Source organism: Grus americana, assembly GCF_028858705.1.
Source record: "Grus americana isolate bGruAme1 chromosome 34 unlocalized genomic scaffold, bGruAme1.mat SUPER_34_unloc_1, whole genome shotgun sequence".
In the NCBI taxonomy this organism is placed as follows: Eukaryota; Metazoa; Chordata; class Aves; order Gruiformes; family Gruidae; genus Grus; species Grus americana.
In genome coordinates this window covers 27,920-98,960 of record NW_026561320.1, presented here as the reverse complement: position 1 = coordinate 98,960, position 71,041 = coordinate 27,920, and the positions used below count along the sequence as shown (strand labels likewise).

At 45.2% G+C, this 71,041-nt stretch overlaps 1 protein-coding gene and 1 long non-coding RNA gene across 5 annotated transcripts; one reads left to right on the top strand and one right to left on the bottom strand.

Moving 5' to 3' along the window:
• Positions 1-12,210: 12,210 nt before the first annotated feature.
• Positions 12,211-64,995, top strand: LOC129200164 (leucine-rich repeat and fibronectin type III domain-containing protein 1-like protein). 2 transcript variants are annotated; one of them, XM_054811436.1, is made up of 3 exons: positions 12,211-12,374; positions 52,484-53,878; positions 64,341-64,995. In XM_054811436.1, exons 2-3 carry the CDS (start codon positions 52,503-52,505, stop codon positions 64,345-64,347), a joined length of 1,383 nt encoding a protein of 460 aa, XP_054667411.1. In that variant the 5' UTR covers positions 12,211-12,374; positions 52,484-52,502; the 3' UTR covers positions 64,348-64,995. The 2 variants fall into 2 exon arrangements, with proteins under 2 accessions (XP_054667411.1, XP_054667410.1); XM_054811435.1 differs by having other exon boundaries at positions 64,291-64,995.
• A 139-nt stretch (positions 64,996-65,134) lies between these two features.
• On the bottom strand, positions 65,135-69,848 carry LOC129200165 (uncharacterized). Of its 3 annotated transcripts, XR_008574820.1 has the most exons (6): positions 69,215-69,848; positions 68,820-69,054; positions 67,903-68,019; positions 67,517-67,802; positions 67,101-67,238; positions 65,135-66,083 (listed from the first exon to the last, which is right to left on the bottom strand). It is a non-coding gene; the product is annotated as an uncharacterized LOC129200165 (long non-coding RNA). The 3 variants fall into 3 exon arrangements; XR_008574818.1 differs by having other exon boundaries at positions 67,101-67,802; XR_008574819.1 differs by lacking the exon at positions 65,135-66,083 and adding an exon at positions 66,911-66,964 and having other exon boundaries at positions 67,101-67,802.
• Between the last annotated feature and the right edge of the window lie 1,193 nt (positions 69,849-71,041).

The following is a 71,041-nucleotide window of genomic DNA, read 5'->3' as shown; positions in this document are numbered from 1 at the left end:
TGCTCGGGGGAATCCTTAAAGCCTTAAACCTTGCTTTTCAACACCAGAACCACCACCTCCAATTTTCAGAGGAATTCAAAAGTTTGCTCCCAAATTCTCTGGGTTTTTGAGTGTTAAGTTCCTGTTGGGGAAAAAAACACCAAACAAAAAAACCCAAAAACCAAAACATCATCTCCAAAGCAAGCTGGTTTGTATTTCATGGAAGGAAACTACAGCAAACTGACAGACCATATTATTCAATGATATTGTGTTACACAATCCTGAAATTGAACTAGTTGAACATTATTTCAACCCCCTCCTAAGTATCCACCCGCCTGTCATTTCCGTTCGCGTCAAGTTTTTGAGCTGTTTTAATAATTGAAGTAATTCTTTCAGCACTTCGTTAAAACGTGATATTTGAAGGCGATGACTGAGGCAGCAAGAAGAGCGGGGCAAGAGACAACCAAGCGACAAAAAAAAAAAAAGGGAAGCACCCAGGAAGTTAGCTGAACTACAGATTTAGTAAGAAAGAAAAAGCAAAATAAGCTTAACACATGGCCCCACGGCTTCACTCAATATTACTTGCCAGTAAGGAAAACAAATTGACCTTTGAAATACTAACCAAAAAACCAAACCGAAACTGTAGTCCAGCACCTTTTCTGAGCGTAAGCCAGTTGGTTATCTTCATGTCCAGGTTCTCTTCTCGCCCCAGTCACTGATAAGACAAAAATTGCAAGCCTACCTCTCCAGAGCTTTTAAGTATCACGCAGAATTTTTCGCTTCGGGACGTTATTTCTTTTTCTCCAGGAACCATCCCCATCTCCTGATCACGGGAGATTACATTCAGAAATATTCGGCAGCTTGCTGGAGTACGTCTGTCCACTCTGCAACAACCCATCCCTAAAGCAAGTTCTGTCCTGTTCAAAAAATAATAACCAGGACTGAATTAACGGTTTCCCCAATTATTCTGGCATATTACTCTTAAGAATGCGAACAGTAGCACAATGCATGCAGCAGTTAATACCTTAAATGCTTACTTGATTGGAATCGCTGGCACAAGCCGCGTTTGCAATTACTTTCCCTGAGTGTTACTTAAATACCGAAGCCACAATATGCCACCGCCCGGCCCCCAACCTTGCTTTCTGAAAGAAAAATTAAAACAGCTTCCATTGAGAGGGAAGATTATCACTTCAAAATCCCATTTAAAGACAATTTCGCCTGCTCTAGGGTTGACGCATGACCCTGTAAATCCTTTCTGACTGCTTCAGGGCAGCATCAGAGAAAAATTCCAATGCACAACTGAATTTATTTTGAGCAGCACATCTGATAATCAAGACAAACTCCATGAGATGGCAAATAAAACCCATGAGAGTCAGTAAAAACTGCACTGCCCGTGCAGGAGCCCGTGCTATTCCTTTCCACCGGCTTTAAAGCAGTGGCTCAGATTGGTCGGGGAATAGGGTGCTTCCGTCTTGACCAATATTGTTTGCAACAGGACACTCTGCAGAGGCGACAGAGGCAAGCGACCCCAGCGTATTACTAAAATCCCCGCTTTTTCGTACGTGTACGGCAGAGCCTGATGCTCCAAGACTTGGCCTTAACCACCTGCATTGCACTCTCCGGGGAGAAGCGCGAGATGAGTTTCCACTTCTTGGATATTTCACTGCAGCAGAACAGAACTCCCAAACATCATGTTTGCAGCTTCCCCTGCTCCCTTTGAAATAAAAATCTTGCTGCCAGACACAACGCACTAACTTTTACCGGGTCCTCCGAGGCCACCGCAGCATGGAGGGATGTCAGGCATTTTCACGGCTTACCATGTTGAACACCTGTCCAAAGTCACCTCCAATACACGTTCAGGTTTGGAGAAGGACTTAATGGGGGTAGAAAAATTTAAATATTAATGTTAGGGGCATAAATGCTGCTAGTAAATGTACTACTGCCTTCCTTTATTACAGCCTGGGGAAAATAAACCTGTTAGTAGTGGTACAGCTCAGGTATTTTAGAGCGTACTCATAGTCAACAACAGCCTGGATGAACATTAAGGAACAGCTGTTAGCAAAGAACCACAAACGGCACAATCCCGTACCGCTTCGGTTTCCGTTAAAGAGAACCTTAAGTCAGCAGGTATGATTTTATTACGAAAGATAGGTCTTACAATATGCAGGCGAGTAGTTCATCAAGTCAGCCGGAGCAGGCAGCACAAGCGGCAAATAGTCCAGCTGCCTTTCAAGGGAATTGAAAACTCAACTTGATGGGAAAAAGTCCCAAAAACCTTAGCTGCTGGCCAGGGTCAACCCACAACTTGTTATTGCCTTTCAATAACAAAAGGTCAGAGAACTTTGTCCTGTTGCACGCAGAAGCGTTATTCATCACGTACAGACTTCACTGCTGTACGCTGGGCTGTAAGCAATAACTCAAGATTGATCTTGATGCCACCCATGCTGGTGAAAGTGGCTCGGGTGGGCATTTTTGGAATTTAATAGGAAAAAAAAAAATCAGTCAGGTCTGCTATTGAATTATTTCGTGACTTTAGAAGAGAGAGTTAACCAGCAAAGTTCCAGCTGGGAAACAAGAAACCTCTGCCAGCGCGATTGCAGATGTTTGCTTTGTTACCTACAAACTACGTAGCCATTGGCACGTGAGCACGAAGATGCAACACATCCTGTCTGAGCAAACGTAAAAGGAAAATAAACTCAATTTTTGAACAGTAGGCAAAATTTTAAAAATGGTTTGAGGGGAGTTCTTTTGTCTCCACTTTCTGGATTTCAAGTGTTTGGAATAGGCTAGACTGGACAAGCCTTTAAGCGTCTATTATTATTATTATTTCAGCAATCAGATAAGAATTTACCCTTCATCCCCATGAACAGTGTCTCCTTGAGTGGAAATACATCTTCTCGTGGGTAGCTAGAACAAGGCCAGAAGGGAAGTGAAGAAGAATATTTCATTAGCAGACTCACTCAGGTCTTCTCCATTCCATTCCTTCTTCAGTCTGTTTTGCTTCTGCGATATTAAACATGTTGGGTCACACGGTCACGATAAAAAGCCAAACGCAGTACGCTTGGTTGTGCTCGCACACGCTGCTTGACAAATTACATGGAGGGAGATGATTAATTCAGTTGAATTCAATAGCACTAACGAAGCAAGTCATGCACTTCCTGCTCCTCCTGTCTTCTCAGCATCTTCGCCATTCTCTTGGCGCTGGTTAGGTGGTGAAAGCCTTTGTAATTAAGCGACACGGGCAAACAAACCAGACCTTACAAATGAGTTTTGATAGAGACATCATAGGCTGAACGCTCAGTGCATTGCTGTAAGCGGTACTCACCTACCTCAGGCATCACTCAGATAAGTCTAAGACACCTAATTCGATTTCTGGAACAAACCCAAAGCCTAATCTTTCCCCAGCAGGTCTTCCCCCGCCACCTTCCCATCCCAGCAATACACAAAGAGCCACAGTGAAGAGGAAACACCCAGGACCTAGTACAAAAAAAAACCATCTGCGGCACTACCGGCACGCAGTTCAAATGCTTCCAGGTGAAAGAAGAAAACTGAACATCCCGACGAGACAACTTGAGGGTGAAAGCAGTTGGTCTTCTCAGAAGACCTCAGTGCCACTAACAGCTCTACATAAATCCCTGGCAAACCAATCCAGGTCTCATCTAACCCACATCAGACCGTTTTCAAAGCCTTGGCTCCATACTAAACCCTATTTACCTGCATCACTACCAGCAACAGCTTCCCTAGAAGAGGCACAGACAAAAGAAGATCACACGTGCACACAGAGATTTCGCCAATCTGGTCTTCATGTGACATTGCTTTCCCTTCTGGTGAATTCTGCAGTTCCCTACGAAGAAACACGGCAGAGAAGAAACAAAACTCAAAGGTTGGATTTAGAAGCAATCCTCCATTAACATCTGAGCATCCCCAGGAAGAAGCAGGTTCAGTGCAATAAAAGAGTGGTGGCAAGCGAGATCAATGGACTTCATGTACCTACCTTCTCTCCTTTCAATAAAAAAGAAAAAAAAAAAAGAAGAAAAGAAAAGAAAAAGAAAAAAGGATCATTCAGAGGTTGACATGGTAACCAACTGCAATGTGGTACGCGTATGGCACTTCACAAAGGGACAGCCCCTATTGAGGCAAATATACGCTGAAGTCCGCAATGCAGCCCCCGTGCTCCGAGCAGAGGCTGCGTACAGCAGGACGGCATTAACTTGTAATGTCTTGAGAGTTTAATTTTTTATTTTTAAATTTTTTTTTTTTTGAAGTCTAAGATGACTTCTGGTATTTTTCTTGCAATAACCTTCCACTGCAAAAAAAATCGAAAAACGCGATAGAAAATACTGTGTTCAAACCAAAAGAATGGAAAGTCTATAACAAAACTCAATATGAGAGAAACTAAGACGACAAATAAAGACAAATTTAAAAAAAAGAGTATCATAATCGGGTGAAATAGGTTGGAGAGAGTGCTAGCAGCAAAGCAAGGACTATGGAGAAGGTTGGAACAACACGAATGGTTTTGAGGGGCGATCTAAAGCGGTTGGACTGCCTTAACGACCTTGCAGCATCACTCTTACATACTCCCATTCAGCAGAGCAGCAGCCAGTTCTTAGACACAAGAACTGCTTCCCAAGAGGTGTTTGCGTCTACCCGGCTATATTCCTAACCCGGAGCAAACATCTCTACTCTTGTTAGCTGTTTCATTTGCTGAGGAGGCCTCTGACAGGGATGCCAACAAGTAGAGGAGTCTTTCGGAAGAAAATACCCCAGTGCAACCTGAGGAGTTAGCATCATTTCAGGAAGGCGTCGCTTCGGCAGCTCTTTGGGACCCTCAGAATTGACTGGAAACTCAGAGCAGTCACCCGGTTGGGTCTGGAGACCAGTCCGCATCGAAAGTCAGTTCCACCAGGAATGACTCATTGGAGAGGAAAAGAGCAGGCTCAAGAGATGGTGAATGAGCAAAGGCGTTCTCTGTTAACATTTACTTCTCAAAGCGGATAATACCGACCTCAGCCCTGGCAGCAAGGCTTCATTAGTTTTGTTGCAAAATAACCCAAGATCCTCCACAGAAGGTACAATGTCATCTTTTATGATTGTTTCAATGGTCTCCTGGTTATTTCTTCCAATATAGAGAGAACCTTTTCTAATGTCTTCTTGGAAAACAGCAATGAAGAAAAATCACTGGCTACAGAAAAGACTCCTCTAGACCCACAGAGCAATTGGATTATTAGATTGAGATAAAAACAGTCAACATTTCTAACAGCAGAGACATCCCTCACCTAAAAGAAAAGCTTAGCATGGAAGCGACATCTTAAACCAGCCCCACAGCAAGCCCTGCCTCCTCCCAGGGGGGAAATAAAACATCAGGATCAGTAGAGAAGTCCCCTCGTCTGAAAGCAGAGAGACTTTACGGAGGCCAGCAGACACGGATGTGGTTGGAAAGGAGACACTCAAGACGACCAAAAGGTATTTCTTGACCTCCTTACATTCATAAAGAGCCACCAAAGGAAGAAGAGGAGTAGGGAGCGCTTGGCAAACAATTCGTCCAACATCGTTCTGTCTTGGTAACATAGCATAAAGATCCCAGGGCTCAAGGTAAGAAGGGATTAACCAGAAACAAAGGCAACCAAGATAAGGGGCAGATGACAAGATTAGGATGTGAGCTCGTGCCTTAGAAAAACCCTCAGACTCTCGCTCTGGCACGCAACCCTGTAACATTTAAAGGCTGCCGGAGCCTAAGCAGAGAACGGTGCTCTGATCTGTGATGATTCATAGCGTGCAGGAACACAGATATGATATCCAGCCATCTCTAGAAGGAGGTGTCACAATGCATTTCCAAAAAGCCACTCTCAGTCTGTTATTAGCTCAAGGAGACAGCCCTGAAGGCATGGCAACAAGTGTTGAAATACGGTATTTCACTGAAAAGACTCGCTAACTCTTCTTTCCCGAGCTTCAGAGAGTTACCAGACAATTGGTTATCACAGTGACAGTTCGTGCTTGACGGAGAGTGGGCGCCGAGGGGATGAGTTAAACCTGTTATTCAGACCTGGCTGTTCAGTCTAGACGGGCATCAGAAGCAGCGGTGAGATGCCAACGGTCCTTCGTCAGCTCAGCTGTGAAAGGCTCGTATCCCCCTTACACAGCAGGGGAGGGTGTACGGCCCCTAAAACCGGCCAGGTAAATCCCTCTTGCTTGATTTTACGGAGGCAGAACAGAGTTTAAACCAGCTCGTGTTCAGCCTCGAGGACTGAAGGCACGAAGGTACCTCCACTGCTGTGCTTCAGAGGGTCAGATGCAACCAGGTATTGAAATGAGACATCTGAAAAATGGAAGCCACTTACGCCCACTCAAAAGCCTTGAAAAAAGAGGAGAAAAAAAAAAAACAAACAAGGGGAAAAAAAACCCCTGCTTTTTTCATTGCAGGACTACAGAAATTTCCCTTTCGTAGCGAGAACACTGATGTGCTTTTACCTCCCCAGGTCTCTACAGCAGGGCGTCTATTTTGTTTTGAGTGTTACAGCAAGAATTCCTTGCCTAGTTGTTCCTCCATCAAAGGATTGTTTATTAAACCAAAGGGCCTAATTTGCAGTTTTCCACAGGCAAGAACCAAGCCGACAAGTATTAAAGGTTTATATCGGATAACTGATGCCAACGGAATATTTCGGACTGAACGAGGCATTTGAAAATCCTGCGCTGCCTTCCTCCCGCGCAGCTCAAAAACCCCACCTTCTCCGCAGACGGCGAGCCCCAAATCCATTATACAGGAGCCGCAATTGCAATTCTGCAGTCTCTGCTCTCCTTCAGAAAGCCAGACGCCAATAACCGCTTCTAATTTTGAAGTCATCAGTGATGCAAATAAATTCAGATTGCAGCTTCTAAGAAATACGGCTCTTCCCAATTTCAAATGCCTCCAGCCCACAGACATTAACAGATACGTATTTTCTTGATCTTACTCTAGGACAACACACAACTGGAGAGGGGAAATAGCTGGCGGCGCTGCCATCTGCATCCGTAAAACCAAATCCTGCCTCTACCGGTTCCAAAACAGGTCGACTGGGCCGAAATAACCACGGATAAGCGATGCAAGGGGCAAAGCCGGACTCCAAAAGCAACCGGAGCACCTCAAAGCCGCTGTTTCGCTTTGCTATCTTCAGCTTCAAAGTCAATCCGCCACCACAAAAAGCTGGTTCAGGTTCAGCAGAGAGGCTGGCTGTGTATTTTACAGGAAAGATCATCAGCGGCAGCTAGGAAGGATTGCTCCTCAGCCTGTAGTACGCAAAGATTTCTAAAAATAAAATAAAATCTAAAAAAAAATTTAAAAAAAAAAAAACCAACCAGGAGCTATAAACCATACTTGGAGAGCAATTTGTCTGTGCAATTCATAAGCTGTATTTTTACATCCGCGCTCCATTGTGTCTAGGAGTTGCTTCTGTTTTCTTCCCTTGGCATTTCTCCTACCTGGAGGCTTATCACACAGATGTTTGCGCTGCCTGCTGCCAAGGCCCTGGATTTGACACGCGCTCGCTTTCATCTCCAAATTCACGCGGTTACGCCGCGGCCAAACAGCAATCGCTGCCGAAGTTCCTAGCGAGCAGTTGGCAGGCTGGTAAAGGCGATCGCAAGCACCTCGTGGTAATAACATAACACCTTCCCCGTATTATTCCAGGAATCGGATTAGTGGATGCCCTTTCTTGCCGTGCAATTCCATATACGTCGCCCTAGAAATACCCTCATTTGGAGATTAGCTTTTTGAATCAAGAGAGCCCGAGACCCCAAACAGGGCAGAAACTTGCTGCAAGCACTAAAGAAGCCAAACCCCAAGTTTCTCCGATAAACCACATTCTCCAAAGCATTCATAAATACATAGAATGTGTATGAACGAGCTCCGGCTCTCTTCTAGCACAGATTCCTGATGGATAGGAACCATTCGTTGTAGCACCACCCTAGAGCTGAATCTGAAGATGCATCAGGGTCGTGCACCCCAGTTTTGGAGATGAGCTCTACACCAAGCTCTTGGATCCTACTAGAACAGCATGCACCAGGCTCACGTTGACCGTGCTGATCCCATACTCCATGGGACACGTAGGTTGGTTCCAGGGCAATTCAGCAACGTGTCTCAGCAGTCTTCTGGTCCAGCTTTCATCCACAGCACAAGTCCATCATCACCCAGTACCTCCAAATGAAGCACAGCCTCACACCAGGATGAGCGAAACGCAGCCGTGAGCTGGAGGGAGACTGGTCACCACCAACTCAGGTGACTGCAAAAGCAGTTGAGGTCTCCATTCCTCCAACCGAGGACATCACACACATCAGATCTGCCCCAAGAAGCGGTGGTGTGCTTTCCACATGGCAGCAGGGGACAGACACTTCTCTGGACACAACAATAACATAGGCCCTCCATCTCACTTCAGCACCTGGAAGCAACATCTGATATGAGCACCAACCTTGCGGGGTTTACTTGGAAGGAGCAAGAAAGAAGTCAAGAACGTAGGGCTGGTACCCAATGCTGTCACTGGGCATCTCGTGTTCTTAAAGACAAGGACTAAAGAGACAAATGGTGATGTAGGAAGACCTCAACATTCAGGCCCGTGCAAAGGACACAACAGGCCCAGAAACGCTTTTTAGCTGCACTTGCCGGATAAACTTGCAATTCGACCAGCTCCGTACGGTGTAGGAGTACCTCTGCAAATGAAGTGAGCAGAAATGGTTATTTCCGTGGACGGAAATAATTTCCCATGGATAGAAATAACAGCGAATGGTCCATTAGCATCCTCACACGACAGTTCATCTTGTTATAGCCCCTTTCTTGCATTTCTCCTTATTCTCAAGCACAACGACTGACATACATCCAGTCCTGATCAGGACTGTCCTATAGTGGTGGGGGTTTTCCTCATCCTGTGCATCCTTTTGGGGTTGGTTTTGGTGTTGTGTTGTTTTTTTTTTTTTTTACTACCAGCTGTTTCCCCAAGGAAAACAGGTGTCCACAAAAGGCAAAATATCATCGCTTCTGCAATAAACCCCCTTGAGTAAGAGAATGTGACATCAAATGCAAGTGCCAGCAAACAACATTTGCTTGTTATTTTGGGGGTGGAAAATACAATAGCCCTCTCTCACCCCCTTGTCACCTTTGGCATCACCGTAAAATGAAGTCTCTTCTGGTGCGTGCCCCCTTTAAGTAGCAATGTAGGATCACACCAGCTCGTACATCCACACGTAGAATGTTATATGCTGTGGAATTCTTAGTTTTCTTACTTGAAAGTAACTGCTTTTCAGCAGCGTTTTGTTTCCACACAGCATTTAATGATGCACACTCCGGTCAGAAACACACGCGGATGCGTGTAGACGCATCTACAGGTCAGAAAAGTCAATTTTCCCAACAAAAATGAGCTCAATTTCTCTCCAAAATACTGTTTCAGTATAAGAACTACGAGAATTAGGAACTTCTTCTGCAGGGCAGAGAACAGGACCAGAGCTAATCACAGGTATTGCAATGCCGGGAAGCTCAAAACACATCCCAAGGGTCCTCTCTGGGAAGCACCAACCCGGGCAGTCACCAACTCATGCCGCTCCCCACCCAACAAAGCACAGAGGGCACGAGCAAGGACCGTCACGCATCAGCCCTAAACACACTGGAGACCTTCAGCTTCCAGAATAGGTCAGGAAGAAAAGTCATAGGGTCCAAACAATTTTGATTTCCCCCCCTCCAACCCCTTCCAGTTACGCTTCACTTCCACGCTTGCTGGCGTAATCTGAATTTCCATCTGTGACACTGGCCACTTCATCGAAACACAAATACCTGGAGGTTCTGCCCTGGAGATAGAGGTTACCAAACTCTACCTGCCTTGTCCCTTCTTTCCTTTCTGCTGCACCTATCACCGAACCAAAGAGCAGCTCCAAAGGCTCAAGATCCAGTCCCACGCCCTTATCAACTTCTCTTCCCCACCCTCCAGAGAAATTAATTATTTTTGCTGCTCCTCAACAGGTAGCACACTCATTTTCTCTGGCATTTGTATTTGTTACCCCAGCTGACAACTTTTAGTTTGTCAGGTCCTGTGGAGAGTGATCCAACCAATGGAGATTGCTCTGGTGTTAATTACACACGGGGTCCTCCATGGCAGTTACTCCTAATGACGAGGTGCCCCAACATGGCAGATACATCACTAATTTAATGGGGGGGGGGGGGGAATAATTAAAAACTAGAGCAACGTACTTAAAAAGAAAGGACAACCAAGAGCCCTGGTCACAGCCAAGCTGTTGTTGCCCAATGCCTGCGTTTAAAGTTGTATATTAACAGCAAACAAAAATCTCTAGTCCCAGATTTGCTGTAGAGAGGCTACAAAAGCCCACTAACCCAGAGGTCTCTTACTGGGTGGAAAATTTAGCAAGATAGTGGGGGGAAAAAACCCAAAAACTTCAACTTCTTGACCCACCTGCTGTATCCTGACAAATTCCTTCCTAAAACTTTGGAAGCTGCTAGAGAATTGCTGCCAGAACCCATAAAGTGGGTTAAACCCTACTGTAAAACGCTGGATGGAGATGATCAGCGGAAGGTCCCTGCAGGAAGGGGAGATGGAGGCACGAGCCCCTTCCCGCTCTACATCCTGGAATATTCAATACGGAAACTAAAAAACGACTTGCAGCCGCAATTTAATCAGGTACAATAAGTATTCTCCAAACAGAAGAAGCCTCAGACCCAGTTTTCTTCTCTGCATGCCTGGGGACTTCTCATCCCAGCCCAAAGCTGCATTCCCCATGCAATTATTAACATCATGCATACACAGATTAGAGTCATTAGCATCTCTACGTGGAAAACGTTGACGCGCAAGCACGCAGCTACCGCTCATCGCGAAGGGGAAGATGCTACTCGCTGTAAATATTATAGTCTGCCCTATTCCGGCCTCCTCAGGAGCATGAATCACGTCTCCAGATATTTTTTTGTACTTGGTATTATCGAGGCATGAGTCACGGGAGAGTAGCGATATAGCAACAGTTCTCATTCCCCAAACCTTCCACAGGGCAGGCTGAAATCCGTTCGGATCCCTCTAATGAAGTTATTCAGTGGAGGAGTCTGCTTTGTGGTAAGCCGTTACCCATATCAACAGACAAGGTATTGTCTTAAAACAAAGAAAACCCCTCAAAACACAATCTTTACATCCATTACACTTAAAAATCCCACGGGGTGAAGTAAGGACTCGAAGTGTTTATCGTTGCTTTGACTAAAGATTTTTCCAGCACAGCGAGGGGAAGATTTCATAGGGGGTTTTTTTCCCCCCTTGCTTCCAAGGATTTCCCTACCTACTCCTACATTTTACACCCGTGAGAAGGGGAGGCAGTTTCTCACTACGAAAGGCCACTTCTGCAGCTGAGCAAAAAACACAGCGACCCCGTGCACCGAGGGTCCGCTCAGCATCCCACTGCTCACGCGGCCAGCTGTAGAGACAGCCCAACAACATCCCCGCTCCGCGTTTGTGCTCTTCACGTTACATAAAATACGAAGCAAACTAAAATGCTCCGCCAAGCCCAACCTGACTCAGTACAGAACCAGCCTGGCCCCTTGAAACCCCTAGAGATGCTCTGGGCCAGAACTGTGGAATCATTCGGGTTGGAAAAGACCCTTAAGATCATCAAGTCCAACCCTAAACCTGACACTGCCAAGGCCACCGCTAAACCATGTCCCTAAGTGCCACCTCTACAGGTCTTTTAAACACCTACGGGGACAGTGACTCAAGCATATCCCTAGACAGCCTGTTTCAATACTTCACAACTCTTTTGGGGAAGAAAACATTCCTAAAATCCAATCTAAACCTCCCCTGGTGCAACGTGAGGCCATTTACCTCTCATCCCGTTACTTGGGAGAAGGGACTGACTCCTACAAGCCATCACCAGGACCAAATGAAGGCACATAACCCCGCTTCCACCTTTTATTTCCTTTTTTTTTTTTTCCTTTTAAATATCTGCACCTACCAGTGCTTTGTAATTAACAAGCAATTAACAGGCAACCCTAATTCCTCAGCTACTCCGCCCTGCTCGTAGCCTGTTGCCCATCACCGGGGCGGTCCCGGGGGATGCTGATGAGCTCCGGACCACCGGGAGCGGGATTGTGCTGGGGGTACCGCATCTCCCCTTCTCCGGTCACCGCACCGGGGCTGTGGCCGTAAGGCGGGGCGCTGCTCCTCCTCCTCCTCCTCATCATCATCATCATCTTCCTCCTCCTCCTCCGCCGCCGCTGCGCGGAGCCGGGGCGGGGCGGTCCCTGCGGCAGCGGCTCTGCCCGGCTCCGCCGGTGCGGGTTGCTCCGCCGTTCCCCGGCGGAGCTGGAGCTCAACCGGCCATGGGCGGCGGGGGAACGGTCGGAGCGATGCGGGGCTCGCCGCCCCTCTAGGCTCGCCGTGGGAGAGGTGAGTTTTTAGGGGGCTCCACGGAGGTGGGAGGGAGAGCGGGGGGGGAATCTGCAGCCGGGAAGGAGCCGGTGGGAAGCGGGATGCGCCTGTGCCCCCCACATCCTCTTTTACCCACCACCGCACCCGAGCATCACTGGCAAAGCTCGGGTGCTCCCCCCCCCCAGTGTTTATCCTCCGGACTTTTTGGCTTTTAACACTCTCAGCATCGCGTAGGGTAAGGATAATACAGGAGGGACCAGCACAGAGCGATGGTTTCGCGATTTATTATTTTTTATTCTCCCCCCTCACACCCCCCCCTTTCCCCTTCCCCAATAGTTCTTGATAAATTGCAGTGTCATTGTCAGATGTGCCTTCCACTGCTCGGCTCGGTTTTAACGCTTCGCCCCAAAGAGAGAGGTAGGATCCACCCTTACCGTTGCAGGCACACGTCGATCTGTGAGAATGCAGCTTGGGCCGCTGAATTTGAAGCACGGAAGGCTGGAGCGGATTTTTACAGGGCAGAAGGGTTCCTAGTGGGCAGTTCGGAGTGATTGGAATGACGGTTACCGATACTTTCATCTTGTTTTTCGTGATTTTTTTTTTTTCCCCCCCCTTTCTTCGTTTCTGGAAGCGGTATCTGGATGGCAACGTACACCTGCTCGGTTCGCAACCCTATTTTTTTTTTTTTTTTTTTGCAGGGTCTTGAGCACGGCGCGTTCCTTTACGCGGTTGGTACGGCCCGAGGATGGCGTGTTGCGGAGGGGTGTAAAAGGCCACGGCGAGCTTGCGCTCGCAACCGGTGTTAACGTCGGAGCGAAACAACCCTTTAGGCTCGTTTGCTCTCTGGCATGGAGTGACTGACGCTTACAGTTACATGGGACTGTGTAGCGTTCGTGTCCGGGGGTGTGTGGGGGGGGTGATAGCGTTGTCATTGAGGCTGGCTAAGGTGATTCTCTGCAATCGAAATAATGAAAAGACTGCATAGACCGTGGAGCCGGACTGAGTTTGCTCAAAGGGAAGGAAATCTTCCCCCGATGGCACGCTGGGGAGCAGAGCAGCATAGGAATTGGGGGCCTCGTTAGCCAGAAAATCAATTTGAAAAAAGGGGTTGTGTATAAGCAAAGGAAGATTTTGCTCTAAAAGAGCCCCAGAATCTCCTGTCATAGCTGAATATCTTTTGTGGGGTTTTTTTTTTTTTTGCATTCTGCAGCTAGAGGTATACGAGTGAAAACTCTTGCTGTGAAGCATGTAGGGTACTTAATCTATTTTTAAGCCTTAAAAATACCTTCTATAGTCTTTAAAAAAACCAAAAAAACAAGAAACCAGCAGTGGAGAGGGGTTGCACTTAATGCTCAATTTTTCAATGTGCCTGGATGATCATATTTCACAGGGAACTGGCCATTCCTTCCCCCACCACCACCACCACCTCTTCATAATTTAGGAAGAAATTATACGTTCTTAATCTTCTGTATGATTTTCCAGGTTGGTAACCCGGGCGACTCTGAGATTGCCAGCGTCGCCGCAGGCAGTGCAGCATTTTCTCTCTGCTACCTTACCAGCTTGTCTGATGCCGCGGCTGGAGGATTTTTTTTTTTTCCCCTCTCCAGTGCAGTGCTCGCTCGCTGCGCTTACCGCGAGAGGGCCCGTTCCATGCCTGGTTTTGGTGATGTGCACGTGGGGATGGAGCTGCCGCACGCCGGACCCACGCTTTCCCGGGGTGGTGGTGGTGGGAAATAAATCTCATTCCTCACCCAGGCTTTGCTCTGATGCTCCTAGGGCTGGTAGATCTGTTTTTAGAAGTGGATTGCGTGTTGTTACTGTAGCGGAGCAAGGAATCGCTGGAAAATGTCCCGCGCTCTTGTAGTTGGGGGTTGCCAATGCTTTTGTTCGAAAATGTTCCGTTGTTTAGGATGCTCCTTGTTGCCGTGGGAGGTAATGTCCTAGTTGGAGCTGGCTGGTGTGCGCCATGGAGTTCTTGTTCTTGCTCCAAATGAAGTGTTTAAGGTGGGTTCATCGTGGGGGGAGAAACTGTTAGGTTAGGAAAAGAACTATTATGATCATCTCGTCTCCCCTGCTGCCAAAAAAAACTCCACCAAACAATTCTCGCGTCGAGCTCGTTGCCACTGGTGAGGGTGGAGGGCTGCTCTTTAGAAAGAGATCCACAATCCTGGTTTACAAAGCAAGGGAGAGGTTCCAGCGTGTCCTTTGGTGCCAGATCCTCCTGTAGACCTGACAAAGGGCCTGGATGGCTGCAAGACAAAGGTCTCCAGGGGTGCTGAGCTACGGATGCCAGGATCTTTGCACGGCAGCTTGTTTGAAGGCTAAATTAGCAACTTTACAGCCCGAAGCTTAGTTGGTGTTGGCTCCTGGCAGCAAAGGCAGAAGCAGCGTATTCAACTCTCTTGTTGGCCTCGAGCGAGAGTTTCTGCTTGGGTAGAGCAGGTTCTGCCGTTCCTGGTAGTGACATGAATGGGGTAGATTGCTTCTGAGAAACGCGCTCCCAAATAAGCGTGGGCCGTTCTTATGGCCGTGTCCCATCCTGTCTTGACCTTCTTGGTGATGGAAGGTTTTGCTTTCTCTCCAAAACAGATGTTCTTTTTGGACATCTGAAATTCAGCAGCACTTGGAAAGGAAGCACTTGTACCCACCAATGTCTCCCCTCGGAGGGGAGAGCCTGTCCAGGGGGAGGTTTGTTCCAAATCAGACCTTTTCTACCACCCTGAGATAAAAGGACCTTCATAGCTGAAGCTCCTGGTGTGGGTGAAGGGAAGAAACTGCAGACTTCTCTTGGTTTTATTTATTACTTTTTTTTTCAAAATTATATTTATTGAAAATCTCTCTGTCCTAACTCCTGGTTTTTTTGTGGTTTGTTTTGTTTTTTTTTTTCTGTCTTGCAAAAGCTTCTTTTTCATTAGAAGAGTCAAAAAAACCAGGCAGGGAACTTGAAGCTTTTACCATCCTTTTCAACCAGCTCTACTTGCCAGTTCTGGTGGTGGGTGTTTGGAGTGGGTTTTCCTACAGACTGTCAATGAAATACCATGGTGACAGGTTCTTGGCCCATCAGTATAATCAGGCTGATTATGTTACTCCCTCCTTTGTTAAAAAAAAAAAACCCCAAAAACAAAAAAACAACAAACCCCACACATATAATTTGCTTGAATTAATTAGGTATTAAATGACTGGATATAGGTCTTCTCTTCCCCCCCCCCCCCCAACTTTGTGCACCCCAGGTTGGGACACTGCAAGAAGCCACTTAGCACTCAGATGAGGATGATGCAGGTGGCTTTCCAGGTGGTCTCCTTGTTTGGTCAGTGTCTTTGGATGATGTAGGAGATGGATGGACAAAAGCTAAATGCTTCTTATTGCATCTGCAGATAGGAGAGCATGCGTGCATGCCTCCGCTGATCCCTGTTCCCCATCACGGAAGAGTTTTAGGTAACGATGGTCATGGTTGAAATGAAGGTGAACTTCACAGCGTGGGCCAAGTAGTATTTTTATCTGCTGATTGAGCTCCACTTGGTTGCAACTGGATTTCCACTCGTTGCTCTTGCAGTTGACCATTGTCTTGGGAAGGGTTCAGGTGTTGTCCCTTAGAAGGGGTAAGAACCAAGCTTCTGGCAGATCATTGCAAGATGAACACCTCCCCTTGAGATTCACAGATAGGCCACCAACCAGTCCAAAATTGGGACTTTTTAATTTTTTTTTGCCCCCATGTGTTGGTTGCCAGCCTGCTTGTAGGTTGCCTAGGGCAGAGGGCATGAATTCACAGCAGGTGTTTCTCATTGAATTTATTTTTTGGGGGGTGGGAATAAATCATTGTTATCCGTGTGAAAGATTTTTCACTAATGTAGTAAAGGAAACATTTCTGTGGATTGAATAAAGGGAATTTTGTTGCAATGGGAAATACTGGACAAATGAAAACTCTTTGTAATCTCATAAGAAAAGCTGCGCTGATTTTTCTCTTTGTTATAAAAAAGACATAATAAAAAAAAAATCTCCACTTCTCTGATCCAATGCTAATCTCCGTGTCCTTTCCTAGAAGAGCAATTAGTCTGGGAAAACTGGCGACACTTAGCCCCAAAGTGACAGGAGTTCACCGTGAAGCAGTGTCTTTGAAATATGTGCATATTCTTTTCTAATCAGTAACAATCACACTTCCAGACAAATTTCAAGGATCACTGAACCTCTGCTGAGCCCTGTCGTATGCACTGAGTGCAATCCTGCAATAGACCAAATATCTCCTCCTTTCGCTGCTGTTCGCGCTTTCGCTTTTCTTATTCAAAGAATTGAATTTATCAGTTTTCTTGTGGATGCTCTGTGACATCCAGCTGGTTTCAGCTGGGCTTTTGTAATATGAAAACAGCAAGTTTTTGTTAATCTTCAGCCTTGCCCGATGTTAGCAGCCTGTTATTGTCTAAGGTGCTTGCAAGGATGAGCTTCGTACAGTATCTAAAAGAAACTTTTTTGTGGTACCTTTGTGTGATTCCTATCTTTAAGTTTATCAGAAGAATCGTACGTGATTTTGTGACTGTTCCTTAGTGCTCAAAAATCTCGGCAGTTTCAGAGCAGGTTGTGGTGCTCGTGCACATGACAAGTTTGGTATTTCTTGCTGCGCTGGTCTTTAAAGAACGCAGGTAACGTTGACCTCCGCTTGCCTTTGAACTTCATGAGTTGGGAAGTTCTGGAGTCGTGGGGAGGAGTGGAAGTAATAGGAGGTGGGAGGGAGACAGACAAGCAGCTTAGGAAAAAAAAAAAAAAGCTTTTAAATTGCTGTGCTAAAAGAGTTAATAGCTCGTGCCCATGTCGCTGACAAGGTGGGTTTTTTGGGGGGTATCTAATGTGAGGTGGAATTGATTCTTAGATGGATATGCTTTGTATTTTGGAGGTGTATTTGCCTGTCTGTTTTCTGGGATGAATGCTGGGAGCCCTGGCTGTGATGAAAATAACGTGTATTGATTGGAAAATGTCTTCTGGGGTCTGGTTTAGCAGCGTCAGCAACTTGATTTCAAGCACAGGCAAATCTGCTCGCCGCGGTGGACAAACAGTAAGTGAAATGTGCGTTGGTGCAGAGATGCGTGTCTCAACGTGCGCTGAGCAGGAACGTTTCGGTGGGAATCGGTGTCTTTCTGTTCGTAGTACCTGGAAAACATCTTCTGTATATCGCAGTAAAATGGTGATGTAACTTCTGCTTTGACTTTATATATATATATGTGTGAGATGGAGCTGGAAGGTGCAGCCTGGCTTTCATATCGGAAGAGCTTCTTCCATGTTTGTACTGAAGCCTACCGTTTTGTGTCGTTGGCTGACTTATAAAGGTCATCTGACAAAATAATCTGTTCAGAGAGGGCTTCTTTCTCATTTTTCTGTGTTTGGAAACGGTTTGGACTTAGACTATCGCTTCAGTCATGACCTGAAGCCAGAGGGAAGCATCAGTTGGGGGTTGGACTGGATGACCTTTGGAGGTCCCATTCCAACCTAAGTTATTCTGTGGATTCATGGTATGTAACAGCCGTTAAAACAGTAGTGTTTTCTTGGTGTCCTCTGTGCTAGGCTTTTATTTTTCTGCACAATAAATAATGATGGGAAACATTGCCTGTCTGTGCTGGTTGCAAGCCAAGTCCGGACAGGAGGTCATGTAACTACATGACCGTAAACTCAACCTGGTGTGACAAACAGTGTCCCCAAGCATGGCGCTGGCTGGGGTTAGGGCTGTGTCAACCGCAGCTGGTGGTTCCTGCTGGGAAGATGGTTCATGTCCTCTAGATGCGGAACCCGGGGAGCTTGAGTGCTGATCTGTCTGCAAAATACTGTGTGCAGGCATACGTGAGCATGAGCCCTGCCCTATATTTTGGTTAAACTGGGGGGGGGGGGGGAAAGAGTTGAGAAAATTGCATTTGCTACCAACTGATAATCTCCTGTGAGCCTTGGATCCGCTGCCCTGTTGTGCCTGGAAGTAATGAAGGTTGTTTTCTAGGAGAAGACCCTGCAAGGAAAGGCCACCGCCACTTGGCAGGAGGTCTATGAGATGGTTGCAAAGCAGCTGAGCATCCTTCGGGAGCTGCGAAATTCAGTAGCAAAAGGGCAGCAGGCTCCCTCCGTTGAGGGCTCGCAGGCATTTCTTCGCTGTGAAAAGCAGCGGGGTCGAAAACCCGCGTATTCCCTCCTCTTTGTGGTTTTAAAACACTGATCTATTTAGACTTGTTGCTAGAATTGAACCTATTTCTTTCTACTCCCTCCACTTAACCACCTTAAGAGACTTGAGGTGCAGAATCGCTCTTTGTTTCCAGCTGGAACGAAGCACGGTTCCTGGCACGGGTTCCCCGGGTGACGTTCTCACGAATTCGGAAATAGCCGTGTTTGGAGCTGCCGTCTGTCCTGCTCAGCTGCTGCCGAGGCTAAAATATGTGCAAAACCCCCTTTTTTTTTTTTTCAGTGCAAAGGGAGCATGGGTTCCCTTCATGCCGAACACGCTCGAAATGGCAAGGGCACTTCGAGTGGTTCTTGTTCCCCTGACATCTTGTCAGGGACACTTTTTTTTTTTATTAGACAAGGGTTCTCAGAGCAATGTAATTTCCATTTATTTTTTTTTCCTTTTTTTAAGCTGAAAAATGAGATGGGTAGGATGAACGGTGGTACGTAGAGCTCCACGTTACCCATCAAAGGGATCGGGGGTAATGCTGTCTTGAGGAAGGCTGTTTCATCTACCAGAGGTTGATTATTTTTGTAGCTTCTAATGATTCATTAAGCCAGAGTTGGAATTTAAGAGGAAGTTGAATGTATTTTGGGGTTTATTTTTGGTGCTAAGAGGAGCTTGCTTGGGGGGGATTGATGTCCACGTGAAACACCAAGATCCATACGTTTTTCAGGTAAAGTGGGTTACAAATGCTTTCAGTCTTCAATATCTACTGTATAAAATCACGAGGTACCACAGAAGGGCAGAGCTCACTCCTCCTTGCCCATGAAAAAGGTTTTCAATGTACAGAGGATAAGTTGGACATGTTGTTCGGACTCATCCTTTCAAACTGAGCGGGCACGTGGCGACCTTCAGATGTAAACAGAGCCTCTTAGCGCTTACAAAAGAAGCCAGATTATTTAGCTTTTTTAATTTTTTTTTCCCCCACAGCTTTTCCTTCTCTCACTGTAATTAGAAGCCATTTCTGCGTCTGAAATTACAGACTCTTCAATTCACCTGAGAGCAGATCCCTTTCGCTGAATTCCCCGGTATTATTTATGCCAGCAGCAACGGAGAGAAATTCTAGAATAGCGTTATTGCGTGGCACTCTGAGATGATTAGTACAGAGCTACGGATTTTGCTGTGATGGCACACTTTTCTTCTGTTCTTTTTTTTTTTTCCCTGTCTTGAAACGCAAGACGCATAAGCAACGCTAAACCAGGTCACGAGCATTAAGTTGTCCGTATCTGTGCTTGCTTAGTGCTGGTTTTCTGTATGATTTTAAGCCCAAAGGGTGTGTTCTTAGTTTCATATGACTTTTTATTTTTTTTTTTTTAATCAAAGGTGTGATCGAGGGTGGCTAAATTACCCTGATTTAAGGTGGATTTCGGGGAGATGGATGTAGAGGTTGAATTTGTGGATATTTCCTCCTCAGGCTGATTTGCTGAAGCACCAATGAGCAACTAAATGGTAAGATTTTTTTAATTTTTTTTTTACGGCTGGTGCTTCTTTCTAAAACACAGCTCCTCAATCCTTTGAATTCCTCTGAATAGCAGGATGCCCTAGGGCTGGATGTGTACGTACACGGGTTCCCCCTGGTTTTGTATTTCCAAGGGATATTTGCATGAGAATGAGTAACAGCACAGCATTTTTTTTTTTTGTGTCGGGATTCCTGTGCCAAAATGAATTGGCTTTATTCGTGGAAACCATGTGAAGAAAGAGGAGATCGTGTCTGCTTCTGCCTTGCATGGAAGGAAGTCGTTTGACCGTGGCCTTGACCCGTTGTTGGCTGGGACATGTAGGAGAGGGACCTTTGTCTGTGCAACACTGGGAAAGTCGTTGCCTTTTCTTGCAGCTTCTTTACCTTTTGGCTTTTATTTGCTTTCACCTTTTTGAATGAAACCTTCCAAAACTGCCTGTTTTCTTGCTTAATGGATGGCCACGAGCAGAGCACGGTGCAGCGGCGCTGTCCTACCGCGCATAAATATGTTTTTTTGGAGCTTCTCAGTCCATTCCAAAATATTCATTTTTGTCTTAATGTTTCACTAAACACTCAGGTTACCGTAGCACAGGTCTGAGTGTTTGTTTCTAGGTCAAGTTTTACCCCTGAAATAATTTAGTTATCTTTTAGGGTGACCGATATGTCAGTAGCATGTGATTTGTTGAATTTTGCCTTTTTTTTTTTTTTTTTTTTTCCCCCCTCTGGACCTCTCTCCAGGTCAGAGGGTTGCTAGGCTGGATGAGTTTCCCAGAAGTTACTTGTATTAAGGAGAAAAAAAAATATATATATAAAGAAAAGGAGGAGAAATCTTGGCAAGGCTTTGGTTCTTTATGACACCACTCCTGTTTCAAGGTACTCGATGGATCTCCTCAACCTGCAGCTTGTGGCACTGGTGGATGTTTAATTCATTCTCATTTTGAAGCCTTAATTTTGTTTCTTTCCTCCAATTCTGCTCTCTTTTTTTTTTTTTTTTAATGAAAACGTTCTTCCTTGAGTCGTAACTAAGATCTGAATTGCAAATTATGTTCCATCAGAGAAAAAGAGGGGGTTCCCCAACCCCCTGACTAATCATACCCAAGCAGAGGAAATCAGGAGTGCTATTAAAGGAGCCAGGATGGGGAAACCAAATGAGACTGGGTGATTTTTCCTGCATTAACGTATCCGAAGATCGACGCTTAGCTCGCTCGCTTGCTTTTCTCTGAAATAAAATGCCTCTTCTAGGAATATTTTTATAATAGCGCTGGGCTGTCTGCAGTTTCTGAACTCATTCCCGTTGGCTAATTTCATAATTTCTTCCCCTGAACTTCCAATTTAGCACCCACACCTTACTAATTAGCAGCGCTATGAGCACTGACGGGGAGTTCTTTGGCAAACTTACAGATTTCAGACAAGTACTTGGCTTAGATGGGCGGAAAAGTGGAGGATGCAGAAAACGGAGGTACCGCGAATTGTTCGAATGGCATGGGGGGGGGGTCCTATTCCTCCTCCTTCACTTAATTAGAAATGAAATCTCCTTTTATGCTATATATGTTACGTAGGTACCGCTTAAGTGGTGTATATATTTCTCTGCCAGTATATTAAATATTGCTTAGCAAGCCACCTTGGTTATTGTTTTGCAGCAAGATAAAAATCCCTAAAAATGAGCTAGAGATGACGACGAGTGGCCTCCGGGTTGGAGAGAAGCATCCAGAATCAGTGTTTTATTTAGACGAGGACGGCAATAATGGGATCTGGATGTGGGACATGGAGGGAAAGAGCCTGTTGGGAATATCTGCAAGAATCAGTGGTTTGATCTGTTTGAAGTTTTTGCTTTAAAATGTAGATCAGCCCCGTCTGTGAAGAGTGAAAACTACAGTCCTTGGCGTGCTTCTGATTTGCTGGTTTCGGGGGGGTTTTTTGGGGGGTTTTGCGGTGGGAGGTGTCCCTTTTTTCTTTTTTTTTTTTTTCCCCTCCCTTTGTGAGGATGTGGCAGCGTGTGGGTTGGGTTTTGGTGAGGTTTTTTTTGTGGGTTTTGTTTGTTCAGGGTGGGTTTTTTTGGTTGTTTTGGGGTTTTGTTAGTGGGTTTTTTTGGTTGGTTGGGTTTTTTGCTATATCTCCAGCTGTCCTACATAAGCTGCTTAACTTTGCAGCTCTGCCAACCAGAGTGTAGGCTGCATCTTTCCCCAGAGGGGCCTGGAAGCTGTGTATGTCCAGGCACATATTATTATTTTATTTTTTTTTTAAAGGAGGAATGAGCTAAGATTGGCTTTAACAATTCGCACGCTCCCTAAAACTAATAAAGCCGCTCCAGGTACGGTTCGGCTGTGCAATGCAGCGTGCTGCGGAAACCTCAGAATTATTTCTGAAGGCAAGTTCAGCTGTGTCAGCACGCTGCTGGAGGTGAATCAGCCCTGATGGAGCCAGAATTAATTAACCTTGGGTGCAGAGCTCTGCTAATGCAGCTGCGCGTCAGAGAATTACAGCATGAGCAGCTCTCTGCCTGAAGTAGATGTTCTCCAGCTTGCTCTGAGATCGTTTGGACTTCTCTAATCCTGCGCTCAGCTGGATGCTTCTGGGGACGCTGGAGCTGTGCTGATGAAGAAGCGTCCCCTGATAATATGAGGTCTTGCAGGAGATCCTGTTTCTGCTCAGACCTCCCTACCCCAATTTGCAAGGAACTAACGCTGCTTGGATGGATGTCCTTCTGTTCTTTGGAAAGTCTCTGTGCTCCGGCGAGTGCTGGCCGAATGGGAATTATTTGGCCCGTTGTTTCTGGGTTGACGGAAGGAGGAGAGGGAAGATGTTGAAGTCACTGGGCGTGATGGTCCCTGAGCAGTGGCTGTGTGAGGTTGCTGCAGGTGGATATGTAAGGTCTTGCAAACTTGTTTGGGACCTGGGTGGCTTCTACACTTGCCATGGTGCTAGAAGAACATCATGTCACCTACAGAGCGTCAAAGTGGATCTCCAAAGCTTCACTCGTTCATCTGGACACCTTGGAGCATCCGTGCTTTGCTGCCTGGCACAGTTCAGGGATGTACCAGGGCAGCTGCATGGGTCAAACCAGTCGTGATGCTGGACTGGGAGCGTTTGAAGGTAAATGGGAATGGCCTCCGTTGCTGCCGCAAGGTTAAACGAAGGGGATGATGCTAAATTTCCAGGGAATGTTCTTGTGGCTGCCTTCGTACCACTCAGGGGAAGCAGAGCATGATCTTTAAACGATTTTGCCCATTTAATCCGCCGTCTATGAAAATGGCTGTAGCAAATGAAACGTCATGACGTTTTGTTTTCTCAGCAAAATTAGATATTGAAAGGTAAGCAGGTCTTGGACCTTGCAGTCAGAGACCCAATTAAATACACCGCTAACAGATTGTATGGCCTGACAGGACACCATGGGAGGAAATAACGGGCATCAGCAGATGTGGTCAGTTTATACCTAGATCCACTCAATATTTTGCACTCTGGAGGAAGCCCGGTAATATTTATTCTGTCTTTGTCGTGGCTTTTTTTGCAGGGGGGGAGGCGGGTGGCGCATGTGTGGGTCTGGTGTTGCACACAAGGGAGGTGTAGACTTGGAGATCAAAAGGACACGTATGTTGGTGGCACATGGAGCATCCCACTGAGGTGTGCTATATAAATATGCAATAAATATGCAAATAGCTTGTGTGGGTGGTGTGGAGAAGGGCAGATGGAGATGTGGATAGTTAAAGTGGCTTTTCCTGTGGTTACACAGTATGTAGCTGGGAAAATAATTTGTTTTATATGAATATATGTTTTCCTGATGAGAGCTGTGGTCTCGTTACTGGTTTGTGCTTACCAGATGGACGGGTTTGTGCACGTTTAGCAGGAAATTTCCCCTGTCCCTGAGGTCTGCAAGGACATCTCCAACGGGAACACACTTGATAGCGTAGCATTTTCAGAAGGAATTTACCCCTCCCCTGGAAAGCACCGGGTGTCGATCCTGCACCGCAGGCCTGAGGACAAGCAGGGCTTTCTGGTGTTTCGCAGGAATGCTTTGAAAAGTATTTTCCGCATTTGGTAGCGGAGGCACGGAGAAGGAACGGGAGAGGCTTATCTGGACTGGCAGGTTGTGAGCTGCTGATGCACCTCTCTTCCCCCATCCTCTGACTCTGAGAAATAAATCCAAACCCTATTAAGGTGATAACACTATTAAGCCCAGAAGTGTCAGCACCTCGGGAACGGGCCAGAGTGTTTATCAAAATGCACTTAAATGTTCTCAGCCTCCAGCCATGGTATTGGAGAGATGCCTGCAGGTCATTCCACACCTACGGAATTCAGACAGCCCATAGGTGCCATGAGTGATGGGTTACGGAGTCTATTAATTACGCGGAAATTGGATTTGCTCTCTGGGGTTGACTGTCTTCGGGCAAAACTCGTGTAGGAGGAGTTCATTCACAGCTCTTCGGAGCGAATCAGCCGTCTGTGAGTACCATCGGTGGAGGCGTGGGCTTGGAGATGGCTTCTCTTTGCCCGGTCTGGTGGGCTTGGGGAAGCCTCTGCGTGGTTCATTGCTTCCTTGGGTTGCCAGTAGCTGTGGGAAAGTCACTTCAGCTCTTTGGGTTTGCTATAAGAGCTTCTGAAAGCAGGAAAAGTGGAAGGTGCTGCGTTCGTTGGCAAAGGCAGCGACTGGGACCCAGTAAGGGCTGTGGGCGCTTAGTGGAAAATCAGGATTAACGGTTAGACAAGGAGCATAAGGAAAGACTAAAGCAACAAGGCTAGGACCAAACAAATTTGATGGGGACCGTACTGCGTCATTGTGCAGCCCTACAAATGCCACAGAAGCAGCTTTCCACGCACAAGTCTTAACCCACCGGAAAACCAGCACAACTTTTTTTCCTTTTTTTTTTTTTTTTTTTTGACTTGGTACAAGGCTTACCAGCTACAGTCTGGAGAAAATCGTCACTTTGAGAATAAGGTCAGTTCAAGAGGATTCTGGGTGTTGAAATGCAGCTAATTCTGTCGGACGCGGCAACCCTGGGGTATCAAGAAGCTTCTGCTCTAGTACGGTAAATCTCAGTGTCACAGTCTTCATTACTTTTTACTCACTGGAATATAATCCTCCCCTAAAATGCTCTGAGAGATAAGATCGTGCCTAGACTTTCAGGTCTGCTTTTAAATTTGCATTTTCTCTGTGGCACACGCTCTATCAGGAGCTATTTGCCTTTGTCTGGGTGCTTTTGGAAAAAAAAAAAAAAAGACTTTTCTGCATCTCAAAGCATATTTGAATTTAACAAGAGGATGGTAATGCCTTTCCTGATATATGCTGCATCTTTTAAAGTTGCTTTCTTGCGTATATAATAGTCATTATTTCTCTATCTCATTTTCTTTCTTTTCAGCTGTTTGCAAAGGTTTTTACAAAAGCTGATTCACCAGTGACTGCCATGTAATACAATAGTTGCTGCCTTTTAGATGGTGTTAAAAATGAACCTTTAAAATTGTGCCTATAAAACACCAATTTATCAAATCCTCCTGAAAAAGAGACTGTCAAAGCAGGGGGTTTTACATGTTTATTGTATTAATATTAAAAGCTTGCAGAATATATGTTTATACTAGATGGTTCTAGCTTGCATCTGCATCCCTCAGTAAAATGTGTGAGGGAATTTGAGGGATTATTTTTTTTTCCTATTTTTTCCCTTTTAAATTCCCACACACCCACACCCACACACGCTGGGTTGTTGGTTTTTTTTTTTTCCCCCATTTCCAGCATGTTTTCTAATGACATTTGTGTGGTTATTGCTGCTGAACAAAAATCCAGCACTAGGGTTCTTCTGTCAAGGCGTTTATTAACTATCGAAGCGGGGTGAATTCTAAAGTATGGGGTGGGGGGGGAAATAAATGACTAGCTGGGACCCAAAGAGACTTTCATTAGTTGCAGAGACTAACGAAGCTTGGCACGAGCTGGATTTTGTTTGCAAGCGTGCTTTTTCCCCTTTGTAGGAGACAGAAGAAAACATGATGCTTTTCAGTGGTAGAGTGAAATGTGCTTCCGGCAAGTGTTTGAGATACTGGTATGATAAGTGTAGAGCGAAAGCGTGTCTTAGGCTCCCTGGAAAAGCCAAAGGAAATAGGTAAAAGTAGTTGTAGAGTTGCCTGATATCTGTCAGCTCATCCAGGTAGCGAGGGTGCAATACTTGTCAGCTCCCAGAAGAGGATGTTGCCCAATGAGAGGTGGCTCAGAGGATGACTTGCATCCCGATGATGCAAAACCTTGCCTCGGGAGAGGTTTTTATACAATCGTAGAAGAGTTTGGGTTGGAAAGAGATCTTTAAAGGTCATCTAGTCCACACCCCCCTGCAGTGAGCAGGGACATCTTCAACAGGGACGTCGTCCAACCTGAACTTGAATGTTTGGGGCGTCTATCACCTCTCTGGGCAACTTCTGCCAGTGTCTCACCACTCTCATCGTAAAAAAATTCTTTCTTATATCTAGCCTGAATTTCTGCTCTCCTAGTTTAAAACCATGACCCCTTGTCCTGTTGCTACGGGCCCTGCTAAAAAGTCTGTCCCCATCTTTCTCATAAACCCCCTTTAAGTATTGAAAGGCCACGGTAAGGTCTCCTTGGAGCTTTCTCTTCTCCAGGCTGAACAACCCCAACTCAGCCCGTCCTCATAGGAGAAGTTTTAAAATAAAGGATGTCTAAGGACTGTCATGACTTCCCAAAACACTTTGGGGAAGATGGAGCTGGAACTTGGGCGATGAGAACATCCCAAGGCTGGTAGGGGGCTTATGGGACTGGTGGTTCTCTATGAGTCAAGAGTTTGGAGCATCACCCCCTTTGTGGTCTTCTGTTGAGATGCACGGAGCAGGAAGAGGGCAGCTTTCATCTCCGTAAATGTCTGAGCCGGCTTTCCTGGCCGCTGTCCTGCTGGCGCGATGGCTCGGCAGAAGAGCCATCCAACACCGGGATGCTCCGATGGCCGAGTCGGAGGTTGTGTGGTCTCCGCAGCACGTGCACCTCACCTCTCCCAGCCTTTCTTGCTCCTGGGCTAAATGACAATACTAGCGAGCGTAGCTGGCTTTAGACGTGTCTTTTCTTACTCTTTACGGGATTTTTCTCTAGGTATACTCAGTGGCTTTTCGAAACACAGTGCAGAGGGTTCTCCGATGGTTTGGGAATGACTGAATTGAGTCGATTTGCACGCAGGGGTATATGAGAATGGAAACGTTTGGGATTTTAATGCGGTAGATGGGAATAAAGGTCTCAACTGGGTTAATTTTCCAGGAATTTGGAATATATTGGTAGCTTTGACACAAGCGGTGTATGCAAAGCAGAGGTGGAAAGGCAGAGCTGCTTCTCTTGATGCAAACCTGTCCTGCCTTACGACGTCTGCTTTCACAGACAAATTGCAGCGATTCCCGTAGAGGTTAGGTGTTTCCCTTGGTAATTTTTTTTTTTTTCTTCTTAAGCCAACAGTTTTGCTGCATTAAATAATTGGCTTTAAATTTGAGGGAGTTAAAGAAAAATAAATCCCCAAGTGGATGATTTGGTTCAGAATTAAAATGCATTCAGTCACCGCAGATGAGTGGAGTCGGCTAATCCTGATTCGCAGCCATTTAAATTGGGATTAAAAGTGGTCACACGAGGATTAAGTGCAGCTTAAGTAATCTACTAGGAATGTAATTCAGATTAAATAGCTTGTGTTCTTGTAAAGGCAGTGTGTTTTGGATTACGCCACCTCTGCGTGGCGTGCTCTTCCCTTTCCTTTTTCAGAATGAAAAGTGAACTATTGCTGGAAGTTACAAATTGAGCAGTCGTTCCCCAGCAGCTTTTTGTATTTATTTTTTTACTTTCCTTTTGGATTGTAGTTTGTGACAGGCATTTAATTCATATTCCAAGCTTCCCTACATTGTAAAAATGTGAAATTTATAAAGAAAATATTCAGCATAATAATCTAAAATCCAGCCTTGCTGAGAAGAGGAGGGGAGTAAATAGAAAAACGGGGTTTTTTGGTCTGTGCACTAGAAACTGTATTATTATTCAATAACGGGACATTACTGAATATGAGAAAATGTCTGGGGACTGAATGGGGACAGAATTGCTGAAGATGCCTTCAGTGAGTTTGTTGGGAATTCAGACTGAGAGGACCTTCCACATTGTCCTGGCTGGAACGATATCTCCTAGCAGGCTCCAGAAGGAATGTCATGAGGAGGTATTCACTTCCGTAGGTATCTTCTCCTTTTTTTTATTTCTTTTCTCTTTTAACGCAGCGACTTTTCCTGTGCCCCAGAACTCTTCTCTTCCATTTTGCGTGGAGGGATGCTGTGATTGCTGGTGCCTACATGTATGTAAAGAGCCCAGACTTACCTTGGTGAGCATCTAGTACGCTTGGCAGCCCCTGAATTGTCCTCTGATTCATTTTCTGCTTAGGATGTGCTGGTTTTAAACCACTTCAGAGGTTTGGGGGGGTCTACAGAGCAAGGATAAACCGTGATGCTCTACAGTGATATGTTGAGAGACAGCCAGATGATGCACCAGTTTGTCATCATGTTTATTCAGAGGAAGCTTGCGAGCTTGCCAGATTTATGATGTTTATCAAAACATCTCCATTTTGAGACAGCACTTGTCACAGGGCTTGGAAGAGACCTTGGTTTTACCTTGCCACCCCAGCGCAGGCTTCATCGGGTACCACGGAGGGGGGAGAGTGATGGTCGAGAACTTAACTGGCCCTCATTCATCATGGCTGCAGGTTGTTTGGTAAACTGGCGTGTCCTTAAATGATAAAGAGAAAGGATTTAGCTTTACCTGATGGACCGTTTTCTCTGCCTGGGAGAACAGAAGAATTTTACTTCAAGGGTTTCATTAACACTTCTCAAGGTGATATAATCATTTATGTGAGAGCAGGAAAACTTGCTAAAGGACTCTTAATGAGTCCTCTCCACTGTAATTTCATAGGATTGCAGCCCGGATAGTGCTTTTCATGTGTTAAAGCAGCACTCGTGATCCCAAATTAGTACCTGGCTGTGATCTGAGGGGTCATTTTGCACTACAGAAAAATAGCACAACAGCCCCCAGGGTTTTCTGGCAGTGGTTACCTGTGGCGTGGGCTCGCCTGCTCGGCGTGGGCTGTGCGCTGAGCGGTCTGGTGTGGGGTTGCTACGCTCGCTCAGCATATACTGCCCTACAGCATCGTGCCTCTCCCCGTTTAATGAGCATCCTTCAGCTGTAGCACCCTCCATGCACTCCAGGGTTGTTGCTTTGCTCTCCTCGCATGCTTGTATCCTTGCCCTCTTCAGCTGCGGTAATTATACACCACAAATTGCAAATCATGACCTCTCCGCTTAGTACACATTTTCTTTGCCTTGGTCAAAGATGTGACTCGGATGCTTCTCTAAAGAGAATGAGACGAGATAGTGTCTATCTGTCCCCCTTTGGCCTTTGAGCCACCCTCTGCTTCCAGGATCATTAATCCATTATAGTATTTAGATAATTCATCTTGCCCTTGGCAGTATGATATTTAATATTTGACACTCTCGGAACTGAGGACATGTAAGCGTTGCTCAACAGAGGGACGATTTCTTTGTGATTGCAAGAAAAACGTGGCTTGCATGACATTGAGATCCAGCTTTGGTTCCACGCTCTGGGTAAAACCCTACCCAAAAGGAGCAAAGTTGTGCTGGTATCTCTTTCCTAGACGATGCGTGGCTTTTGCATTTTGGAGGCTTGATAGTAATCCGTGTTGCACACGTTGCAGGTTCTCTGCTTCCAAACAAACCATCTGAACTTACAGTAGAGTCCTGTGCAAGCTGTGTCTTGAATGGCTTCACGTTGGAGTTTTTAGCTAGGTCAACCTTAAACTTAGGGTTCGCCAGGGATCTTGAGAATGGACAACTTCTTGTCTCGTTTCTCCTAAGCCTGCAGGTAATTAGATGGTGGTTGCAGTTGCTTTTGCATTTCAGATGAATGCTCTTCCCCAGGCTTTTTCAACATCTGTAGCTCGCAGAGTTGAGCTTAGTTGGTTAGGCCTGACCTGTCATCTCATCTGACTCCGAACCACAGGGAGATGTTTTTATTATTATTGTGCCATATGCTTTTTTATTATTATTATTTTTGGTGAAGGATACTGTTAGAAGACAAACGATGTTTAGGAGATATTCAGTACAATTAGAACTACAGCAATAACCTAGATTTACTGGAGCAGTGCAACCATTTATTAAGTCTAAGTCTGCAGATCCTCAAATTCCTGTTGGGATTTTGTTTGTCTATTGTTCTGTTTGTACTGGGCATAATACCAAGAATGGGTTCTCTGCCAGAAACAATTCAGAAGATAAACTGTTCCATCCATGAAAATTTCAAACAAAGGTTTTCTCCGTTAAGACAGAGTACTTGGTGAAATAGCCCCTGGTTTTCCGAGAGCTGAATTTGAGAGTGTAAAGATGTGATGAAAAGGTCTGATCTTGCTTGATCTTAAAATCACAGCTACTTTATTCTTCCTCATTGAGACATGAGCCTTCAGACTAATTTAGTACAACTCGCTCCCTTAACAAGCCACGCTATTATTACTTATTTTGATAGCGCCGCGAGGTTCTGCTTGCGTATGCGCAAAAGGCACAGAAGAGACGGGCGCTGAAGATAAAACAAGGTTATTGCAGCGCAGAAGATTAACCTGGACATTTTTTCCATCTGAGCAAGGAAGGGGAATAAATACCCATGCCACATGCAGGACTCGAGCACCTAAGCAGTCCTACAGTCGGAGATCTCTGTCTAATTAATCTCAGTGCAAGCTTCTATAGGTTGCATCCAGAAAATGTTATCTTAAGAGATCCTCAGGAAACCTGCTAGCTGTGAAAGAGTTAGATTCCTAATATTAAAAGTTTGGATTCTTATTTCTTTAGCCGTCCCCTAATTTTATCCTTGCTTCTCAGGATCATCTAGTTTGGCGGGTAGACGTTTTCCTCTTTGTTTTAAAACCTGGGGATTTATTTATTTACCAAAGTAGAAGGCAGCAAAGAACATGAAATCAGTTGGCTTTGAGAAGTGTTTTAGCAGGGCTTCAACAGATAAAGGGCTGTAGGTCTGAAGATCATGCACTGAAGGAGCATTAAGTCTTGAGTGTGTGCAACGTTTAGGGGAAGCTTTGTTAGGTGCTGACCGGTAATGCTATTTCAGACTTTCTCCCCGATTTGTGACTTCTCTTTGTGTGCCTGGGTTACTGCGTCTCCAAGAGAAGAGTTTTGGAAGGAAATTGTTATTTTGGTTCGAAAGCTCCCTAATTCTGTCGGTTTACTTTGACTGTCTTAAATCTTTTTATGGTGCTCACAAAGGATGACGCGTTAGTGCAGAGTATTTCTGGATTTGAGTATGACTTTTGGAAAGGAAATCACCTTTAGTGCTACTTAATTCCTCCGTAATCTCGTCTCGCTGCGGACCTCAAACCCAATGTATTTTGCCCAAGCTCTTATGAACTCTTCATCTGAAACATTTCACTTTTCTTGCTGGCAGTCAAAGGATTTGTTTTGTGTGAGTTTTCTTGCTTCATTTTAATCCCTCTAATGGAATTAGAGTCCGGGTCCTTTGGATCTACAGAGCCATTACAAGCCTAGTGACAGCATTTATAACCTGGGCATCTCGTGAATCCCACCTAAAGAGATACGAGTAGTGGATGGCATAGACCAAAACATTAGCAGCAGACACCAAAATGAAATTTATCTTTCAAAAAGTAACACAGAGAACACACAGGTGACTTGCCTGTGGTCTCGGGAGCCCTAAGGATAAACTCCATTCTGTTGATCAGAGGATAACGCTTTCCCCCGAACATGATCTTAGAGATAATCGTCATTTTCTAGAAGGTGACTTGCATTTTTGCGCTTGCTTAGCTTGTTCACAAGCAGGTTGGGAAATGCTGCACGCTGCACATTTCCTGCTGACTTAATGAGCTGCATCGTTCAAACTGTGAAGCCAAGGTGATTTATTGCGGGCTCTGTAGGTTTGAAAATGATGAACAAATACAATTTTTGAACTACTGCCTGGTAATAAGGTGAAGTTTCAGTGAGCTCAGCTGGGGTGCAATACACTCCCCTCTCCATGAGCCATTGAGATGCGATGGCATGGTCATGCTCCAGCACCTTCATCCTTGCCCTGATCAAAGCTCGCGTTATTCTCGTTGCCCGACATAGACGTGGAGGAGTTGGTCTGCTTAAGGCATCCTCTTCCGTATCGCTTGTTCTTCTGAATCTCAGGCTTTAAATTCTACTGCTGCTCAGTTGTTCCAAACTCAATCCACCCACTGCAGTTATTGTCTTCCTTAGCAAGGCAATTAAACTGTCTATCTGACAAAAGACCTTAGCTAAAATTTCACCCCTGTTCAGATTCGTCAGGCATTTTGAGACAGACAATGTTGTTTTGGTTTTTTTCGGGGTGTTTTGTTGCTTTTTTTTTTTAAAGATGTTTCAAAACTCCTCGGCATTTTTTAACTTGCCTGTGGCTTATGTTGCCACCTAGCTGTTGACTCATGATAACCCTTTCTGTGCCTGCTTAATGGTGAAATGTCAAAGTTATATTGCGATTAAAAAAATACATGCCAGCCATTCAGCGTTGAGAAGCTGCGGTGTGGCCAAAAGTAAGTTCAAGATTGTGACTTTTAATGTATCTACGGTAACGATCCCCGGCAGCGGCATCGTGATGGTAATTAACCTAGCAGTGAACTCACATTAGTGGTAAAACTCTAAACCAAAGCAAGAGCTGAAGGGCACAAAATCCCCGATGCTAAGACATTGCAGGAGGCTGCTGGCGGGTTTTTTTAGGGTGGGAAATTTCCGCTTTTCATCTCGGGACTGTTTTGGTTGTCTGGACGCCTCCTCCCCAAGAAAACAGAAAGGACCAATGCAGTCATGTATTTCACTGAACCTTGGAAGACCTGCAGGTCCTGACTCCGCAACCCATAGGGGTTGGGATGATATTTGGCAATTTCTTCCTGCTTTTCGACAACCTCACGTTACGGTTTGTGGTTTATTAATAGATGGTAGATGAAATATTGGCGTTTTTCTTAATGTTTCTGGCACATCTGTGCTCTCCTGGAGAGCTCTATTTCTCTAGTAGCATAAAACTAACAAAATCACTTACTAAATTGCCAGAGTTATATGCAAAACGAGATGAGGCAGTAGGAAAACAACTTCCAGGGTCCATAACTAAAAGTTAATCTGTCTTGCTGCGTTGTAATATGGTAAATGGCTCTGTCTGCTGGTGGCAAGCTGCAGGTTTTGTTGCCTGCAACAAGCACTAAAATCTCATTGCTTGGGAAATCTCTTAGTACTGATTTTAAAAGCAGCACTCAGCAAGCATCAAATTAGTAATCCAACTAGTAACTTCACAGTTTATAACTCTTAGGGTGGGGGTTTTTTTCTACGTACGCCCCAGCGAGATACGTGATGTGACAATAAATAAAGCAGAGGGGTGGGCTCTCGTTTTTTGAATAAGGTCAAGGGGGGAGCGGAAAGGAAGAACAACTGGAAAGGTGGGAAAGAAATAGGGAAACTGTCGCATGTCATGAACAGTCCCCAAAATCTGAGTCACCGTTTGCAGCAGGTGTGACTGTGGCAGCTCACCTGTGCTGAGCGCTTGCCACTCAAGGGGAAGGAGAAGGGACAGGCTTGTTTGCACAGAACTGCAGGTAAATGAGGAAATTCCCATCTCGAGGGCCGCTGCTTCATTAGAAACCAGCTCTGTAGAAATCCCAAGTTTGATTTAATTTCCGTTAAATCGGTACGGCGTTTTAACTAGGCCAGCGCTCCTGGATTTTGGGGATTTTTGGTCCGCTTTTGCTGTCGAACAGAATGTATTGCTTTCCACACGATACCTGGCGGGATGCTGAATTTCAGACCAGAGGGACTCCCGTGTTTCTCAGGTGCTCAATTTGATGGATTCTTGAGGGAAAGGTCCATGTACTGCTTAGACTGAAATATAGTCAGTCTGATGTGTTTTTGTGCAGGCAGGATAAATAATTCCTGCTAATGGGAACGAGACCTATGAATAGCCTGGCATTTGGAGCTGCTTTATGAGCAGTGGGGTGCGTGGTGTGGTAGATCTACATTAATTTTATTTCCTTAGCTTTCTCCTTGGGCACTTGGGGTATGTTACCTTGGTTTATACAGTAGATCATAGAATAGTTTGGGTTGGAAGGGACCTTTAAAGACCATCTAGTCCAACTCCCCTGCAATAAGCAGGGACATCTTCAACTAGACCAGGTTGCTCAAAGCCTGGTGTAACCTGACCTTGAATGTTTCCAGGGATGGGGCATCTACCACCTCTGGGCAACCTGTTCCAGTGTTTCACCACCCTCAGTCTAAAATTTTCTTCCTTCTCTCTAGTCTAGATGTTTGAGCCTGTGTTGCTCTGTCTGCAATTTTTAGTTTATGGAGAAAACAAATCTCTTAACAATTTTTGGCTGGTTTAGAAGAGGCGCTTCTGTGAAGATTATGTTGAGATTGGCTGCCCTTTCTAGTTTGCCGCACCATTCGGTATTCAATCCTTGCAGCTGCTGCCTCTGCTGCGATATTGTCACTCCTAATGCTCCTGATAAAGTGCAACGCTGGAAGAGAACATAACCTCTTAATTTCAGGATGGATGGCCGCTTCAGGACATCCATGACACTGTGTTGTGAATCTGAACGGAGAACCCATTACCTTGAGGACTCCGTACTGAAACGAACCGCTAACGAAAAGTGCAGGAGACTCCCAAAAGGTTTGACACTCAACTCAAAGGTCACTTTGAAGGAAGAACAGCTTAAGCCTCTGCCTTTTCCATCAGGATTGGGGGCCCTTTTATATTTCATTAAGGCGTTAGAGCTGTGTTCTTGTATCTGGTTATCCACACAAGTTAAAATAACAGTAAAATCCCCCTTAAAAAAAAAGAAAGAAAAAAAAAGAGGTGGTTGACCTTCCACTGGTTTTGAACTACCATCTCTTCAGCTTCCAGGGATGGGTGTTTTGGAATTAAGTTCATGCGAAGGAAGAAAATCTTCTTTCAGAGCAGGAAAGCAAGTTCTGGAGAACAGGGCATTGACCCAAATAGCAAGTGGAACCCGTGAAGTGCTGCAATTAGAAAAGGCAATAGCCACTACAGCCAGGATGAATAGTCCCCTTGACTAATACTGCGTTAAGGTCATCTACTCCTACTTTGTTTGCCATCAAGTAATCAGATTTGGTATTTTGTGGTTTAATATTTGTTTTCTGTGCTTACAGCGCTGCTTAGTTTGGCACTGAGGGTTTTCGGGAAGTTACCAGTAGATTTTTATGATTCAGGAAATGACTTTAAAAACCTTTTTGTGTTCTCTGCCAGCTTTGTTGGGCAAATCTTGTCCGACGCATGCAGATCTCCAAGGGAAATGCCATTTAGCAGCGAGCAAACAGGCATAGCTGCAAGGGCGCTTTGTCGGCAGCGACGTAAAGCTGTGTTATATATAGTTCTGCGCGCCTCATCTCGGATACGGATATAGTAATTCTTCAAGGAAGATGCTCCAGGATGCTGGAGGTGGATAGAAAACAGCTGAGGTCCATTCCAGCAGCCTGCGGCTGAACTACCAGGAAAAGTTTGTGCACCCGGTGACTGAAAGGTGGAGTTGATATTGGGATCTTTCCCGCCTTCTATTTTTGCTTGCATTTCCGAGGGCTTTGTATGCACAGGATTTACACACTTCTCCTGCACGCTCACCAAAACCTGGGAGGGTGGTGTACGGGTTAGATACTGCAAAGGAACCGAATCCTGAATAATTCAGTTGATTAATAGCTTACTCCAGTTTGGGATAATTAATTTGCCAGAATGGACTTAATTGTATAGATTCTTTCAATAAACCACCAGGAAAATTACTATCTCGGTACTGTCTCTGAAGCATCCTGTTCAAAAATCTGCAATCCTACAGAATTTGGAGCATCCTACAGAGCGTTAATGAAAGAGGAAGAGTTTACACATACTTGGTGACTCTGGTCAGATATAGTAACTGCAGGTCGCATATTCCATCAGTGAATAAAATATATCTACACGTTTCACACCGCAGATAGGGTTAGGGAGTGGGTTTAGGGAAGGAACGTAGCCTCCAAGACCACAGAGCATTTAAGATGAATTCATCAGTTGCTTTTTTTGTTAGCCAAAACTCTAGAGAACATTTAGGAAATTTAATTAGAAACGTGTGAAAAAGCTTGAAGTTTTGAGGTCACCAAGGTAAGCACAGCGTCGGATGTGCTTTAATTTCTAACGTCTCCTAGAGTTATCTGGAAGAGCATAACAAAATTTTACATGAATATAGTAAAAAGGGGCTGGAGTTTTCTGATTGTTATCCTACAGCAGCGAGCAGCTCAGATTTCCATAATGCTTTTCACAAAATGGAACATCTTGTAGTGCTTTGCAAAGCATTTAATTACTGGTAATGCTGACACCGCGCTTCTCCGGCCTGATGTTTTAAGGCAGTATCAGAAATAACAATCGTCTTTGTTTTAAGTAGTAACATTTTGGAAACCTTTCAGCTTTCAAGAGCAATCCTGGGCTTCTGGAAGGTCAAAAAAACCCCCAGAAACATCTGCGGTTGGGTTCAACCATACCCTTGTATTCCTCAGCCTACAGAAGCTATTTTAATTAGGGGAGGAAGGTTATAACAGCCAGTTTCTGAAGTGTGAAAATATTTCTGCAGGAAAAGGGGTTTGTGTTGTGTGGGTTTTTCCCTTTTATACTCTCCAGTGTGAGGATCAAGTGGTGGCATAAATAACGGCAGTTAGTTTGTGCTCCAAAAAAACCCAACGTACGAAGCGTTGTGCTTTAAAGCCTGCTTCCATGGGGAGGAGAAACCTTGAGTCAGCGTTGGAATCGTAGAATCATCATAGAATAGTTTGGGTTGGAAAGAGATCTTTAAAAGTGATCTAGTCCAACCACCCCCGCAATGACCAGGGACATTTTCAACTACATCAGGTTGCCCAGAGCCCCGTCCAACCTGACCGTGAATGTTCCCAGAGATGGGGCATCTACCACCTCTCCCAGCAACCTGTGCCGATATCTCACCGCCCTCAGCATGAAAACTTTCTTCCTTATATCTAGTCTCAATCTCCCCTCTCAGTTTAAAACCATGACCCCTTGTCCTGTCGCTACAGGCCATACTAAAAAGTCCGTCCCTGTCTTTCTCATAAGGCCCCTTTGAGTATTGAAAGGCCATGGTAAGGTTTCCTTAGAGCCTTCTCTTCTCCAGGTGGAACAACCCCAACTCAGCCTGTCCTCACAGGAGAGGTGTTCCACCCCTCTGATCACCTTCACGGCCTCCTCTGGACCCGCTCCAACAGGTCCATGTCTTTCCTGTGCTGAGATCCTGCTCCTCTCCGTGCAGAATGTAGTCAAGAGAGGTTGAACATCTCCCTGGAGAAGGTAGAGGGGCTCAGCAGAGGGTCTTGCTTGTCTTAATTCAGTGGGTGGTAAGATCTGGTGTGCCACCATCGGGTACGCGATGGTGTCAAGAGCAGCGCGGAGAGGTTTCCTACGGTAGATGAGGATCTGAAGGTGAAAACCAACACCTGCCAGGAATGGTTCAGGCGTAGTCGATCCTTCCCGTGCATAAAATGAGACCTTGTCAGTTAAATAAAATATTTATGGAGAAAGGGCGAGAATTTACAAACACCGTGAGAGCTGTACGGCAGCGTACTTAACGGCTGAGAGGTTTGACACACCTGCTGCGTGTTATATGGAGGGCAAAAAAAAAAAAAAGTGTTTCCTGACAACCGCCAGGTCTACGTGTGTGGGAATTGCGCTAAATAACGATGCCTGTGGAGCTGGACTCCCTTTTGCTTGCCAGATGCCGGAGAGAAATTAGCGCTTTCTGGTGCTCGTGTAGTCCAAAGAGTCTTCCGTTTTTAATATTAATTCACATACTGTAGAGTCTTTTGGGAGAATTAGAGTGTTGAGACCCTTATTCAATATTTATAGCGGTGCTTGCTCTTGCCCGGAAACGCCAGCTCATTTTCCTCTTGGATTAGGTAAGGTTTTAGTGTTGGAAATCATTATGTATTATTATTATTTTTTTAACGTCGTGGATTTTTTTGGTGGCGTTGACTATCTGTTCCAATTTAACTGGAATGAGGTGTTTAAAGGAGATGACCTAGATGTACGTAATTATGCACAACATAAACAGCTTGAAGGTGTACCTGCAGCTAATTTCTAGAAGACACAGGTGGGGCATAATATAACCTGGTAAGAGGCACTCTCCACCTCTTCTTCTAGGCACTTTGTCCTTAGATAAAGAGAAGAAATATGATGTGTTTTAAAAAAAATAAAATAAAATAAAACCATATTTGGATACAAACATTTGTAAACCGTATTCAGCCAGGCTCACTGAGCACTGATTAAACATTCACTGGAGATGCTCAGCAGTGCACTTCTCATTTCTAAAAATACTTTGTCTCCAAGCGCTGTCATTTAAGGAATTTCTCCGGTGGGGTGGAAAAAAAAATAAAAAATAAAAAAAATAAAATTCCTTTTAGCTACACCAGAGCTCTGCAGAAACAGCCACTGTAGATGACGGGTGATTAATTAACTGCTCAAATCCACCTCGTGCTCCTGTTCAGGGTCGAGATCGCGGTGTTACAGCAAGCGTGTTTCGGTTGGTATTTCTTAGCCTTGTTCTGAAATGGAAGCCCCTTTATTTGTTTATTACTGCTCGGGTCATAAAGACAAACTACATCATCATGAAGTGGCTGCCATTCTCTGCTGCAGAAATCAAGATAAGCTACAAAACCAGAGTTAATTGGTCCCCGTAAATAGTCTGCCTTCGCTGACAGCTCCTGCGGTGTGAATTATGCGTACCGGCAGCAAGAAGACATTATGTAGTTTTATAATCCAATTCAAAATAGTTTAAAAAAAAAGAAAAAAAAAAAAAGAAAGCCAAAACCAACCCCCACAACCAAAAAAAAAACCAACAAAACCCTAATGTCATGGTTTAACCAGCACACACCTAAAATGCAGGTGATTTTTTTTTTTTCCTTCCCCCTTTTTAAATCTTTTTCCCGCCTCCCCTCGTCATTTTTAATTCTAGTAGGAAGCAAAGCTCTAGAGGCTTAGAGACTCTTGTGGTTGGTTTGCCTCCTTAGACAACCTTCATCTCCTGCAAGAAAAAGTCAAATTTAAGACTAATACTTTATCAGTCCTTTTTGGCTGCTCTGGAGTAAATTTTGCATTTGGGTGATTTTTTTTTTTTTTAATTATTATTATTCCCCCCTCTGGTTTTTTTATGTTGTTGAGGACTCCGTCATCATTTTATCATATTTGCAGGGTTCAGACAAACCTACCGTCTGGCAATCTCAACTTTTACGTACGTTACTCTCCGCTTCAGTCGTTTTTTTTGGAGGATTAGGAGCATTTCACAAATGAGGTGCTCTCTAGGCGCCAAGAGTGAGTTGCTTTTCTAGCCGGTATTGGGTTTTGTCTCCTGTATAGCAGATGCTTGTATGATTATAGAGCCTTGTTCCCTTTCTGTTGAAGGCACCAGATCTTGCCAAATGTCTGTCCATCTGTCTTGCCAGAGCACTCGAGTCTTCCTTGTGTAGGAAGACCGCCAAAAAAAAAAAAAAAAAAAAAAAAAATCTCTTCATTCTGCTCATCAACTGCAAAGCCAAAATCAGCGTTGGATCCGAGGGACGCTTAGTGGTCAGGAATTAATTGTGATACAGAAGTATCGTCTCTTTTGCGGTAGAGGGGTCACTTGCACGGGATTCATCTTTCAAGAGGAAAAGAGTAGCCTTTTAAGCATCGTCTGGCAGATTATCGTCTAATTAAATATTGAACATTTATTTCTGAAGGGAATGGCGGTAACTTTTGATGCTCAGTTTTCTACAACCTTTGAAGAGCTTGATTTTTATTTTTTTTTCCCCTCCCCCAAATCCTTCTGAATCCTTTATCTACAGAGGTCAAAGTGACACTTAACACACTTTTATTTCCCTAGTCTGCTGTATCTTTTGTGTTTTGGATAAAAAAAGTCAGCCTAGATTAACTTTTGGCATCCTTTTTGTCCTTCAAGAGCGACGTATCAGCTTTTCAACATGCTCTGGCCAGTGACGAACGCAGCACAAGCTGGAATAAAACTCACGCGCACCACTACGTGGTGATACGTTAACTGCCTGTTGAAGATTTTTTTTGGTTTGTACGGATGTCTGAAGTGTGTGGTAATTGTCTCGATTAATTTTGTGAACTATTATGTCATCTTTAGAATATATACCCAGCAAGCTCCAGTTGGATCCAATTGCTTCTCCGCGCATCTTTGCCTTGCTACAACAATTTTATATCTGCAGCACAAATATGCTGCTTGAACATCATCGCGGTGATTAAGGCAAATTAGGAATGACGGCAGAGCCTGTTGAATAAGTTCCGCGTGTAGCACGGAATGATTAATTAGAAGCATACTGGATTATGAGCCGCCTCTATAGCTTTATATTAATAAAGGGAAATACTCCGTTGCTTCCTCGCACGGTGCAGTTATCGGGCGAGATGCACTTAAATGCAACGATCTCAAAGGGCTGGTCCGAGGCAAAGGGGAGAGCAGGACTGCTGGGCTGTAGGAGAACCAGCGAAGTTGCACCGCGGCAATCCCAGGACAAATGCCAGAAGCTCTTCGCCGACCCTCCGCGTTTTCGGGCTGTGAAGCTGAACCGCTTGGTTTTCAAGGAGAAAATAGATGAGTTAGCAATTATCCCAAAGGCTCAGGAATCCTTTGTACTTTTTGAAGTGTAATTTTGGACCTTTGGGTAGGGCACAGTGAAGTGCCAGTCTTTATATTTGTCGTATGTACACGTTTACATTGAGCTTGTTTCTTATCGCTATACTGGTATCCCCTGACAAGCGCGCTCAGCGAGGGGAGGTGGGGTTTTTTCCTACAAACTTCTGATTTCCTGGCACCTGTGGCTTTCTGATTTTCTGCATTAATCAGGAAAGGCAGTAGAGATCCTGCTTCAAGCTAACAGAAGAAATTGCGAGCCAGGAAGAAAAGAACGCACAGTAAGCTTTGCACAATTGTTCTGAAAAATTACAATTAAAAACGAAAAAAAAAAAGAAAAGAAGCCGTTAATCTTGATGCCAAGGGGTTTATAAGTCTCTTTGGAAACTGCTGCATGCTGGGCAACAATGCTTGGCTTTGTGTTACGCTTTTGTTACTTTGTGCAGCGCACAACGGAGAATGGCCTTTTTTTGTTTGTTTGTTTGTTTTCCTCCCAGCTTTGCTGTGGATTTAAGCCCTGGCAGAAGGTAGAGGTGATGGGGAAACACTGAATAGAACCTGAACGTCGTGCTTGCGTTGCAAAAGCAGAGCCCTATCGTGCGTCGCTTGCATTTTGTTGGTCGTTCTCCGTCCTGCCGCGCTATCTGCAGATGGTGGATTGTCCCTTCGTGACGGCAGTAGAGCTTGTGGTTCTCCCCAGACGAGCTGGAATTTGATAAAGAATTTATTACGTGGTTTTCCTTAAACAGAAAAGGAAGGTGTTGTGTGGTAGAAACCAAGCAGTCATCTGCTTATAGGCAAAATTTTTGATTGTCTCTGGGCCGGTCGTGCCTAAGCATTAATGCCCATTAATGCCTCAAATGCAAATGAGCAGGACTGCAGTTTAAGTGTAGAGAATACTTTCTTTCCTTTTAAGCAAATACATTTATTTAAAGTCTTGCTTAAAACAGTTTAAAGCAGCCTCCGTATTCTTAAGGATTAAATTTTGGGCACCCACGATGTTTTAGTGGAGGGGTAACTTGATTTATCTTGCAGCGTGTAAAGATGAAAGGAATTGCATAAAGAAAAAAAAAATTAAATATAAATATATCTTGATGTTTTGTTGATCTCAGCTCCGTAGTACAGAGTTGGAAAGGAGGAGGGTGATTAGATTTACAACCGTGGCACCGAAATCCATTGCTCAGTGACTCATCTTCAATGTGCTAACCACAACTACTGGGAAGAAGGGACGTTTGGGAAGAATGAAATATTTCTGTAGAAAGAGACACATATTTTTCTATGCAACCCACTTTCTTCATATTGAACCAAAGGTGATTTTCATCTGAATATTATTCTTTTGTTAACGCACTGTCTACAAATACTATCATTTCTTTGTCAGAGTAATGACATACCTGCCTGCATACATACTGAGCGTGCAATTTTATGCTTGTTAGACTTTGAATGGTGGGAACGGTGGTGGCATGGGATTTGTAATGAAATTATTGTCTGCCAGCCTTGTTATAAAGTGTCATTAGCTGTCATCAATTGTAAAACATTTTGGGCTGGTTAAAGAGTGGAAACAGTAGAGTCAGTAACACTTAGTGTTGAACATCTTCTCATAGTAAATGCCTAATAGTAGTAGGTGGACACTTCATTACTTGGTGTTTCGCTTCATAAAAATCCCACTTTTCCCCTCTTTCAGTAATGTGAGAGAGAAGAGCTGACACATAATGATTTCTTTTTAAGAAGGCAGCACCGTGACACCTGGTATCACAATCCGACGTCGATTCAACGGTGACTCAAAGCGAAGAGTGCTCCAACCTGAGTCATCCGCAGCGTCTCCTACAGCCGGTCCTTATGTTCATCTCGGTGGGTTCTTGGCCTACAGACAGCGCCGTTTGGTTTGAGGTCGTAATTCACGTGGGACGGACGCCGCGCTGACATTTTAAGAGGACGCTGGATATTGCTGAGAAATGCTTTCTAAGTAGGGGCAGCGGATGGCACTGGGAGAAGTAGACGTTCTTCTCTTTACGGCAGCAATAGTTTGTAGTATCGGTGATGCAAAACGTGAGCGGCGCTTCGGGAGATGGTTTAGCGGTGGACTTGGCAGTGTTAGGTTTGCGGTTGGACTTGATGATCTTAAAGGTCTTTTCCAACCTAAATGATTCTATGATTCTCCAGGATTTTCTAATGCCACTGAAGGAGCCTACGAGGAAGGTCAACGGTTTTTGTGTTCCCTGCTCAGTCTGTCATAGTATGGTTTAGGGCATCAATCTTCTACAGGTCATTCCTTGCAGTTCACTTAACGTCGCGGCTGAATATATTTCCAAATATCAAGTCACATAAAGACTGTGGTCTGGTTAGCATGAATTAATGGTCCGTAATGATCGCGAGAACGGGAAAACCTGCAGAAATGGTTTCAGAAAGTAATATTATGTGTAGCGTGTGGGGTAGGTTTTGGTGGGTTTTGTTTAGTTTGCATTTCAACGGCGTGACATTATCCGCAATATGAATGTTTATACGAGTAGTAAGCAAGTCGAGTCCAACTGCTGGTATTTCTTCTGCGTTACGCTGGAGCAGTTTCCTACTGGGGACCGCGTGCGTGTCGTCGTGGTACAACCGTAGCTGCACACCCGAGATTCCATTTCACAGCCTTGTAACAGAGACCCAGTGCACAGGCACAGCACCGCCACTTCCAATCCCGATGCTAAAGCTCCTTCCTATGCAGGTGGTTTTATTAATTCATGAAATCAGTAGGTAATTGTGCAGAACTTCTGGATTCTTCTCCGCGGAGAAAACTCTGCTCCTTGAGGCGTTGGGAGAGGGCTGCGTTGTCCCTTTCTACTGCCTGTTGCCAACAGCGAACGTCTCGCTCTGAGGTTTACAAATACATGACCGACAGGCAAAAGAGTTCATGAATCATCACTGGAAGGGAATAAGAACTGATAGAGGACTCGGTGCAATGAAACTGGTCCTTTTGCATAGCTTGCGGAGGGCCTAAGCGCCTTCCCACAATTAATAAGTCAGTCCTTTGAGCGTGGTTCGGTGAACAGTAAACGCATTTTCCATTTGTTTTACAAAGTGGGTGACTTCTTGTGGTCTGAAGAATCATCTCTTATTCAAAGACTAAGTAATAAATTTCTAATAGGTCTTTTTTTTCCCTTTCCTCACATCTGACATTCTCCTGACCTCCTGCCACTGCTTGTTTCCACTCTTTCATTAAGACTGCTTTAAGAGAATCTGTGAGTCTTTTTAACAGCACAATAGAGCTGTGTCAACATATTTCCTCGTACAGAATATTTTAGAAGACTGCATTAGCTTTTCAGCGGCAATACTGTAATTATTAGTGTGTAGCAACCCCAAAGGAAAATGATGCTCCAGCTGTCTTGACCGACGAGGTGAGATCATCCAAGAAACTGAAGTGCTGGGACAATTTCTTCTTGCAACCAGGACCGGAGTCAGATAAGCTTTTGCAGCAAGCTGTAGAGTACTCGGTTTTAAATCTTCGTGCAAAAGTCTCCCTAGGTTTGTTTGACATGGAGCGGTGCGTGGGGTCGTTTCTCTCCAGGTGCAGGACTTCGCACTTCTTCCCGTTGTCGAACTTCGTGAGAACCGTCAGGCTATTTCTGTCGCGATAAACAGCTAGTTGCATTGAATTAACCAACAGAAATGCCGGAATTTGCTTGCGTTCCATAATCATCTTTTGGAACAGAACATATAATCTCGGGGGCGCTTGGCGCAGGTTTGGCTGAAGCGGTCATGAGTCCGTTATAATCCCTTGCAATGGTTGCACACCCCTCTTGACAGCTGCCTCGTGATGCAAGGTAGTGGCTCTCGCCTCTACGCAACGCCGTAAGAAAGAAACGCATACGCAGCGCAAAGAGTTTTGTCACAAAGCTCTTCGCCTAAGGGCTGCCACAAAGTTGAGTTGGATGCTTTTCGCCCAGCTGCTGCGCGAGCGTCGCTTCAGCGGAAGTCAGAAAACCCCGTCGCTTGTCTCTTTATGCAAAGCAGCGGTAATCTGGCTCTGAAGCCTGCAGGGAGACACGCCGTGTCTCGCAGGTACGCTTATCGGGATGCCACAGCTCCCGGCACTGCAGCGCCTCGGCAGCGTGCCATTTGTAATTGGCCCCTCGTTGCTATTTTTAGCACTGGTGCTTTAGATCGCTGGCTTCTACGCAGAGGCTGGTGGAGCTTTGGGCAGTCCCTTCTCCCCCCGTGTTAACAGCAAGTGCCTTAACGAAGCTTCGTTTCGGGGGTTTTACATAGGCATGCAAGTCTGCAGACCCCTTTTTTTTTTTTTTTTCCCCTTTTTTTTCTTCTTTTCCTCTTTTTTCCTCTTCTTCATTTTCTCTTCTCCATTTTCCCCTCTTCTTTTTTTTATTCCTCCCTGCTCCCCCTTTTTTCCCCCCTCTCCAGCAGATGAACTGTTAATGACTGGCTGTAGCAAGTTGTCCTTCAGTGAGGGAGCGAGCAGCAGGGAATGCGATACCTGCTTTGGATGAATTTTGTTCTATTTATAGTGCGTATCTCTCTGTATCCATATTGCAAAGCCTTTATGAAAACCACAGGTTTAGGCAGCCCAGCTGAAGCCGGACTTAGCGATTCAAATCATTGCAGACCTGAGGGCAGACACAAAATGCTTCTGTTTCCTCATTTTCGTGATCCCAGAAGCTTCCTCTTGGAATATGCATCCCTGAAGCGGATATTTATTTGCCTGGGCTTTTCTGCTTGGAGACTGGGATGCAGCGAGACAAGAAACCCGTGGAACTGAAGGGCTGACAGCTCTAGGGTGGTGAGAACCTGGCAGCTCAACAGCTGGACGCCGGTGGTGGTACGGCACGGGCTGCGACAACATCTGCCGAGCATGGTCCGCAGGGAAGAATCCTGAATTCCGTTAACAACGTTACCCGCCGTCTCCCAGAGCATCTTCCGCTGCTGAATACCTTCTCAAATCAATTTGTCATTTTTCCACGTATGGCAGGACGCTGGAACTGGGTTTAGAAGGAGGAAAGGTCGTAACCGGACCTCTTTTCTATTTTACACCTGGCAGACTAGAGTTGCCAGGTTGGTTGGAAAACCGTTTTAGAAGGCATCACAGTTTGTTGCGATGATAGGAAACTAAATTATCCTGAGAAATTAGGACCGTGCTCGAGAGACCAGATTAGGCAAGACTGCAGAGCATGCAGGGATGGTTCATTGTGTATCCAAATATTGGATGTTAACTGAGGGCAAATTAACCGTACTGCAACTATTAACTGTCCGTACCGGAACGAAGTCATGCACAATGGAGACTTAAGACCCTTGACTCATCTTCCCATCCTCTTTACCCAGAGAGGGGATATTTTATGGAATTTTATATTACAGAGGTTAAAGTATGTCTAGGAACTACCCACAAAAGGTCTACCCAGACCCTTCTAATAAGATGATTTTTGGTTTAAGCAGCAAAAGTTCCCCTTTTCAGTGTCGCAGAGGCATTCGTGGGTTTTATGGTCTTGCAAAATATGTTGCCAAACTGCTTCAAGACTATCCTAAAACAAAAACTCCCAACAACCTCTTTGAGGAGTTGAGAGCGCGTTAAGTGTCTTAAAGCCAAAGATGCATTTTTTTCTTCATGGTCGGCGCACGGTGTTTTACACAGAAGAGTCCTCTGCTTCCATCGTGCCTCTCTTCCTAAATTTCTAGACACTTAAAGGGCAGTATTTTTGCTTCTATCAAAGACCTTAACTTTTCCATCTCCTGGTAGGAAGTTCTGACCAGGAGCCATTTCCTAATACAGAGCTCCAAACTTTTGGGGATTTTGCTGGCATTAATCTCCACCAGACCCAACGGGGCCAAGGACCTGTCCCATCAGGGATGTAATTTGTCTTTCCCGAGTAAGAAGAGATGATCTAAACCACGCAGTGTTTTTTTACTACGATCATTATGTCTTTCCCTCTAAGGAACATTTTTGAACAGTGCTGTCCTGGTCTTAATTGTGCTTGTCTGTTCATCTTAAGAAATCGATGTCAAAAAAAAAAAAAAAAAGAAAAAACCCAACACATTCATCTTAAATTCACTCTCCCATCAGAACGATAAGATTTTATGTATTTCCAAGAGACTTTTGTTGTCAAATAGGGGATGTTAAGAGTCAGATAACCTCAAACAGCCCTTGCACAAGTGGAATTATAGGAAAATTCTCTGTGATTCTCGTAGATTTTTTTCAGAGGTGCCTCAGGAGGCTCTGCTCTTGCTAGCAGAGCATCACCTTCAGCGTGAGGTGTTCAGATCAGCTGAAGGTGGAACCGTTTGTGCACCAAATTCCCCAGCACAAGAAGCAGCAGAGAGAAGCCGGTGAGATAAAACCCATACGATTTTCCACGCCGTGTAACACTTCACTGGGTACAACGTGCTAGGACTTGGTGGTGGGATGTGTTGCAACTCATAGGAGATCCTCCAATAAAGAATTAATGCTTCTAATTGCTGATATTGGCTGTGTAGCCATGTGCGGCATGGCTAAGAGTATCTCGTTTATCAGCGTGGTAGCTCTGAAGTAGCCTTGCCTCCAGGCTCACTGCACCAGAATCTGCTCTGTCCTTAAATAAAACATCAATATATAATTCACTCTCTGCTTTTCATCAAGTGCATCTTCAGGAGACCTTGGACAATTCATCAAAACTCGCGGGAGTTATTTCTGTTTCCTAATTTACATCGGTGTCCTGGCTACCTCAACCGTAGATTAAATGGCTCCAGTTCAGGATTTTTTTTTTGGGGGGGGATAAAAAAGATCAGCTCATCATGAGCCCTTCATGAAAGGAAAGAAATAGAGGGAGGGAATGCAGATATTCCCACAATAAATCCATTAAGCATTTAAGGTTTTGGTGGTAATTACTTCCATACCTTCCTCAGTATATGATATGCACTAAAGTTTAGGAAATGGGACAAATCAGTAAATTTTTTTTTGGGGGGGGAGTGCAAAACCAACAAGAACAAAAAACAACGTCTTGACAACAAAAAAAAAAAACAAAGAAATGATTTTTCAGGCCTGCTAATACACACGACAGATGACTGAATTAGGTGAGGCAAAAATTAAGATGGAGATGAAAGTCATCACTGTGCTTTTACTTCTGGTTTTCTTATTCCACGGCCCTCTTTAATATTGAAATGGTTTGGTTTTCCTATTATGCTGTGAACTAGATTTAACCCCCCCCCCTTAGTATTAATATTAATTATGGTAATTTGGGTTCGGAGAAATGCTGGTTACCAGATTTGCAGCTAATCTGCTCTGTGCCCAAGTGTATCTGGAGATGTACTCCCAATGGTTTTGGAAAAGAAAATAAAAAAAAAAAAAGGAAAATTAGCAAGATATTTCTTAAACACTTATTGGAAGTGTTTCTTGCTCGTTTAGAGGTGGGGCAAACGATGCTAAATTAAGCAAATTATTTATTGTTGGTAAATTAAAGATACTTTTTTGACCTTTTTTTTTTTTTTCCAATGCGGTGGTTAATTCTGGATCAGAAAAGGGTAATAAAGCCTCCTTCAAGAAAAAGCTGCTGCTTTTTTTTTTATTATTATTATTTATTTCCTTCTTCTATGGGTGCAGATGGCGAGCACCCATCTTGTGCAACAACCATGTTGTCACGGGCGGCACGACAATCGAAAAAGCTGCGTCGGGATTACGTAGGAGCGCAGTCGGTTCATCTCGGCCGGATCCCCGCAGCGGATAGCCTCTGCAGGAATATCTTATGTACCAGATTTAATTTTGTTTGTTGGAAAAGCAATGCTTTTGGATGGAATATCTCAGGCCGCCTTTCTGCGTGACGAGGGTGCAAGAAAATACGGTATGAGATAGCTGTTTCTAATACCCGGTATCTATTTGCCAACCTCTGCGCATCGATATTTCTGTGCCGTCGCGAGCCAAGGGCTCTTTCAGGGAGACTTGACCGATGCTTCTGTATTTAGGGTACTGCACGAGGTCAGCGCCGAGCAATTAAACGGTGCGGATAAGAGAATAACAGTTTTAGCAGACCTTTAGTACGTGCTCGAAACTGGCAGAAAGACACGTCTTTGGAGGCGATGACAGTATTCGATGTGGCATACGTCTGGGCGTAGAATGGTTGGAGATGACGTTCTACATGCCAGCCAGTAACCCAATTCAGTGGAGATTGAACCAAAAAAACCCGGACGTAGGTACAGCCCCTAAACGCCACTGAAGGATGTGGATGAATGCCGGATAGACGCAGCATAAATTAGTATAGAATGGAAACCACGTACTTGACTATGTTTTCCTGATGAATATATTTTCCTAATAATTCCAGTAAAACGAATAGCTAGGTGTGAGAGGAAGAACCAGATTACGCTGAAATAAATGCGTGTTGGAGAAGGCTGCCGTTCCCTAGCAAAGGACCATTTTTTTTTTTTTTTGAGGATGGAATTTCTTCCTTAAAGTTGGTAAAATAGTATCTTTACACATCATTATTCACACTGAAGCGCCGTGTGTGTTTTGCAGAGTGTAGGAAATCTCCATGCCGTAGTACCAATTTAAAGCTGTCGAAAAAAAATCTGTTATGAATTATTCACAGCAAAGGCAACTTGAACTCTTTCCAACAGAACAAAGTTAATAGGCCAGTAGCTGTGACTTGTTGGAATTAAATATTCCATCCTTTAAATATAGACTGCAAATGATAGCCAATGGTAATGTTTTGCTGTAAGAAAACAGCAAAAAACCCTGTTTCTCTGCACGTATCTTGAACGTGACCCCCCCCACCACCACCCCGTTGTAGGTCCCTTCCAACTGGAACTATGCTAATTTATAAGTCATTATTATTTTGGAATTAAACGGTTTGGAATTAAACTATTAAATTAACTTTTTTTTTTTTTTTTTTGCATGAACTTTAAGGTGCAGCCATGCAGATGGCAACTGAGGAAATGAGTCAATAAGCAACAGTTCAGAGAAATTTTCTGGGGGGTTTTCCCCCCCCCGTGTCCTAGATCCATGGACGTTCTTATAAGCACAAACTATATTTCTTTCACTGCCTTCTGCTGAGGTGGTGCGAATTAAACCATCTTTAAAAATACGACTGTATTATCATGCAAGCGGGTATGTTCCCAATGCAGTTTTTAGGTGACAGTACCAAACCTGCTTTTAACGAGAATCCAGAGCAACAGCGGTAATTCACTTACGTGCAGCTTTTCTTTACAAGTCGCAATTTCCTTGCGACTGTTCTGTGGTTTGTAAGAGTAATTGCGCTGTGTTCGTTGTTGCCTCTAAAATCATTAATTTTACTGCAATGGTTTCACATTAGTAACATTTAATTATTTTTTTTAACAGAATAATGGTTTAAGTGAAGTGGTTTTGTACTGGTTTCTTACAGCCCAGATGGCAGTTAATCCATTAAAATTGCATTAATATTTGCTAACGACAAAACAAGGGAATTACAATATTGCACAGCGGCCTGTTTTTTGGGTAATTGCGCATCCGTTAATCATTTGTAGCTAGCAGGAGTGAAAAGATGGAGCCATTAGAGGCAAGAAGGGTTCGGAGTACAGGATGGAGTGACAGTAGAAATGGGTTTCTTAAATAAAAAAAAAAAAAGCAAATATTTGAAAGATAAAGCTTGTCGCGCACTGTATTAAATATCATAAAGGCTGCTGAGAAAAAATGATCAGGAAGTAAGACATAACTAAGAGGATGCTTATTAGAAAAAAATATAAGCGTAAAGTGAACTAGCTTTGCGCAAACTCCATTGTAGGTTTTGTTTTCCTGTAACTCAGCTGTTCTTAACAGAAAATTTATCTTTTTTCTAAAATAGAACTGGCCCTCTCCAACTCTGAACATTGTGTTTTATATTTGAATTCGAAGCCAGTGCTAAAGATCAGACGGGCAAAGGGCTGCGGTTGGTAGAGCTATGGCTGAGATGTGAAAAACGTGGAGTTATTCACGGTTCGTAGGGTAACACGGGTGGGAGGAAGTGGAGAGACTTGCAGAGATTTGGTCAGAATTGCATCCAACTGAAGATTAATCTCTAATAAGTGAACGCGTAGCGTTGGTTAAAAGGTAAGCGCGTGGTTTAAACCGAGTTTCATGCTCCCCGAATTGAAGTAATAATACCGTATAAGCGATGGGTTGGTTTTAATAACTTTTTTTCCCCCCCCTCCATGGAGCTTTAAATTTGATCTAACTGAACTCATTTCCAGACTCTGCAACGGTGATACAGTAATTCCGTATCTTAAAGATCCGTTGCCCTCTAAAGGAGCTCTAACTCATGGAAACCATGAAAGTAAACCAAAACAAAATAAAACCCCAACCCCACAACCGAACAGGCTGTAAGAATCTGCTGACTAACAGCAAATTGTGCCCTTGTAATCCAAAGCTTTGGCAGTGGGTTTTTTTTTTTTCTTTAGAGAGCGCTGACTCAGCAGACGATGCTGCCGTCCCCGACTTCGCGCTTCTCCTGTGCCGTTGCTTGTTCTCAAAGGCAGTAGTTGATAATTTTTCGGCTGGATTTACCTGCTAGATGAAGGAACTGTCACATGAAATTCGCTTTAACCAGCTGCGATCTCTATCGTGCTGGAGAAGTAAAACGAGACGAGTTTATTTGCAGAAAGATCGCTGCCATCTTTTTGGATTTGCCAGCTGGAGTTTGGGATTGGGTTGTACCTGGACACTCGCACGAAACACGTAGTTTGAGTCCTTTACATTGCAGATTGGGAGTTTCAACCTTCGTGGCTGCTCGAGTCACCACACTTAATGCTTAACAATTTTCCAGCCAGCTGGAGGTAAAGTAGAAATGAAAATCTACCCTTGGTATAGCAGGCAAGCACTTCAGATACAATGGGAAATAACTTGGCATACATAAGATTTCACAGAGATAATTTCATTGACCAAAAACCGTGTGCAATTATGAAATTTATTTTTCTAAAGCTGCTACCTATGTTGCACAGGGGGAAAAAAAAAAAAAAAAAAAAAGGACCTGCTTCTCTGATTGAACACAGTCTTGCTTTTCAGAAATGTCTTTGAAGGTATTTCTCCTTCTCTTTATTTGCTGTAGAAGTTTTAGACCTCTACCACCTCCTGGGGGAAAATAAAAAAAAAATAGTAATAAAAAAAGACCCCCACAAAACAACCAACCAACCAAACCAAAACAGAAACCAAACCCTTGTCCTTAAAACACGCATTTCTGCAAGAAGCTCGCTGCTCAGCATAGGTAAGTCTGAGGAAGGGCACAGATGAGCTTGAAGGGTAAGCCAAAAAAGCTGTTGGACATCTCTAATGGCAAAAAAAAAAAAAAAAAGTAAGGGAAGCACGATCACAAAGCAGTGAAGCGACAATGCAGGTTGAAATGAGGTTCTGGCCCCAAGCAAACAGTCGGATCTGCCCGGAGAAAGTTACGTAGATGGTACTTTTAACCTCAAAAAAATCTCATGCATTTGCTTTTTCCTCTCACCAAGTATCAGCTTCGCATCTTGCTTTGTTCCATCTATTAAAGTACAACTGTCAACACCGTTGGATGCAAAGAGCTGCTGGTAGGTAGGTAACCCTGTTAGCGTGTCCCGGAGCAGCAGTAGTGATGGGCTGTTGCCTCACAGTCAATCTAAAGCATTGCCGTCAGGAGGAGAGCGGAGCCAAACTCGCACAGAACTAGCAGCTCTTAGTTCTGAAAACATCCAAGTTGATAACGAAATTAACTGCTAATATTGTCTCGGAAGGTGTTTCCAGTTTGCGCAGTTTGCTTCAATGTAAACCTATTTCTAATGCCCAATTAAAATATATTTACATGGATTTCTTCTTTCTTCTTCTTTTTTTTTTTTCTCCCCCCTTTAGGTCTGTTCTTTTTCTTACGATGGAAAGGCTGGTTGTCTATCTACTGGTTATTAGCACAGCTGTGAAGGCCATGATGTGTCCCAAAAGATGCATGTGTCAAAACCTGTCTCCATCCTTCACGATTCTCTGTACGAAGACGGGGCTCCTCTTTGTGCCCCCCAGTATTGACAGGAGAACCGCAGAACTAAGGTTAATGGACAACTTTATCACTACACTTAGGAGAAAAGATTTTGCAAACATGACTAACCTAATTCATTTGACACTGTCGAGGAATACAATAAGTCAAATCATGCCTTACGCATTTTTTGATCTTAAAGGCCTTCACGCCTTACACTTGGATAGTAATAGACTGACTTACATCAATGAAGATCATTTCAAAGGTTTAATTAACCTTCGGCATTTAATACTCAGTAACAATCAGTTAAACTATATCTCTCCCGGGTCATTGGATGACTTTATTGAAACAATTGAAGACCTGGATCTGTCCTACAACAATCTCGTTAACGTTCCTTGGGAAACAATTGCCAAACTTTCCAATGTCAATACGGTCAGTTTGGATCATAATCTCATTGAGTTTGTGCCAGAGGGAATCTTCTCAAACCTTCACAAACTTGCCCGCCTAGACATGACCTCCAACAAGTTGAAAAAGATCCCTCCTGATCCTTTGTTTTCCAGAATACCCGTGTACGCCAAGTCTAAAGGATCTCCGCTGTCGTCCCTGGTGCTCAGCTTCGGAGGGAATCCTTTGCACTGCAACTGCGAACTCGTGTGGCTGAGACGTCTCACCAGAGAAGACGATCTCGAAACCTGCGCCTCCCCGCCAGAGCTGATGGGCAAATACTTTTGGTCTATTAAAGAGGAGGAATTTGTCTGCGAACCCCCGATGATAACGCACCGAACCCCGAAGCTAACAGTGACAGAAGGCCAAAGCGTCTCTTTGAAGTGTAAAGCTGTTGGCGATCCAGATCCCTACGTTCGCTGGATCTCACCCGATGGGAAGCTGGTCTCCAACACCTCTAGGACGATTTCCTATGAGAATGGTACTCTGGATATTTTGGTTACTTCTTTGACTGACAAGGGCACATTTACCTGTATAGCATCAAACGCTGCGGGAGAGTCGACGGCTCCAGTCGAACTCCTCGTTACCCCGTACCCTAACCTCGCCAACAGCACCAACTGCGATAAAGATGCGGAGCCCGGCCCCTCAGACATTCTCATATCAGCCAAGTCAAGCTTTCCAAATGAAACAAAGGCTCAGCAAGAGAAGGTGGTCGTGGTCGCTGAGCTGACGTCGTCCTCTGCTCTTATCCAGTGGCCTTCTCAGCATCACCTCCCTGGGATCCGAATGTACCAGATTCAGTATAACAGTTCTGCTGACGACATTCTAGTGTACAGGTAACGCTGCTTGCACACCCGTGCTCGTACCGCCGTGAAGTAGGTAGTGGGAGTAAGAAAAAAAAAAAAAAATTTAAAAATGATAGCATCGTTTGACGTATTCTGCGTAACGAGAGCTATCTTGCAAGCAGTAACTGTAAACGAGGGGATGAGGAGACAATGGCTGCCTTAGACTTTGCTCGTTAAACTCCCGTTGTTGAGGAGTTACACAATTAAAACTAATAATACATCTGCTTCCGTGCTGCCTCTTGAGGATCTCTAAACTCTTTACAGACATAATTAAGTTTCCTAGTCCAGTTTAATGGACCAAGCGAAGCTGATGAGCAATATCTTAGTTGTTAACATTTACGGAAATTGGGATGGAGGTTTTAGTTACCTTTTATGCTGATTAAGTGTAATTATTTTACTTAAAAATATGGGGAAGGGGGGGGGGGGGGGAAAACCCATCAAGATGCCCAAAGCAACATTCTGCCTATATGCATATGGCTTTACGTGTTACGCCAAATCTTCGGCCCAGGTCAGTTGTGTGATGTCACGGGGACAAAATCCACTGGTACAGACTCGACACTGCACAGAAAGTTTGAGGTGACTTTTTTTTTTTTGTGTGGATTACACCTTTGTCCGCTGGAGTTTATTCGGTAAAATTTACTTGGGAAATAAGTATTTGACGTTAAGTGTCAGCGGAGGGCGTGCAGATGAAGTTTATAGCAGGGGTGGTTGAGTTTCTGATTATCTTCTTTTCCGTTTATAGGCTTTTGTTTGTGATTAACTGGGGGCGGAAGGGACCGGGAGGGGCGGAATGACTTTAAAGCGGGAGGTGGCATTTGATTCGGATTGAACGTTTCGCAGTTGCGCGCTTCATAGAGACGGCGATTTCCCTTAACGGGGTGATAATGATTTTTCTAATGCAATGCCGCTGGTTGCACTGAAGTTTGGAGCGGAGTGAGCGAAAGGAGAATTACGTCTAATAGCTTCAGAAATATACCCGAAAGTTTGGGTTCAAATACACTGCTTTAGTAAGCAGCGTCCCCTGAGGAAAGGAATGTAGGATAGTTGTTCCACTGGGATTTCTATTTCAAATACCTACCATCGCAAGCAAATTCTTGTAAAAGAAACGGAACCGTGTATGAAAACTGCACAAAGTCCTTGAAACAGACGTTTCGCTTTACAGTCGCTTGGGATTTTCAGAAGTCTCATGTTAAAAATGCCCATCCCCAGAGTCTCTCTGAGGAAGGATGCCGTCCATCCTCCCGTTGTCACGGCTACGAGCTAGAAAGGAAGCGGGAGGACTCGGTGAGGGTAAGCAAGGGTCTCTTAAGAGGGGGTGGGAGGATGTCTTGTCGGTATCTGACAGGGATGGTGAGGAGCTGGCTGGAAGATGAAGCCTCGTTTAACTGTCAGCTGTGAGAACATTTGTGACATTGCTGTTTGAAAGAACTACAAAGTTGCGAAACGAAGGGAAATGTGAAGCGGAGATGTCTCGAGAGCTGCGACCGGGGTTTCTAAAGGGATTTTTATTCAATTCTCCCACTATAAAGTGAAGCAAGCGAAGTGAGAAGCAGCGAGAGCTGGTGGGTGCATCGCAGGCACGGCCAGTAGTATAAGAGAGCTGTTTAATGGGATTTCTCATCCTTTGCCATAACAACTGGTCGGCCGACTTGGCAGCCTTCTTACAATTGCAGCAATTCGCTCTCGATGAGTTTTAAAGTTCCCGAAGAATTCTACGTCTCCGTGCCCCTTTCTCGGCCCGGATTCCCGTTAACCGAGAGGCTCAGGTCGGTAACAAAACCATAAAATACTTGATGCTTCAAATCACAGAGCAGCGATTTCAAATCAATGTAATAGACTGTAGTATAATGGGCCTCTCGGAGATGAAAATTCGTGTGTTCTCGTTCAGTTCCCACAGTGAGTAATCATCAAATATAGATCCTTAAAGGAAGTTTTGTGCTGAAGTGAGAGGAATGGTAATTGGGCAGCGATTCTGCATTTGCAGTTATCTGAACAACTGCTACTCCAAGTTACGCTATAAATGTTTTAAGTTGAGCGCGTTAACGTGCGCCGGAGAAACAGGAGTCCCCAGATTTGTTTGCTGACCCTTTGCACGGTCAAGACCCCTCTCAGACTCCACGTTTCTGGTAAGGTACGTACAAAGATCTGTTGCACGGAGTCGGTCTGTTGATATACGAAGGTGTAAATAGATGTGTAGTAGCGTACCCAGCAGTGGCAGCGCCTCAGCCCTGCCAAAGGAGTTTTACAGAAGGTGAAAAGCTTCCTTCCACCTAGAGCACACCGCGTAATTTATTTCTGGCAGGCGGTAGCTTGCTGCCTGGAAAAAGTATTAAGCGGTGCAGGATGCATCAGAAACCTGTCGCTTCCATTGAGTTGAGTGGTACCACGGGAAGAGCGGTTGCTATGGCAACTTTGCTTTATCTTGAGAATTTAAGTTGCTCCTTTGACTCCTTTATTTTTCCTCACCTTTCCACTTCCTTCTCCCTCTGGACAGGCGTTGCGGGTAAGTGCGCGTTCATCTAGCGCGAGGAGGCTATGGAAGTAAAGGGAGGGAGATGATATTCTTCCTCATTTTCCCTTTGGAGTTTGACAAAAACTATCCATTCATGGATGCGAGAATAACGGATGTGCCCTGCACGTGGTTACGCCGCCTGTGTACGCTTGCACGTAAGTGCATCGTAATTGCTCCTTGTTGTTCGGGAGATTCACAACATATAGCCGCAAAGCGTTTTTCCCAGCGGTGAATAAGGAAAGGAAAATAGGAGCCGTGCTCCCGGCTCTGTCGGTTGCTGTTGTCTCAGGTGAGTCGCTTAACTCCTCTCTCTGTGAAATAGAAACTATCACACCGACCTATCTCCTGGGACAGGGGTTAGCAAAAATTGAAGGCAGACATTAGTTATGGAGAAGGCAAATCGCATCAGAGTGAGGCATCTGGCGAGATGAGTAGCAACAATCCAGAATCAGTAAATTAAGGTGCAGGTAGCAATTTGCGGAAAGCATCAATATTGAAAGTAAGAGCATTGTTTGTTTTCAGAAGAAAGGTCGGAAGCCGCTGTTGTACAGCCGCGTATAGAGCGAATCAAGAATCGTAATAGCCACTTTGTGCAGCTTTTCCTTCTCTGAGATACAAATGGATCTGAAGTCTCTAAACAGCTTACAGCCTTGATGCTGATTACAGTTCCTGTGTAATTTGAACTTCACAATGCTATAATTTCAGTTTAACTGTCGTTGCTCAAGTATCCTGCCCAGGTTTCTAGTGCTGGTCTTGGGGAAGAGATATCAGCAGAACTGACCTTTCGATACTCAAAGAGTAGTGATGAATATTATACAAGCTTTAAAAAGCAATAATTAATCTGGCAGAGAAACCACGCTATTGAATTGCTGCTTTGTCATGATGACATACGTGTTGGTGTGTACGTATAGATGGAAATCATAGAATCATCATAGAATGGTTTGGGTGGGAAGGGACCTCAAAGCCCATCTAGTTCCCACCCCCTGCCACGGGCAGGGACACCCTCCACTAGCCCAGCTTGCCCAAAGCCCCATCCAACCTGGCCTTGAACACTGCCAGGGAGCCAGGGGCAGCCACAGCTTCTCGGGGCACCCTGTGCCAGGGCCTCAGCACCCTCACAGGGAAGGATTTCTGCCTCACATCCCATCTCCATCTCCCCTCCTTCAGCTTCAGGCCATGCCCCTTGGCCTGTCACTCCCTGCCCTTGTCACCAGCCCCTCTCCAGCTTTCCTGGAGCCCCTGCAGGGACTGGAAGGGGCTCTAAGGTCTCCCCGCAGCCTTCTCTTTTCCAGGCTGAACCACCCCAACTCTCTCAGCCTGAGGTCTCCATAGCAGAGGTGCTCCAGCCCTCAGATCATCTCCGTGGCCTCCTCTGGACTCACTCCAACATGCACCTCTTTTGTGTGCTGATCTAATTCGTAGGTATCTTTATGAAAAAATGACTCCTTGCGTTAGGTTACAGGATGAAAGGCTCATCTCCGCAGGATCCTGGGCCACTTTTCTCTTGCGACCTCCCTGGGTGTGCAAGAGAGAAGCAGGGCAGCAACTGATACTCAAAATCCCCTGAAGGGAACTGCAGGTTCTCCTGTGTTGTCTGCCGGTGCTTCCTGAAATGGCCAGCAAATTAAAAAAAAAAAAAAAAGTCGTTCTGTATTTCTGAGCTGGGCTGAATAAACTTCAATTTGTACCAGAGTTGATATAAGGAGCAGATTACTAATGCTTCATAACAATCTGATTGCTGTCCTAGTCAATTAGAAGCTGGATCTCGTAACATCAAAGGCAATAGTCTCCTAAACATTGAATTTAATCTTTCATAGCTAGTGATCATCTAACTTTAATTAGCTGCAACTACATGCTATAAATTAGAAGATGAGTATTTAATAGTGATGCTTCTCTATAGATAATTGAGAGACTATATATTGCATAAAACTGCTGATAATATGCCCTTGCTTTCTCCGTTGAGAGAAAAACTTGGAAATTGAGAAGCAGACCGCTTTTAATATGGAGTACAAAGTACCGTTGTTTAAAGGGCAGAGCTGTCACTCTTGGGGAAAAGGTGATATATTGCCAGATCAATATAGCAATGATTACATCTGTTGCGAGAAAAGCAGTTGGAATCAGCCACGCTACGTCTGCTCAAAAATTCTTAAATTAGTTCAGCGCAGTGCAACGGAAAGCCTCAGGACCACGCTAGATTTCAAACAGTGAAGTTTGAAAGAGGTTTTATTGCTCCCCGTCGGTCAGCCACGCGCCACGAGACTTTGCGTTTCTCTTCTGGCTGCCCTTGACACGCTGGACCTTGCACGCGCGCCGTACGGATGGACTCACGTGTGCAGGCGGTGCAACGTGCCTCTCAGCTGGCGGAGCTGCCGTCTGCGCACGTGCGTGATTTTGGAGTATGTCGGGATCGACGTGGTTATCCAGCAGATCCGCACGCGAGCGGTGGCTGTTTGCTGGGACTTGAGGAAATCTTGGACGAACAGTCATATTTGCATTTCTTCACCTAGCCAGCAGTATTCCTCAAAAAAAAGAGGATATACCAACGCAAGTCCAGAAATACGGGAGACATCTGACATCTGTAAATACAGCGGATCACATGATTTGTCACTCTTGGGCTTTAATTTTGGTAGCTTTTTTCCCTTATCTTGCAGCGTAGCAGTTGTCATGGCAGTTCCCAGGCTTCTTCAGGGAGTTTCTCCTTGGAAACCTCTTCTTCAGGTTTCCCTTTATGGGGAAAAGCCTTATGTTCTCATAGTTGACTGTGTGCCGAGTTAATCGGGATTGCCCTTACAAATCCAGATTCCTCCAACCACAGAGGTCACTTCATTGTCATTCCCCTCCTCTCCACGCCCCCATTATCTTTGTTAACGAGGCTGCCCGGCATAACCTCTTACTTCGGCACCAATTGCTGCTGGAGAGCCATCATCGTTTATAAAAATAATACTTTGCAGCTGCACATGATGGATGGTAGCTGTTGCATTATGGAGAGATCATTCAAACATGAAATACCGCTGTCTTGTTTCCCAAACATTTAAGATGACGTGCTTTTTTTTTTTTTTTTTTTTGTGAGGAAAACATCCCTGTTTCTTTTTGTACCGTCGATGCAGAAGTATGGGGGTTTTTTTTAAATAGCATGAATAAGAATCAATCGCTGTGATTGCTGCTATCGAAAATTTTGGCATGATTTGTGTGAAAGCTCTATAAATAAGAAACCTGTCATCAATGCTTCATAACTCTCTGCATCTTCTGATGCGTGGTCATTTCATTTCCATCAACCGTGTGAAAATAATTCTTTTGAAAAATGCAGCCAGCAGCCTGCGTTCATTAACGGTCTAGGATTTTGTGTTGTCTTAGAATGGTCTTTGTTGTTTGGGTTGTTTGGTTTTTTTTTTTTACCTCCACAGATGTCATAGATCGTATTTGGGTCTCGGTGGGTGTTTCTGTGAAAAACCCAGACTCCATACCGATTGCTTTTTAATGCCTTTAATCAGTAAACTGGGTGCTCAGGAGTTTGTTGTTCAAAAAGACCTCCTGTCGCTGGGGTCCCGCCAAGACCTCAAACTCCCCATCCCTTCCCTCCTTTCACCCCGGCCCTTCCCCTCCCAATCGAACAGTTGAAATGGAGGAAAAAGAAAAAAAAAAAAAAAGAAGAAACTCAATTTTTCAAACCTTTGAAATGACGGCGTTGGGCTGGGGGCAGAGGGGTTGGCCAAAGTAGAAGTGATTAATTTGAGGCAGTCTGGCCACAGTACATTTTCCTATGGGCAGCGTCATTATCAATTAGAGTCCAAACAAAAGACTCCATCTCTATTTCGAGCTGCTCGCTTTATTTTGTTGTTGTTGTTGTTGACAACGTTGCTAGGAAATATTTCCAATCTCACAAAATGATGTTTTGTCAGAAGTTTCGTGAGCAGATTTCACAGTTGAGTTTTCACCAAAGGGCTTTACTTGTTACTGGCTGACTGCAGATGGCAGGGGAAACGCTGGCATGAATTATGGTTTATAGATGTTAGTGCTCTTAAACCAGTTACGTTAGCACTGTTCGCTTAAATCTGACAGTTACTATTCTGCTATTGATCCCTTTGAAAGAGATTTGAGAATCTCCTGGCAGACATGGGGTGGGGTTTTTTTCGGTTTCTGTATCGCTATTGTGAAATGTCTTTCAGGCAAACTAATTATTTAAGAAAATGACTTTGATTGCTGCAAGCTCTGCGGTTGAGATGGAATAATTCCACTGAGAGGCTGATAAGCTTTACTCCGCTTGGCATCACCGTCACTTGGGTTGTCAGGGATCATACGGCATCCTGAATATGTTTTGTAACAAACCCACCATCTAGTCAATGGTGCTTAAACTGTTATTAGGTCAAAGCAAGTGCTAATGGAGACGTTTGTGCTGAGGATGCCCGTTCTCTAAACTGTAGTCTGTGGGTTCTGGTAGAACGAAAAAGCTTTCAAATGATGCACGTGCTCCCAATATCTACCCACATGCTTTCTGCCCTTTCCTGCAAGTCCTCGCCGTTCGTCACAGCCTGGCACTAAAGACCTGCCTTTGTTACCACCGCTACACTCAAACTTGTGCTTAATTCGTCAAGCTGATTGAATTTAACTGCAATTCAATCACGCATAGCATTACTGAAATGAAGCCAGCACAGTACAGGGAAGGCTATACTCTACTGTGGAAGTAAATGTTCCGCAGGCATAAGCGAGAAAAGACGCAGAGGTTAACTACTGACATGGCTGTAGGCAGATTGCCTACTCAGTTGTGAGCTGTCCTTACTCATTTGTACAGGTTTCCTTGAAACTTCCTAAATATGCCAAAACAGCTGTCTTTCCCGGGAGACATGTCTGTGAATAACTGCTTAGCCAGCGAAGAAACCTTATCTTCTACCTTGTCAAGACTATACGCTTCTCCTTATTCCTGGAGCTGAAAATAGCCTTGTATTACCAGAAAAGCTGATAGAAATCAAATACATATTTGGTCGTATAGAACATTGGTACAGAAGATTTGTGCAGGAGATCAGAAAGGTCTTTGCTTAGAACCTCCTCTTTCTGACGACAGTGACTATAAAAGTATTTCAGCAATATCTAGGCACGCTGTAATGCAACACATGCCGTATGTAGCTTTCCATGGTAATTAGTCAAATTTCAATATCAAGCTCTTCATTGAATAATCCTGACGGTAATGCAATGCAGAAACTTGAAAGAAGAAAAGTGAGCATCAAAGGCTGCTGAATAAGGCAAATAATATGGACATTAAGCTAGAAAACAGTACTTTGCATAATTTTTGCAATTACACCTCCCTCTCACAGATGGGCAGACTCCGAAAGACTGGAGAGACGCTTTCTATATGGTGTTTCCTTTCTATTCCCGTTGCTTAGCTGGTCTTCTAGATGCTGCCTTCTTCTGCAGAGGTTATCTATGACATCCCTTAATTTTTTTATATACTGTGCCCTGAGGTTCGGTGACGGTTTTGTTGATGTCAAGCAATTTTAGACTTTGTGCCATGGTTGGATGTAGTTGCCAGCAGTATTTTTCTGGGAGGCTTGACTGATTTCAAAGCCTTTCAGTGTTGAAGGCAGGCAAATAAATTCTCCATCTTCTCAGTCGCATCCCTTTGTATGACAAGGAAGACTTTTCTGCTTAGTTTCAGTGTAACTTGGTGTTTGAACTGAGGGAGGAACGCAGTCTAGTCTGAGCCATGGTGTTCTCTTGTCGTGTTTGGTAGCTACAAAATGCGGCTGAACAGAAGACTGGAAAGGTTAATTAGGTATTTGTCCGATAATTGATAACGGTATATGTTTTAGGAAGGTGAATGTCAAGTCACGGAGCAAACTGGTGGTCTGCGAAGCATCAGCCACACCTGCCAGCTGAGCATCGAGGGCCAAGAGTTATACCTGGAAAAGCCAAGGATCCAATGAATTGCTTTCTGGAGTCCTGGTCCAGCGAGACAACACAACCTGGGTGTTTTCTTTGACACGTCATATAATGACATCGCCGAATTAGATTTGTGGAAGAAAGGAAAAAGCAAGGAGCATGATGTACTTTGAGAATTCAGGGGTCAGCCGGCATAGGAGATGTACAACTGTAGAGCAACAATCACGACAAAACGCTTGTTCCCCATAAAGTAATGCGGGGCAGAGTCTGGATGTTAAGGAGGGGTGAGTTATGATGTTAAGGGATGAGTCTGCTGTTAATGCTTGCGGCTCTTTCTGCATCTCCTGCACTCTGAATGAGTAACGGTGGCCACGAGGAATTTCAAGGTCTGAAACAGTTGCTAGCTTTGCATCAACGTTGGATTAAATTTCTCATTATGTACACGCAAGGAGTTGTTTGGATGTTTCAATTTGACAAAAGAATCTTGGTGTAGTTTCCTCTCAAACCCTGTTTTTCCTGCAGTAAAAATCTCGTAAGCCTCAAAACCCAGCACGTGGCCACATTCTGTGGAGGTCGTGAAACTGCTGTTATAAATTAAGTCATGTATTGCTTTTTGGGAAATTCAGGTCGGACATTAGGAGGAAAATATCTACTAGGAGGGTAGTTTAATGCTGGAACGGTGTCTGGAGAACTTACGGAAGGTTTTCAAGTGTTGGCTAGGCAAAAGTGTGGTTGACCTGATCTACTGTTTGTGATAGTACTGGGAAGCTGAGCTAGACATCTCCGGGGGGGTCTCCTCCTTCATTTTTTCTATGAATCTGTGATGGTGTGCGTACATCGACAAGGGAGTGTTGGTTTTTTTCAAAGTGACGGAAATTCAGTTGTTGTAAGTGAAGTGGTAGCAGCACATGTGTTTGGAGAATGTTCTTTTGAAGATGTGGCCCTTCTTTCTTTCCAGTCTAAGCATTGTATGGCCTGTAGTCCCACAGATGACTACTCAGAAAAGACTATGACAAGTGGTTAGTGTTCACCACCACCTTTGTGGCCAGGAGAAGGCCACGTTCCCACCCATTATAAACGGACGTAGTTCCACTGACTCATCTGCAACCGCGCTTCTTTACTCCAGCGAGGAATCTGAGCCAAACGTACAAAGAGCCGGTCTGCAATGAGATATTGTGATTCGTATGGTCACGACTGGGGTCTGTGGGAATTTTTACCGTAGCGTATAGCTCTTCTTTTGGGATGCTTCTCATCTGTTGATTTAGTACCAATGCTACTTCGTGGTCAAGGAATATTTGGAATTGACATTGAGCAATCTCAGCGTTAGGGTTGCATCAAGGGAAGGAAGTCAGTACGTGCTGTTATTGGGCCACAAAAGACACCACTTGGTTGCAAGTGCAACTACTTTGCTCTGGTTGTTCGTACCGGGCGCCTGATTACGAAACATTGAGCATCACGGAGCTGTTAGAAGATGGAAATAAGGTTAATCTGTGGACCAAAGGTTTGAATTTGCCTTTTCCCTTGACCTTCAAAACGTGCTTCCTGTTGATGTAAAAATGCTAAAATACATTTTAAAGTGTTTAATGTTATCCTTTTCTGCCATTTAAGTCCTTAAGTCTGTTGCTTCGGTTCCTTTATGTTCTTTGAAAGGCTGACCATATTCCGTTCTGCGTAGGGCACGTTATGCCCTTTTATGCTGAAACTTTGGAAATCTAAGAGAACGCAGATCAAAACGACAGATCAAGTGTGACTTCTCCTCTGGCCATTGGTAAGCGTGTGCAGTCTAGTCCACGTCGGTTTGAAATGGCAGAGGTAAAGACATTGTCGTTGCTAAAAATCTGTATCTTCCATCCCTACCGAGTAGCGTAGGGAATGGCAGACTGTTTTTTGCTGCTTGGTCCGGTTGCCGTGTTCATCTTCTGCTCCGTTAGTTTCGTCACAGTGGCGTTGATAGTCGAAAGAGCTCTCCTTAGGCTCCATCAACTCAGATGTTTACTGTACTCATTTTCTCTTCCAGGATGATTCCAGCTGCTAGTAAATCCTTCTTCTTGACTGATCTGGTTGCAGGACGTGAGTACGACCTCTGTGTTCTTGCTGTTTATGATGATGGATTGACATCTTTGACCGCAACCAGAGTGATCGGATGCGTGCAGTTCACAACCCAGGAAGAATACAAACAGTGCCGATCCCTTCACGCGCAGTTTCTTGGAGGAACCATGATCATCATTATTGGGGGTATCATTGTGGCTTCAGTTCTTGTTTTCATCTTCATCCTCCTCATGAAATATAAAGTCTACAACAACCACCACAAAAATAAACCTGCTAAAGTTAATAATGTCTGCTCCCAAACCAATGGAAGCCAAAGTGGTTCGATGGCTCGATCCACTTCTAAACTTTCAGAGAGGCGGGAAAGTTTGCACCAGGAATGCTCGGGCTCTTCCATCAAAGGAAAAACTGTTGTAGATTTGGATTGCGAAAAAGTGACTCCAACCAACACAACCTTTTTAACAACCGATGCGTTATCTTAATGGCCATGTGATGGAACAGGACACACCAAGGTGGTATTGCTTGAAACATTTTAATGCGAGTGGTTGTATTTTAAGCTTCACTACTATTGTCTATTTTTAAGATCAGATGGTTTAAAAAATATTTTTTTAATCTGTATACAGTTCTTGCATTCTTAACTATTTTGTTTCAATATATTAAATATAAGTGTGTGATTTACAAGATTTTTTTACTGGTTCTTTTATAGCATACACCTCTGGTATCAAGGCAGCAGCATAGCTAAATTCTACTAGGTTTGTCTTTGGTGAAATGCGCTATTTTTTTTCATTTGGTTACCAACCAGCAGCAAAATTGTACTCTCAGGATCCTCAGACTTCCTTTCTCACGGCAGAGTCACTTCGCAGCTCTAACGACTCATCTCCTCGAGAAATGATTTGTTATAAAAAGTTACTAGCTTCTCAATACTGAGTTGGGTTTTTTTGTCATAGGTACGTCGTATACATGCTGCTCACAAAAGAAGTAAAATTAGCAGAGATTCCCCACAGGGGAAAAAAAAAATTTGCTGTATTAAAAAAAAAAAAGGAGAAAGAAAATTGAAATTTAAGTACTTTAGCATATTCTCTCAATTATTCCGTGGCACAGAAATACAAACTCGTATTGCTTGCTCTGTAACAGCTGTTATCTGTTGAGACTGTGCCTTTGAGAAACCTCCTCTTGTTCTTGGTAGATTTACCCTTGTTTGGGCAGGAAGACGACCTGGTTTTGTTCTTTCTAAATTGTAAAAAAACTTCACGAACCGGTTGAACTCGGATGCGTTTCACTGTGCACACTTTTGCTATGCTGAAAACCATGCCATAGTCTCCCCCCTCTGGAAGCGTATTGCTGAAGGTATTTTTTTTTTTTTTTTTCTTTTCCATTGATGAATTTGTTGATTTGAGGACCCACAGATTAAAGTTTCCGTGTCCTGAGGCACATTGCACTATCTCACTGTGACGCTGCGTCTTCAGATGGCTTTTATATCAGTCTCTTATTTCTGTAATACTGCATGAAGTGTAATGTAAGCGGCCGATAGATGAATTACGTTGAATGTGTCTGGTCAAGTCATTTCAATTGAATAATGAAATGTTCCTTTTGTTTCAAGGGATACTGTCAGATCGAGATGAGCCCAAAGTTCAGGTTTCGAAATAACTTTTACAAAGCCTACGAGGAGCTGGTGACCTCGACTAATCGATGTCCCCTCTGCCGTCCTCGTTGGTCGGCGATTATTTTTTGGGTTTTTTTTTTTTTTAGTGTTGATACTTGGCTCTGAAAGCGAAACAAGAGAAAACACAAATACCTTTTATTTATTAAATCTCAAGAAAACGGGATGTGAAAGCAATCGACAGCAAGCTGAGTGACTGGCTTGCGTCTTTTAAGGTCACAACTTAGCAATTAACAGAAAGAAAAGTGTTTTTCCTAAGATTGTCCCTTGAACGGACTCACGGTATTTCTCCTTGGCTGTGAAAGAACGGAACAAGAAAAGTTACCCGGCGGCCAGCCAAAAGCTGTTTAACCGCACAGCAATTAAGTCCTACATTTTTAATACGGTCTCGCTAAGCGGCAAAGCACGAGGCGTTTCTCCTGACGTTTCCGTGATGCGCGGACGTGCTGAGGCCTCTCTTCCGTTTCGACTCTCAAACTTAAACGGAGGAAAAAGTAATTCGAGGGATTCTGTTATCGGGTGTATTTGCAACAGGGAGGTAAGACTATGCAGCTACACTCATGTTTTTGGTTTTTTTGGTTTTTAAGAAAACGAAAAGCTGTATGTGCCACTGTGCAAGTGTTATGTAGATGATGGTGACGGTGTCTGCGCTTTCCAGGATTTTTTCCTCTGGCTTCTGTTTGCCTTCCAGGGACGCAGACTCGTCACCGACACTCCTAAGGTACAACCACCTTGAACCTGCCTACGGTCACCGATTTGAAATGCTTTTGCAATCCCCCACCTCTTACAGAGAGCAAATTCATTCGGCTCCGGCCAGACACAAAATTCAATGCTGGAATATCAAGATGGTTTTCTTAATTATTGCAGCCTGATTGCTATGAGTATCACGAGCGGCTCAACCCACCTGTACATTAAACCTGCTTGTTGGTAATATCCTGCCGTTTTCTGCCAGTAGCACTTTCTGTCATGCCCTTTTATTCGGTTCCTACGTGTTAAGGATGAAAACGCTGCGTTCGCTGAGCAGCATCAGGTGGGGTTCAGGGACCGCAGCTGCAAACGCTGTATTGTGACACTTCATAGCCCGTACGTACCCGACGTAGGTATCGCAGCAGCCCACCTACCTCTTTCGTTGGCCGCAGGCAGAGACGGCGTGTCAGTCCGTTCTGTAACTGCTCTTCTGTCTTGTTCTCAAATTGTCCATTTTATACCGGTTTGACGCTCTTCCCTTAACGATGATGCTGCGCTAGCATCATCCCCGCCTGCAATAGCAGAGAGATACTGGATTTACATATTTCTCCCCTTGGAAATGGAATTGGGGTTCGGTGCGTTTCTCCGGGTTGTTTTAAGAGGTTGAGGTTATTTGGAGAATGACTCGTTAAGTCCTGATGCCTCTGTAATAGCAGCATAAAAATGTGGGAAAGCAGCAGGAAGCTGCTTCTGAAGCAATTATTCCTTCAGAAAGGTTAGGGAGGGGGAAAAAAATAGGGGAGTTGCCCAAAAAGAATGTCGTAACCAGTGCTGCAAAGCACGACCTTACGTGAGCAGGGGGCGATGTCGGAGCAGGAGCTGAGGAGCACACCAAAGGCCATGTTCCTTCTCACGTGCCTCCCCTTGGGGCGTTGCCGCCTTCCGGTGAACGTGGCTGAAGTTTGGAGGAACCTCGCTCTTCCACAGGAGACCACGGCCTGTCCTGGGTGAGTTTTGTGGTGGAGGAACGTCGCTCTTCACAGCAGATAACGGCTCTGTGCTCTCACGCCAGGAGCTGTCATCTTCTGGTACAGCTCCGTTGTGTGGCCGTGGTGGTCCACAGGACCTGCCAGGAGCTGTAGTCCCCCCCACCCCGGTGCTGTTGTCTCAGCGCGTCTGTTCCATGGAGACAATCCAAGGAAGCCCCAAACCCAAGGAACCCCAGTCTCCCCACACCTCTGGCAGCCCGAGAAGATCCATGGAGCTGCTGCCCAGCGTGACCATGCTCAGGAACCTTCAGAGCTGGCTGGGTGCCGGTGTCCGGGCTGCCTGGTGGAGGGCAAATGGGAAGAGCTGGGGGCAGGATGGGAAAGAGGTGGATAAAGACTAGCTATCTTGCAAATTCAAGGTTGCCTCAGCCTGACCCGGTTGCCCTCTCAGCACCCCAATCTGCCTTTTGATGTGCTCAGTCTGCCCCCGGGTCCCCGCAGCACCCCTCTGTTAGCCTCCTTGCACCCTCCCTTTGAGCCTCAGGAACCCTCCCTTGACCCTCGTTGTACACAACAGCCCACCGTTGGCCTTCGCCGGGGCCGGTGGAGTGGTCTTGGGCAGGGTCCAACCCCAGGACTCCTCCATTTGCCTTGCAGCTGTCTTAGGATGGCTCTAGTCCACTCAGGAGCCCTCCCCAAGCCTTCATTGCACCCCAGACCCTAAGAAACCCCACGAGACTGGGAGGCTTGGCACCCTAAACTCTACAATACCACCTCGGTCCCCTCAGTACTTTTCCATAGGTGCCTCTTTTGCCCCAGAGCCTTCTGTTGCCCGTCTAGCCATCCTAGGACCCCTCTAGTCCCCTAAGGACCCTTTCTGAGGCACTCATGGTGACCCAGGCATTCTCGTTGTCCTCTGGGCCCCCTGCAGTGGCCCTCTAGCCCCATCATCCCTCCTTGCACTCTGCTTGGAAACCCTCCTGAGTCCATCACGGTGCGGGGAAGTGGTGATGATACAGCAACAGCAGATGCTGGGATTGCCCAGAGACCCATGGGGGTATTTCCCTGGCCAGGAGAGAGCTGCTGCACAGGAATGCCCCAAACGCCCCTGAGATGTTCCCCTGCCCCACCAGCCCCAGCCAGCACAGTGCTGCCACTACTCACCACTGCACATCTCAGACAGCTTCTCCTTGTTTTGGTCCCTCAGGGGGCGCACGGCAAGCCCTAGGCACGGAGCTCCATCAGAACCCTCCCCATGCTCCCCAGCACGCCCTCCTCCTCCTCCTCCTCGGGGTCACCCCCAGGGAAGACGAGTAGCTGAAGTGGGGTGGGAAGGAGCGAGGCGGCGATGGTGAGCGTGGCTTTCCGCCACACCATTGGGCTCCTCTTCCAGCAGCACCTGCAGTGCACAACCGGGAGACAAACAGGGAGCGTGAGGGGTGGACAAGCGGCCAGCGGGACCGGAGCGCTGGGGGTGCAGAGCCGTGTGGGACAGCCCAGCCAGCACAACCCCGGTCAGCAGACGTGGGCACAGCCGCAGTGGAAACGGCAGCGGTTACCTTTTCTGGGCTGCTGACCAAGGCCTGGATGAAGTTCACAGCTTCCTCCTCCTCCTCTTGGCGCACTGATAACCACCCGGCATCTAGTAAAGGAGAAGAGCAGGGAGGGCGACAGGAGAGAGCCGAGGAAGGAGCTCTGCCCCGCGCCCAGCCCCGTGCCCGCTCCCCAGCACAGCCTTCCCACGTGTGCCAGGGCTGAAGGGTGCCCGGTGGATGGGCCACGATGGTGGAGCACGACCGGTGCCACGGGATGAGGAACCGGCAGCATCGCTGCCAGCCCAGCCCCGGCGTTCCGGCAGCACCGTGCCCACCAACACATCTCATGGGGTTCCCACGGAGAGCTGCTCTCCTGGGGAGTGCTGTCCTCCTCCCAGGCCACCCTGGGTGGGGGGATCTCTCCGCCATCCCACAGGATGAAAGAAAGGGGTAAGGGGTGGGAAATCGGAAGCTTTGGGGAAAGACATGGGCTGCGCTCGGGGGCTCCTCGCCGGCTCCGTGCTCCTGCCCCATCCCGTCACCCCACGCTGCGGTGCAGTGGGGTGTCGCAAAGGGTCCTGCCCGCCCAGGCATCCCCAGGGAGGCGGGGGGGCATGGGGCTGGCTCCAGGGTGCTCTGGGGGACCCTCCAGGCCCCCCCTTTGCCCTCAAGTTCCCCGGAGCCTCCCTGTTGCCCCCCCCGGCGTGTCCCACAGCCCCACAGTCAGCCGCGTCGACGTGCCCCCAGGATGTCCCTTTCCTTTCGGCGCACTGCACAGCCCTGCCTTCCCCCCCACCCTCAAACGTGTAAATTCGCTCAGGCTTAACAGAAATCGGGGGGGTTTTGTCACCTCAACACTTTTTTTTTTTTTTTTTGCACCAAACAGGAAGAGCTCCTGCAGAAAAGGGGGGGGGGGGGGGAAGAAAATGAACCTTCTTGCACTGAGTTTGCCCCTTTAGAATTTGGAAGCTCCCAGAAATGGAGATTCTTGTCTCGCTGGAGTTCCGTCTGTCATCTTCTAGTACAGCCCCACTGTGTGGCTGCGGTGGTCCACAGGACCTGCCAGGAGCTGTAGTTCCCCCCCCCCCAACCCCGGTGCTGTTGTCTCAGCACATCTGTTCCATGGAGACAACCCAAGGAACCCCCAAACCCAAGGAACTCCCCCCCCCCCAAACAGCCCCGGTCTCCCCACACCTCTGGCAGCCCGAGAAGATCCATGGAGCTGCTGCCCAGCGTGACCACGCTCAGGAACCTTCAGCGCTCTGCCCGAGCTGCCTGGTTGAGAGCAAAAACCATTGAAATTTTAACGCTAAAACACCCAATCTGGAAATGCCGGTGTTGATTCGGCGCCATCCCTCAGGGTCTGCGAGTCTGACTTTTTTTGGGTTTTTTTTCTTCTTTTTGAGAAATCATTGCTGTTTGGGGCACCATGGCTAGTTATGTCAGAGAGGAGATTTTTGGGGGTTTTTTTTGAAGGACAAGGTGGGGCAGAGGAACGTGTCTTTGTCCTTATCCACCTGTGCCACCAAAGGGCACATCGGTCTTTTCGATCCGGTAAAATTCCGATCAACAATCTCCCCCATTGAACACTGACTCTACGGGAGACAAATTGCTGCCAATTGACTTCTCAGTCTAGCGAGGTCAAAGATACAACCCCCAAAAGTGCCAGATTTAACCCAAAGAATGATTTTTGCCACCTTTTGGCCACCTCTGGTCTTCACAGCCAGGTTGGAAAGACCAAACAGATGTTATGGGACATTTTTGTGGTCTCTCCCAGACAGTGGAAACTTCTTGGGTCTTCTCCAGCGTAGCGGGGGGAGGGGGGGCATTTTCTAGGCTTTGGCCTCACCA

Coding starts and splice junctions, on each gene's coding strand:
- LOC129200164 (XM_054811435.1), top strand. CDS start 52,503: ATGGAAAGGCTGGTTGTCTATCTACTGGTTATTAGCACAGCTGTGAAG. Junction 53,879..64,290: donor GACGACATTCTAGTGTACAG/GTAACGCTGCTT, acceptor TTTCTCTTCCAG/GATGATTCCAGCTGCTAGTA.